The 72,089-nt window shown below is 35.8% G+C and overlaps 1 protein-coding gene and 1 pseudogene across 1 annotated transcript; both read left to right on the top strand.

The window, feature by feature from the left end:
• The first annotated feature begins 25,476 nt into the window (after positions 1-25,476).
• TMEM47 (transmembrane protein 47) lies at positions 25,477-53,651 on the top strand. The gene is made up of 3 exons (XM_074358722.1): positions 25,477-25,847; positions 40,608-40,748; positions 50,266-53,651. Exons 1-3 carry the CDS (start codon positions 25,622-25,624, stop codon positions 50,442-50,444), a joined length of 546 nt encoding a protein of 181 aa, XP_074214823.1. The 5' UTR covers positions 25,477-25,621; the 3' UTR covers positions 50,445-53,651.
• Positions 53,652-71,199: 17,548 nt separating this feature from the next.
• The window catches only part of LOC105080989 (importin subunit alpha-1 pseudogene), a 1,595-nt pseudogene continuing 705 nt past the window's right edge, over positions 71,200-72,089 (top strand).

The raw sequence follows: 72,089 nt of genomic DNA, 5'->3' as shown, positions 1-72,089 counted from the left end.
CATTCAGAGTTACTATAATATTTATTTATTGGATCCTTTATTCATGAAAGTGATACTACAACTATCAATTACCATGAGACAGCAACTGCTTTTAACTGTATCTTTTCCTTCCTTAAGTAAGAAAAATTATCTTTAAGAACTAGAATTAAGAAATTGCCATAAAAATTAGAGCATCAATTAAGAAATTTAGATACAAACCTTAATTCTGCCACTAATTTCACAATCACCAACAATTTACTCAATTTCTTTACCAGCTAAATGTAGGATTGGAATAGGTGATCCTTAAGGAACCCTTCAAATTCAATTATTATATCCTGGTATTTCTATGATTTTTTTAGTATATAATAGCACCTCATATTTATTCAGCAATTGTACCTTGGGCCATATGCATTTAATAATCACAGCAACCCTACTTTACAGATAAGAAACAAAACTGCAAGGTTAACTCTATAACTCAAGATCTTACAGGTAGTTAGTGGAAGGATCATAGCTTGAAATGGTCACTTTGAATTCAAATCCTATAATTCAGTAAATATTACCTTATTTTTATTATGAATATCCCAAATAAACTAAAAGCTTAAGTGACTGGAAAAAAATTTGTTTCACAAGCAATCATTCAGCCAGTAGGTAGATAAGGAACAATTTTAGACAATGTGAAAGACTAATATGTATTCAAAATGTCTCAGTTAAGAAATGTGGAGATACTTTAATCCATTTACAAATAAACTATAAATATAACTCTGCATTTCCAGGGAACAGAATTATAACGGTGACAAGAAGGAACATCCTCCTCCTTCAGCCTCAATGGAACCAGGGATTGTTTTATTCCAAGCAAATCCCAAGGGTTTGGCACCTGCTGCCTATTTTCCTGCTGTGCTTCTCTGGCAGGTGTTTCTTTGTTGGGGGCTTGCGGAATTCAATGGATGGTTGGCTCATAATCCATAAATTGTTACTTATTTTATTTTAATAGTCAGCAGATTGTTTTCTGGATAGATTATAGTAGTTTCCTAAAATGTACATGAAAACAGTGACTCTGAAATTTTCACTGCAGAAGTTTCAAAAAGGTTCACAAGCTAGGAGCATTTATAATTGTTCTATAGGTAGAAAAGACTAGGAAATATAAAACAATCTTAAATGAATACTTAAAATTTTAGTATATACTTTAATTTAACTTAGTAAAAGGAAATGACTATAGCCATCTCTATGATGGTATTATGAGGGTGAAAGAAATGGTATCGACAAAACTTTTTTTTAAAATGTGAGATGATATTGCTCTTGGTTAAGTATTAATTTCATTTATAAAGTCTTTAAAAGAAATACCTTTCTGAAACACTGATGACATTATCTTTCATATTACAAAATGCTTTTCTATGTAGAGTGCTGTAAAAAATTATCTTTGGAGGATAAAAAAAACTTGAACCTCACTTCTATTTATTGATGTGAAAGCATCAGAAAATAAAAAGTCAGTAATTAGAATCAGTAAATAGAAATGACACATCATTTCTATTTAGATACAGTCTGATGTCAGTTCTTCTGACTCACTGAAATTAAATCTCAAAGTACTTCTTTCCCTGGATAAAGCAGAAAAATTCACTATCCATTGATCAAGGTAAACTTTTACAGCCAATTCTCTTGTGTCAGGCCCCCTGACAATTAGGTATTTCAAAACCATCATATCTACTGTTTGTGGATGGCATGATCTTATATGTCAAAAATGCTAAAGATTCCACAAAAAAACCCTGTTAGAACTCATAAATGAATTCAGCAAAGTAGCAGGATACAAAATGCAGAGAAACAAATGATTTATGTTTCTATACACTAACCAAAACAGTTTGAAAAAGAAATTAAGAAAACAATTTCATGTACAATAGCATCAAAAAGCATACAATAATAAGAAATAAACCTAACCAGGAAATGAAAGATTTGTACACAGAAAACTATAAGACACTACTGAAAGGAATTAAAGAAGACATAAATAAAGACATTTTGTGTTCATGGATTGGAATATTTAAAGTTGTTAAGACATTCATTTAATCAAAAGTGATTTACCAATTCAATGCAATCTCTATGAAAATCTCAACAGCATTTTTTTGCAGAAATAGAAAAATCCTAAATTTCTTATGGAATCTCAAAGGCCTAAATAGCCAAAACAATCTGAAGAAAGAAGAACAAAGTTCTTCCTGATTTCAAAACATATTACAAAGTTACAGTAATAAAAACAGTATGATACTGTCATAAAGACAGACAAACAAACCAGTGAAATACAACAGAGATCCCAGGAATAAACCCTCACATATTGTCAAATGATCTTTGGCAAGGGTGCTAAGACCACTCAATGGCTCAATGGGAAAAAGACAGTCTCTTCAACAAATGGTGTTGGGACAACTAGATGCAAAAAAGGGAAAATGGACCCTTACCTTACACTGTATAAAAATTGCATCCAAATGGATAAAAAACCTAAATATAAGACTTAAAACTTTTATAGTGTTATACTCTTAGAAGAAAACATGGGAAAATCTCATGTCATTAGACTTGGCAATGATTTCTTGGATATGACAACAAAAGCACAAACAACAAAAGGAGAAATAGACAAATGGGACTACATCAACCTTAAAAACTTTTGTGCATCAAAGGAAACAATAAATAGAGTAAATAGGCAACCTATCAAATGGGAGAAAATATTTACAAACCTTATATCTGACAAGGGATTGATATCCAGAATATATAAAGAACTCCCACAACTCAACAACAAAAAATAAAATAACTCAATTGAAAAATGGAAAAAGGACTTTAATAGATATTTCTCCGAAGAAGATATATAAATGACCAACAAACACATGAAAAGATAATAAACATCACTAATTATCAAAGAAATGCAAATTAAAACCACAATGAGATATCACCCCACACCCATTAGGATGGCTACTATCAAAAAAATAGAAAATAACGTGTTGGAAAGGATGTGGAGAAAGTGGAACCCTTGTGCATTGTTGTGGGATTGTAAAATGGTAAAACTGCTATGGAAAATAGTATGGCGATTCCTCAAAAAATTAAAAATAGAACTGTCATATGATCCAGAAATCCTACTTCTGGATATATATTCAAAAGATTTGATAGCAGGGTACAAAAAAGATATTTGCATCCAAATGTTTGTTGCAGCATTATTCCAAGAGCCCAGAGGTGGGAGCAACCTAAATGTTCATTAACAAATGAATGAATAAACAAAATGCAGTATATACATACAATGGAATATTATTCAATCTTAGGAAGGAAATCCTGTCACATGCTACAACATGGATGAACCTTGAGGAGATAATGCTAAGTGAACTAATCCAGCCACAAAAACATAAGTACTATATGATTTCACTTATATGAAATATCTAAAGTAGTTAAATTCATAGAAATGGAAAATACCGTGGTGGTTACCAGGGTCTGGGGTAAAGTAGGAATGGGGAGCTGTTGCTTAATGGGGATAGAGTTTCAGATTTTGCAAGATGGAAAAGTTCTGAAGATCTGTTTCACAATAATATGAATATACTTAATACTACTGACTTGCACCCTTAAAAATGGTTAAGATGGTAAATTTCATGTTACGTGTTTTTTTTACCACAATTTAAAAAAACTATACCTAGATTAGTTCAACAAGAATATTGTCAATTCTAACCATTCTCTTAAAAGAGAAAATACAGTTGACCCTTGACCAACAAGGGAGTTTGGGGTGCCGACCACTGCCCAGTCCAAAATCTGTGTATAACTTTACAGTCCACCCTCCGTATCCACGGTTCCTCATCCTTGGTTTCAATCAGCTGTGGATAGTGTAGTGTTGTGGTATGTATCTAGTGAAAAAAAATCCATTTATAAGTGTACCCTCACAGTTCAAACTCCTGTTGTTCGAAGGATAAGTGTAGATCCTGCCAACACTTATTACCTTTCTCCTATGGCACTCACCCAGCCTCTGTGAAATATGATTTTAGAGTGCTGATCTCAGGAAATGCACTGTCAAATGAAGAGTGAATGACTATCAACCTCAACGCATACAGGAGAACTACAACAACACATATGGTGATTATTTGGCTGCCAGTACCACAAAAAAGTAACATTCAAGCTCATTGGCCATATAACTTCAGCCATCTTTAGAGAAAAATACTTGAAGTGTGGCACATCTTTGTCCCTAAGAAAAATGTTTAAAATTTTAAATCTATGTGACATGACCACTATAAATAAGGCTACTAATCTTATCTATGTGAGGTTTGCTTTTCACAGCATGACAAAAATAAGCCCTTCCGATGTATAGGGCCATTTTCCCAGGTCAGAAGACTCTGCCTGCCAAATTGCCAGTAAACAATATAATATACTCCCTGTCATTGAGCTATTTCATATTTTAGCTCTCTGGCCAAAAATTAGTGTACCAGTTTCTTAGAAGAAACTAGTGCAATTCAGGGTTCATTTCTTTTATTACAACTGCAGGGATAAAATAAACTTCAGAAGCTTTTCTACTGTTGTTAAAATAAATGCCTCTTAGCAGCATTTTATGCAATGAAGAATTTTCTCTTCTTTTAAAAATATTGCTTATAAATATGCATCTAACCTTTAGAAATGTTGGAATCATCCTCATATTTTCCTCTCCCTTAGAAGAAATCATCATGATTTGCTCATTTTACCAAATATTGTAAATAAGTCCATTCTTTTTGACCAACACAAGTGTTGAGCTTGTTAAGAGTGTAAACTCTGGAACAATATATCCTGGGTTTGTGTCCAAGCTCATTCACCTCTTAACTCTGATCTTCCCCAAAATACTTAAACTTTCCAGGGAATAGTTTCCTAAAAATGGATATAATAATAATTCCTATTGATGTGGTTGTTATAGTAAATGACTTACTATGTAAAAAACAAATAATGTACTTGGCACATACTGAATTCTAAATAATATTAGTTTTTATCAGTATTGTCTCCATTATCATTTTCATAGCTTCAAGTCCTGTATTCTCATCAATGGAGAGTTGTAACAATCACTGAATTGATCCATTTCAATTCCATCCTCCAAATACCCTCCAGAGTGACCAAATCTAGAGTACAAATTTGACCATATTACTCCTACATTTATCCACAGCTATACCTCCGCAGCCTCCTGCCACTGACAAGACAAAAGATAAAAGGTCCTAATATGGCAAACAAGAGTATCCATGACTGGATGCTATATAATCTCTTCAGTTTTATATCATGCCATCCAGTCTCTCACATACTTCAATAACTGCCAAATGTTTATGGTTCCCAGGATATGTCATGTTGTATTATGCCTTTATACAAGTGAAACCATGCTGTGCCCACCCCCATTTCTTTGACTGAGAGCTTTCTCTGGCTACCAAGACCCATTCTCTCACCCGTATGTCAGGCAAAAAGTGCTGGGGAATCAACATCTCCCAGGAGAAACCTTCAATCAATGACTAACAGAAGCTGGTGTATAAACTCCCACTCCTCTTATCCCTTAGTAACCACTTAGGAAAAACTGTGAAGTATATATTCTACACTGTCCCTCAGAAGTTCCCAGGAGGACGAAGCTCAAGAAACCTGCAGCAACTGCTTAGAAACAAACTTTAATTCACCATAATCTCTGCACCATCTTACTTCCTCACTGGTGTGTCCTTGTGTCACCTCCCAAATAAATTACTTGTTCTCAAACCCAAGTGCTGGGGTCTGTTTTGTGGGTATCCCAGACTAGGACATTACTATATTAATCTAGGTAATTTACATTACCTGCAGCTATAGCCAGGCATTTCGTAACTAAATGCAGTAAATTTTTTTTTCACTTTTGTGAAGTCTAATGAAGACTGCTCACTCCTTCTCCATGTTGTTGCCATACCATCTGGAACACACAGCTTCCTAGGTCATGTTAACAGGATGGAAGAAGCACTCTTGTTCTTAACTGCCTTAGCTAAAAAATAACTTACAATACTTTCACTCATTGTCCATTGGCCAGAACTCTTCATATAGCCTAAGCTAACTGCAAAGCAGATTGTAAACTATAGATGGGAAAACTGATGAGCATCAACTGTTTCTCCCCTACCTAATCTCCCATTGTCATACAAAGTCCATTATGGCTCAACACCTCAGTTCTATGACAGTAGACCAAAGGTCTTTCCTATGTGATCTCTTGATGCTTCTTTGTAAATCTCTATTCATTATATCAATATAATTTATGTTTTTGTTGGTCAGGCTGAACTACCACCCAGTGAGCTTCTTGAATATAGAAATAATATCATGCTTTTCTTTTAATCCAAAATTTTATTAGAAAAAAAAGCTTCTCTTGTCAAAGAGCTTATAGTCAGTATTTTATAAAAGATTCTGATTTTTGATAACCAAATTCTATAAGCTTTTAAGTATATACTCCATGGTTGTCAGAACGGAAATTAATGACTAGGGAGATATCAGAAAGAAGTTCAGGATAGTGTTTTATCCATCTCTCTGCCACATCACTTGTTCAATTTCCTAGTATTTCTGGAGAAATTGAGAAGAAATATAACACTAAAATAGAGATTAAATTGAGTAGATTTTACCTCTTGCTTTCAGACTACCAATATGGAAAGTAGTTGTCCACATTTTACACTTATAACTATGATTCACATTTTGCTGATTTCTAGCAGACCTGGGTGATAATATAATTGGATATTTTCCTGTGACATACTAAAATATTGTTTTTTCTCCAATTTTTATCAAATTACCAGGATTAGCTCATTATCACAGTTACCTCTTTCTTCACAGTATATAATCTTTTGGGAGAGAGTCAAAGCAAAACAATATATTTTATATTTACATAGAACAAATACATAAAAGAGAAAAATAATATACATGTAGGGAAGGAGACCATTGTGAAGTGGCTTTTATTTGAAGCAGTATGGTACGCTTTAGACCTTAGACATCCCCGCTAAAGAAAATAAGAAGGTGCATAGAGTATAAACATCTTTTTTTTTTTAATGCTACCACTGATCTGGCAAGAAATAAAGAATAGACAAATGACAAAAACATAAAATGAAAACAGAAATCCCAAGATTTAAGAGAAATAAAGGTAGGTTTTATCCTCAGGGCATCTGTAAACCTTAGTGACCTTGAGTAGAGCTTTCTCTGCTGCTATGAAAGGCACAGGGACAGGAGCAAAGCCTAAGGCTTGCCCAAGGCTGGCATCAAATACAACTCCCAGGTTAAAGCTTGGATCCAGAATGGATACACCTTCCATGTAATAATAATGAGAAATAAACCTGGTATACCAAGGGAACAACAAGTAAACTTGCCTGTCTGACATTCACCTTGTATACAGGGGGAATACAATCTGTCTTGAGAATATTTAAACAAAAATAGCCTTCACGTACATTTGTAGCCCAAATTCACATAACCAGAAACCTCAAGAGAAGTGTTTAAGATAAGTGCTCTGGACTCCTAGATGACTGGCAGAATCAAACAAATACTTCTTGAGGGAAACAACTGCAACCTACCTCTCAAATAATTCCCATAGATAACAATCTAAGGGATATGAGATTACATAACAAAAAATACAAAAGCCACAGAAACTAGTTACTGTGACTAAGAGGCAGAATCCAATGTGCTAAGAATTCCAATGTTGAAATCATTAGAACCAGAGTATAAAATAACTTGTTATATATTTTAAAACATGAAATAGAGATTTGAAACTTTAAATAAGAAATAAAGAACAATAAAAAATAAGAATGCAGATCTAAAATAGAATCAAAAGAATCTGTAGAAATGAAAACCAAAATAATTAAAATTAAAATTTTGATAGTGGGTTGAACAGCAAATTAGACAGCTGAAGAGAGAAGAAATAAATGAAAGATGGCTCTATAAGAACTCTCCTGAAAGTAGTTCAGAGAGATAAAGAGTTAGAAAATGTGAAAGAGACTAAATAAAGTATGCATGCATAAATAGCAAGAATAAACACCAAAAGAAATAGAGTATTATATCTAAAATAACACAATGGAAAATTATAATAAAAAATAAGAAAAACTGGGGATGCTAACAAAAGGGATAAACAGTATAAAATGAATGCATAAAGATATCAGAAACTAATTCTAATATATCAGTAATACTATACAATGTAAACAGACTAAATTCTCAATCTGAAAGACAATGATTTTCCAGACTGTACAGAAAATAAAGTAAAATTTAGCCATATGTTGTTTACATGAGACTTACCTAAATTATCAAAATACAGAAAGATTTAAAGTCAAATAATGGAGAGATACATCAAGCAAACACAAATCAAAACAAATATGATCTCAATCCAAAATGTGGAAGCAATCCAAGTTTAAGATCAGTGCATTATTAAGGATAAAGATAATCCTACACAGTGATAGAAAGTTTCAATTTGCCAGAACATAATAATGATTCTTAATTCATATGGGCTTAATAATATAACCTCAAACTATATGAAGCACAAATTGATAGAATTAAATGGAAAATTACAAAAACTCTACCACACTGGGAGATTTTTTAACATATCTCCAGTAACGAATGGATTAAACAGAAAAAAATTTAGCAAGAATATAGAAGATTTAATGATCTAATGAATGTGTATGTAACACTGTATACAATGACTGAAAAGTATACATTTTCTATAAGAACTTGAGGAACATTATGAAAATTGATTATATTCTAATCTACTAAATGAATGGCAATACATTTTTTTTTTTGTCTTCTTGCTTCCCTTTTGTCCCTATTCAATCTATCCTCAACTCCATCCAAGTGATCCTGGGAAAATCTAACCTGGATGAGTCACACCTCTGTTAAGATTTCCCCAAAGACTTCACATTGTGCTACAAGTGAAAGCTGAAATCCATAGTCATAGTCATTACAGTAGCCCACAAGGCCTACCTACCTATCCCTCCAAGCCAGCTTTGTTTCTCTGATCTCATCTCCTCCCCTCTCCCTCACTCAGTGTGTTGCAGGTACACCGGCCTCTGCTGTCTGATTAACACAGCAAGCCTGATTTAACCTTGGAACATTTCACTGGCTGTTTCTTCTCTCAAGATCCTTCCTGCAGATACTTGAACACTCACTCCTTCATCTCCTTTAGGTCATTTTATAAATATTACTTTTTCACTGAGGCCTTCAACACCCTATCCATAACTCATTCTTTATCCTTCTTCCCTACTTTATTTTTCTCTAAATCATTTCACATCATCTATAACATTATTTTATCATCTGTCTCCCTTCACTAGAATTTAAACTCCTGGAGCCTACAGTTTTTATTCCGCTTTATTTATTGTTATATGACCAGAGCAGTTCCTGGTATTGTGTCTGTGACAAATACTGGTTGGATGAATAAAGAATAAAGGAATTTGGGGATTTTAAAGTACTTTTTTAATATAACCTTTGAGTCACAGGAAAAAAATCATAATAGAATTATAAAATATTTCAACTAAATGACCAAAATCACACATATCAAAACTGTAGGATATAACTAAAATGATACTTAGATGAACTTTTATAGCTTTTAGTATGTATATTTGAGAAGAATCACTTAAAAATAATTAACCAAGCATCCAACCTAAGAACAAACAAATAGCAACATAATAAACCTCCTCAAAATAGTGGTGAATAATTAATAAAGTTCATAAACAAATAAAATCGGAACAAAAGAGGCAAAAAATCCCCCGAAAACAATTATTTGAAATGACTAATAATTTGTACAAATCTCTGATCATATTAACAAAACAGAATAGAGAAGGCAAAATAGACAATATTAGGAGTGATAGAGATGACATAACTATAGATACTGAAGTGATTAAAAAGATAAAATAATTTTATGAATAATTTTGTTAACAAAAATATTAGGTGAAATGGGAAAAATGTTTTAGAAAAATGCAACCTATCTAAACTGGTTCAATTAGAAAAAATAGAAAACCGTTAAAATACATAATCAATAGTTTAATTTATCCTTCAAAAAAAACACACTAGAATCAGATAACTTTGCAGAAAAGTTCCAGAAAACATTAAATAACAAAGAATTCCAATAATAAACCAAATTTTCCAGTACAGAAAAAGAAGGAATAGTTCCTCCAATTCATTTGATAATGACATAATAACCTTAATTGCAATTTTCTAAATAGTATATTAAGATGTTATAGAACCGGACTCCTTGGAGAAATGGCTGATTTTGGGACTGGGGCCAAAAATGTACACAATAAGCCTCGAGCATCTTGTGGTGCCAGAAAGAAAGGAAGTGATTGAAAAAACAAAACAAAGTAGCGCAACGGTTTAGGTATGTGAAAGGAACATAGGAACCAACATTTGAGTAACAAAATAAATAACATAGTATTGAGTTGTAACCCAAAGTACAAAATAAAATTCATGAGTCCATATTAATAAATAATTAAATAAACAAATAATTAAGGGAGAAGACACAAGTCTCCTGTGCAGAAGAATTCCAAATAATTTATGTAAAATCCTCCTCCCTCAAGGAGGGGGTGAATACATCTCCACTCCTTAATCATGGACTGTGTATAATGACTTCCTTCCAAAGAGTATACTATGAAAAGTTATAGGAATTTGTCATGAATACAGATACACTACTCATGAACAAACTAACAACAACCTGAATGTTGTCTTGAAAAAAAATCATTGTTACCAAATTAGTATTATCCTAAGAATTATTTTAACATTAATAAAAATATTAATAAAATTCACTACATTAAGAGACTATAGGAGGGAAAATACACATGATCACATAAGTAGATCAAAAACACATTTGATAGAATTCAACATCCTTTCCTAATAAGAATTTTAGAGAACTAGAAATAAAAGGAAATCATTAACCTCTATTATTAACTATGGAAGGCAGATCAGCAGTTGCCAACACCTAGGTGATAAAGGCTGGGGTTTGGGGGTGAGGAGGGATTGACTTCAAAGGAACATGAAGGGACATATTCAGATGATGGAAGTGTTTTATATCATCTTGGTGGTGGAGGTTACACAACTATATACATTAATCAAAAATCAAATTAGTGTTTTCATATTCTTTGAATAAATACTCAGAAGTCGGATAGCTGGAGATACAGGCAACCCTATGTTCATTGAAGCATTATTTACAACAGTCAAGATATAGAAACAACCTGTGTCCATCAATGGATGAATGGATAAAGAAGATGTGGTATATTAGAAAAAAGGAAAATGAAGGAAATCCAAGTTGGTGAATACGTGGAGGTGCTGGGAGAGTGGCACAATCTGTAGAGAACATGGAAGCTCATCTCCCTTCCCACGTACCTTTCCTTTTGCATTTTGTCCACCTGGCTGTTCCTGAGTTATATTATATCCTTTTAAAATAAACCGCTACTCTAGTAAGTTAAAAAAAAAAAGATGTGGTATATATAGACAATGGAATATTTCTCAGCGATTAAAAAGGTGAAATCTTCCCATTTGCAACAACATGGATGGACGAACCTTGAGGGCATTATGCTAAGAGAAATATCAGATGGAGAAAGACAAATATTGCATGATTTCACTCATATGTGGCATATAAAAAAACAGGTTTAAAAAACCAAAAAAAATCAATGAATAAACCAAAAAAACCAAACTAAACACACAGATACAGAGAAAAGAATAGTGATTACCAGAGGGGAAAGTGGGATGGTGAAGTGAGTAAAGGGGATCAACTATATGGTGATGGATGGAAACTAAAATGGTGGTGGTGAGCACACATAGCATATATAGAAGTAGAAATATAATGTACATATGAAACATGTTATAAACCAATGTTATCTCAAAAAACTTTAAAAATCATTGAATTGCATACTTAAAATTGGTGAATTTTACTTTATGTATATTTTATTTCAATAAAGCTGACAAAAATAGAAAAGGAACTATTGACTTGATAGAGGACAGAAAAAGACATGCTGTAGGATTTTATTCATATAGCACTAAAAGCAATAAAGCTAAATACTAAATTGTTTATGTGGTAAAAATATAAAGTAAAAGCAAGAGAATAAATAATATAAATATCTGGACCATGAGTTTATCCAGCCTGAAGAAAGAAAGGGGAGATAAGCAAGGAGCATACATGGGGCTCCAAGGTGCTAATATTCTGTTCTAAATTTGGTGTTGGGTACTCGAGCGCTCATTAATTTTTTATTAGTTCAATTGATATACCTCCCTTTTGTAAATATGCTGTATTTCATAATAAAAAATTTGATTGGGAAGAAAAATAACTTTAGAGTTGGCAGCTTGCTCAGAGGTAGACTCTGTCATGCAGACTTGCTTCTCTAGAGTAAAGGAAATCATTTACAATATTTACGGTCATTAGGACACAACTCGTTCTAGAGATCTAATTACACCCGCTACAATACCCATCCCCACCTCACCCATGCCCAGCAGTGTGTTCATAAAGTTCGAATAGTGTATACAAATCCAACAGAAACCCAAAGGAAAATATATCTTTATTAGGGAAATAACCCACTGCCCTCAGGCCATGGGAGAGCCTGTGAAAACTCCCTCCGAAATAGTGCAAGGCCTTGGATGCCTTGTATAGAAGGATCAATGGTAGCTACTGCTTCTTCTCAGAGAACTTTTCTCTATTCTACCCCTCCCCTCTCCATTGTAAATATCATCTCATTCCCTCAATTCCAGTGACTGCCATATACCTCAATTTTACTCTTGGTCTGGTACTTAGGGCAGAAAATCTGTTTATGTGGTCTACCTGGCTCCTCCCCAGGATGCAGCTTCTTATACCTTTATCTGCATCCCTTGCACTGCCCATGAACTAGTGATGCTCTGGCCCAAGGCCAGAATCTGCCCTGCTCTTTTATGAAGAAAGAAGAGGCATATGCATCTGCTTTAGCTTAACTCTTGTAAGTGCATATTCACATCACTTTTGTAATGCAAAAAAACAACTAACCTGGATGGAGCTGAGAGCAAATATTTGTCTAACTGCAATATCAAAACATTAAATTAATATTAAAACTAGACAGAATTTTTCTAGGATATGTACCCCCAAGTGAAATTACTGGATGAACCAAAAGCAAGAAAACAACTTTAAATTAAATGCAATTATTATAATGCCTTTTTGCACAAATCATAATTTCTCTAAACCTGTAGCTTTTTACATTTAAATATGGATATTAAATATTTATTTTTTTGTCTTAAAAACATAACTAGATCATTTTATATTCAATCTAACAATATTTCCTAAAATGGGATTTAATGTTTATGACTTTTTTCAATAAGTTGAGATGTAAACAAGGTTGTATCTCTTATTTTTCAAATTGATTGCTTAAAATCTCACCAGTTCTTATTAGCAGTATGTCCAATTTCTCCTTTTTGAGGACTTTAGCTTGCATTAACCAAGAAAAGGAGAATTTACTTGGTCCAAAGAAATCAATTCTTCTCCCAAAATCCATCCACACAAAGAACTAGAAAGTCTGGTTCTAATACCATGGTGCTGTTGCCATATGGAGTCACACTGGACCCTGGTTCTCTGAAGTCTGATGATTCCTTGTCCACTGCTGAGGTGAAAACTTTAGTGGTTTGGATCCTTTGTGGGATAAAAGAGCACCCTAGTCTAGGGTTCCAACATTACTGTTTCGTGTGTGTGTGTGTGTGTGTGTGTGTGTGCAAATATACATTTATTCTTAACAACTCATTCACATTCTCAGCCCTTGTTCTTCCAAAATGGGACCTCTTCATGAAGGAGCACCTATTTACCAATCTTGTGATATAGGTCCAAGACACTTCCTTTGAATAGAGTCCTCATTGGAAGTCTCCTAATATCTTTTAGGAATGAATAAATGATCGTCTAGGTTTTGTTTTTGTTTTAAATACAAAGAGAACTTGGACACTTAGCAGTCATTCTGGATTTGGAATGCATCTAGATCTTTGTCTGATTACTTCCAATTTTTTACCATTGCTCCTCCTATAGTTAATTTGACAAGTACCAGAACATGTGCAAGCAACATAAATAGGTATCATAACAAACACAAGTAATTCTTGGTAAACATTCATCGTCATGGTGAATAGGGCTACAACAGAGTAGCTTAGTAGCCCTGAGTCTTGAGTATACATTGAGCATCAGTTGACTTGCTTTACTTAGACAGTGGAAAGTGTTAGTTAATTTGGAAAGTTAGTTGGTTGAGAAGAAACAGTTTTCTTACATGAGATCATGATACATTAAAATGACATATAAAGTATGAAAGTACAAAAGAAATCTGTACTAGGAGACACTGTCCCTACATTTATAATCTTTCACTTTAAATGACATCACTTATCCCTGGTTAACATAGTAGTCTTACAAATTTTTGGTTTGTATTAGAATTCAGACCACGCCTTGCACAAAGTGAGGTTGGTGTATGTTTTTTTTATAAATACTGCTTAGTCTGAAAGACTAAGTCTCAAGGTGGAAAAAAAGGCAATTAGCAATGCCAGAGAAAGAAAAGGGGTGAATGAGGGGTCAGTCCTGAGTTGAAGTCTACTAGCAGGAATAAAACAAAAGGCAATTAGCAGTACTTGTCAACTCTTGTTCCATCAGTATAACATAGCTTTAGGCCTCCTTGTAAAAAAACATTAGTTGGGAATAATGAAGCAATCTTGATGTTCTATCTATTTCAGATGAAATAAGAGAAAATTTTCAGTTTTACTACTTAATTGCATGGCCTTAGGTAAGTAACTTTAACTTTGTGCAACTCAGTTACCTCACCTGAAAAGCAGGCATCTACCCCTTGTGTGGTTGTATTCATTTAATAAATAAAAAAAGTATGTGTGAAACACCTACAAAATGCTAGCAGTTGATAGATGCTCAATAAATTATAATTAATAATAATATTAATAAAATAATGTGCAATGAAATCTGATTTGGAGTTACTTACATTTCTCATACACGAGGTTATTAACATTCACGTGTCATGTTTGAGTCTCTGACAGTCCTTGACCAGTCACCTGAGTGATGCCCACAGTATTCGCTCTCTTTCCCAACCTTCTGGCCAAACTTGACAGCACATTATTCATAGGGTCTTATAATGGAACTCTGCTTTCTTCAAATGTAAACAAGATACCAAATAGAAAAGATATTGGCATGCCAGAGTGAGAGTGACAGAGACTCCCTCTTCTAATTACTGAATTGACAAAGAATAAAATAGGACCAGTTCCATCTCTTGAACCCCTCAGCCAGATCGGCGACATAAAAATAGACCTCAAATGGAAGCAGCATCCCTTTTTAAAAAAGAGTAGCTTTGTACGCCCAACCCACAAAGAAGTTTTAATGTTGAACGAAGTTTGGAGTTTTCATTAGTACATTGCAGCTGGACATTCTAATGCCTGAATCAAGATTGCATTTGCCACCTAAAGTGACCATGGGACTCTATTACATGAAAGTGAACAGACTCCCATGAGCTCTGTAAGAGATTTCAGCAAAGAGTAGAGAAAGATTACTCCACACTGAAAATATTTAAAGAGATGTTGGAGGAAAGAAAAAATTAAGTTGCCTTTTTTTCCTTCTAATTTTTTTTAGTGGTAAAATACACCATAATATAAAATTTACCATTGTAACCATTTATAAGTGTATGGTTCGATGGAATTAAATTCATTCATAATGATGTGTTACCATCAGCACTATCAATCTCCAGAACTATTGTAAAACTGAAACTCTAAATCCATTAAACACTAATGCCCCCTTCCACCCTCCCCGACCCAGCCTCTGGCAACCACTATTCTATAATCTGTAAGTTGCCTTTTGAATCATGTCTTTTTCATACAGACCGGTTACCCATGAATAGTGGAATTATTTCCAACTCTTCACTCTTTAATGTCACATATCTTGGTTGTTTCCAAACAAGCTTTGCATTTTTTCCTAAATAATGCTTTTCCAAACTTTTTCTTCTTATGGAGTCATTGTCAAATAAATTGTTCAAAGCATATGCAACTCTAACTTAATCTAGACTAATTTCTTTATTTCTGATCTCTTTCCCTTTAAAGTACTATTAATGATCACCACCCAAACTCTCCTCATTTATGCACATAATTTATTTTCTTACTTTTGTTCTGATACTTCCCAGAAGGGATGATGGGAAGACAAGAAACTTCTCACAAGACTAAACATTACTGCATTAGTGCATATGATGAGAAACTTAGACATGGTTGGAAAACCACATAGAAGAGTGAAGGAAAAATGGTGTGGTGGAAAAGCCGCTTCAGTGGTTAAAGAATTCGACTGAGAACAAGGATCAAGGACAGAGTGAAAATTTGCACTACAGATTCAGCAGTCTCACGTCTGGATTTTGCAGGGGCCTCTTGATTTTTAATACTTTACCTTATTGTTTCTTTAGAACACTTAGTTGGCTAGACCTTATGTCCTAAATTTGGGTTTGATGACATGCTGGTAGGCATGAATTCGGCTTGGAAATGGAAAAACCAGACCCATATTCAGAAAAACAGCAGTACGAACATTATCCCAAAATGTGCAGAAAGTTTTCAGTTTGGTGAAATTGCTCACGTCCAAATGAAATTTGACTATACTTCAGGAAAAGACAGTTCTACATATTTCCTGGGGAGAGACAAATATATTCACTATCATTAGTATTTGATGTCATACAAATAATAGAGTACAGGCTGTGTGTGCTTTGCGTGTGTTTTCAGTTTGATTGACTGCTTGCTTATTCAAAAAAATAAGCCAGAATATGGATCATGTGAGACACTAAGTATGACAACAGCATAAAAAGAAATAAAAAGGGGTAAGATTTTTTAAATGGGAAAAGGTAAATCATTTATACATAGTTTAGAAATGCTTTTTGATTGTTTTAACCTCTTTCTTTCTGTCTCTATTTCTCTCACTGGATTTAGGGAAAGGAAGTAAACACTGAAAACCAGCAGGAAAACACTATGAATTTAAAAGAACATGATAAATAAAAGTAGAATTAAAAAGCATGGAATAACTGAAAGTATTTGCATCAAGTTTAACAGTAAGTAAAACCACACCTTTTAAAATAATTTCTATTTTAGTTTTGCTGACTCCAAAACACAACTTTAATGTATTTATTTTTTCTTATATTATTTGATCCTGCACTCAGAAACTTGAGCAAAGAATGAAAACCAGATTTGGGTTTTCTCCTAAAAGAAAGCTTGTTTCTAAGAGAGAAAAGTACTTCAGGAAAGGCATGAGAAACAGCAGCACACAATGATTCAGTCAATGAAAAAATATAGTAAAAAAAATTAAAAGACCCAAAGCACACAAGCACACACAAAATATGTGCACTCGCTCCTGGACACACACACAAAGTATTAAAATGTATGACCAAAGAAATGCCCAGAGATTGAAATGAAAGTGACAGTGAATTGGTAAAAAGATTCAAAACATGTTGAGAAAAATTTCAAAAGATACTGGATAGAATATATTAGGAAAATGTACTTCTCTGAATGTGTTTAGGAATCTGCTTTATCTGTCTTGCTTTATCAAAATTGGTGATATCTTGTCAAGAAATAATAAAGGGTTATCAGAAATCACAGCTTCACTTAGTTCACTGCAGGGTGATGATGTCAAAACATAGAATAGTGGTGTCAATCACCCCAATTCTATCCCAGCTATGAAAAACTGGTCCCTGCAAGGGTTATGGCCTGTCCCTCAGTCTTGTCAACTCTAATAATCACTAACTTTTATTTATCTTCTGACCTGTCAACTATTCATATATAATTGAGCTTTTATAATCTTTAAAGTAAATTTTACTTGTCTTTCACTTTAGTTTTCTCTTCCTCATACTGAAAAATCCTGTATCCATTCTCTCTATACATGATGTCCCCTGGATCAGCTTCCCCAAATGCCATCTTTAGCTTGCTTTTGCTTCCACGGGCAGTTTCTCTTCTCAACACTGTTCACTGGCACACCATTTTTTTTGGTCAATTTATCAATTAAGAACATTATATATGAGTTCCCCAAATCTAATAACTGGGTTGGCTTAAGATAAGGAATTTAAAAGGAGTCTGGAGAGCAAATGTCAAAGTGGCCTGAGTTTGAAACCACAACAATGCAGCTTCATCCTCTTACTTTGCCTAGAGATATCATTTCCAAGCCTGTGACTCTCCGAATTTGATGGTCTTTATCAGTGGGGATTAGCTGCTTTTTTGTACTTTGTTCCATGATATTCTTTCAGATGACCTGGATAAGTGAACTTTTGCCTTTTACTTCTTGATCCCTAGTAGTTCATTTATGTATTGTGAAGTTGCATAAATGTCTCAGAGTGAATTCACAAGAAGCCAGGGGTCACTCTTAGTGTTCCTCACCTTAAAAGTTGCTTTTTAATGTATACTTGGAGAAGCATCACCATTTGTCTTCATCAGTCAATTAACACATCCTCAGAATCCTGGGACTGTGCTGAGAATCACAGCTCTCAGAAGTGCGGACAAAACAACAACAACAAAACAAAGATGGTTTAGAACTATTGAATCAAGAATTAACCATTGACAGTTAAGGTATACAGCACTAACTAATTATTGCCAGTGCAATCAAAATCAGTGACAATTAGAGACTTCTGAGAAGTGGACGTGACAGAAAAGCCATTCTCCTGGTCACCACATAATACACTGAAGAAAACGGTGATTGTTTTCATTCTCTTAGCAGCTATTTTTATGCAGCTACTTGCAGTAGCAGTTGAACCCTGAGAGACCTGAGAAGATGACGTAGATCAGATATCTCCCAAACTTCAATGAGTACACTAATCACTACCAATTAAACTACAGATTCTGATGTAGTAGGTCTGGGGAGAGGTCAGGAATCTACACTTCTAGCAAACTCTTAGGTGATTTTGATACTGCTGGTGTCCATAGACCACACTTTGAGTAGAAATGATTGAGAGCACTAGGGGTGGAATCTACTGAATGAGCAGATGGAGAGTAGGGGAAGGGATGGGACTAACAGAGAGAGAAGAGAGGATAGGTGTGGGTTCTGATGAGGAAAGCAAGACATGGAAGGCCTTCCTCTTTATAGTGTAGCATCCTTTCCTCATGACTTCTCTAGTCATCAGAAAAGTCTCATAAATTCTGAACTATATAGTGCTATTATGTGTTTTTCCTGAAATTTGGTGAAGGGGCTGACATTTGCACCTAGGTTGGTTAGCGGTAGAACTGAGCATTTGACTAGATGCAGAACCAGATACAGAGAACAGAAGTGGCAAGGATTTGGGAAAGGATTTTGGATTCTGAAGGATTATGAAATTAGAGATTCAAACAAAGTTTACCTAAATCTCCTAGGGACCAGAAGGCCTTAGCTGATATCTAGATTATGTTAATATAATAATTATGATTAGTGCTTACCATATGCCAGACATTACACATTTTATAAATTACTTCAATAATCCTTGCAACAACTCAATGATGTAGATATCACCTCTTTTTATAAAGGAGGGAAATGAGGTTAATGGCACGCCCAAATCCATATAGTCAGTAGGTTCCAGAGTGATTATCTTAACCTTGGTCTGGCTGAATCAAAAGCAATTCCCATTCTTGTTTACCGAAGACCAGAAATCTTGAAAGGAAAGGCAGGGTTGAGGGGTGGCAATGGTGGGAATGTGAAACAAGTATGTTAAAGAAAAGCTGAAAAAAAAATAACACAGGGAATGACAAAAAGCTCTAATCTTCATACTGTTCTGATATTTCTACCTAGATTTGTTTGGACCTCAATGAACTGACATTTTGAATTTTGACAGACTGCTGATGAATCATGCGGTACTACTCACTCACTTTACAGAAAAATTTTAAAAGGAGAAATCTAGAGGTGAGAATTACACTGAAATACATTTCCTAAGAGGATCTTTTTTCCACTAGCCTCAATCCCTTAGCATTGCTGACATTTAAGACCACCTTTTGGAAATTCCAGAGAGAAATAGCTTATCTGCATTCTTCTACTTGGAAGTGTGAATATAAATTGCTCTAGGAACCCTTTCTACTTAATCCTTTTTTAATTTCAGCCTTTCCTTCAGTTATCTTTGAGCCATCCCTATACTTGAGATGTATGAATTGGGGTTCATTTTTGTTCCACTGTGAATGTGAGTCCTTCAGGCCTCAAAAGAGAGAAGGGATCCACACTTTCTAAGGAAGGAGAATTTTTCTTACATAGTCCCTAGTAGGAGAGCACTTGGAAGGGCTCCCAGCTACAACAATTTTAAGACCATGTTGCAAAAAATAAACACATGGGAGAGGATAAAATAGTGCCAATTATTGTGGATGAAACTATTTGGGGGATGAGAAACTGACACTGTTGCAGTCTAACTTGAGAGGGGCGGTGCTAAGCAGGCACTTCTTCGAATTTTTCCATCAAGTCACAAGTGTCTTCATTCAAATGTCTGAGAGTAAAAGTTCTCTATGAAAACTCACCAAGAAATGCCAAAAGATGGGTACCAAAGGTTCAATTAATAGTTGTAGAAACAAAGAAACCAGAAGTTTAAAAATGCAGTCATGAGGTACTGGAAGTGCTTACATCTGGCTCTAAGTGAAAAAAGCTCTAAGTGAATACAAATAAAATATAAATATGGAGGAAGATTTGTGCCATAAGTGATTTTGTAAAGGATGGAAAAGACATTTAGAATTAATCCCACTGGAAATATTCTAATTTTCCTTGTACTCCTACGTCTTACGCTTCTTTCACTACAATAAACATATTTATTTTAAAACTAATCATCCTTCAACTCAAATGGCCTCCTGTGTTTTCACTTCCATGATTTATTTCCTTTCTTTGTGGGCAAGTAAATTATTATGGTCTTACGAACTATTATGAAACAAGAAGTACCTTGAAATCAAAACATTAACACATAATGGGAATAGTGAATGTGCAGTTTTTGACTTTGATTCAGTATCATACATTTTTAAATTATGGAAAAAAATAGAAAATTATGGAATTTAGAGGGTTTTTTTTATGTGGAATTCTTCATTTTCATCAATGTTCTTTCTTTTTAAAAAAGTAGAAATTGCAATTACTAGCTGATTATTATTCGTGACAATGCTAAGCCAAGAATTCTGCCACAACACAAGAAATCTCAAAAATGCAATACGGAATATACCATAACCTGGAACTCTCTTGGATCTTATTAATTATCATAAATAGCAGGCAGGCCTTACCGTATCATGGTTTCACTCACATCTGAATCCTTCTAGCACAGACTTCAAGAATGGAATTTTAGTAAAGAAAGTAACTACTAAAGTACTCTTTGTTTCTAATTTCTAAAGTATTTTGCCAACATTATTATCTGTTACACTGGAAAAACAGTTGGTGGCTATTTCTAATCTTTTAATGATTACTTAATCTTTCCCCCTGAATCTGGGAAGAGAAAGATGACTTAAAATTGCAGAGCCAAATTGCCCTGTCCCTGACGGACAAAGCCTACTTTATATGGATGGTGACCTGGATTCAGAAAAACTGAAGGAAACAACCCTACTACCTACCTAAAGAAGGAGCACAGGATGGACATTGACTAGAGGCTGCTGTAACAATAACAAGTTTGGTGACTTGAACAATGTATGAGATTTGCTGGGATCATTCCTGAAAACAGTAACTTATTTTTCCCTTCCCAACTGATAACATCCCCTCTAGTTTATCCCAAAGGACTGAACCTCAGTAGTTGGACCTTTCAACTGCTAAGCAAATGTAGAGATGGTACTCTTCCTGACAGACTGTGAGTAGACAATGTGACATTTACTCCTCCCTATTCTCTTAAGACACATTCAAAGTCTGGAACGTGCTCCCCACCTCCCCCCATCCCTTCTATGCCCTCTACCTCCCACCATGACACTTCTCTACTTTTCTGATGAACTTCCCAGTCTCTTCCATCTGACCTCACTTCTCACATCGCTGCTCTGTTTTTTGACCTGACTGATTCAAGCCTGGTGCTAATCTCTTCCTTTACTTCAGCGTCTGGAAATGACTCCTTCCTGCCTTTTCCTGGCTACACAACTCAGACAAAGTCACACATCAGAGTTCTATGATTCCAATTTTCACAGAGCTCCTATACCATGGGGTAGAGTTTGGCCTCTAGCCTTTGCCCCCTTGAGATCCAGGGATGGGGTGACCATGGTGACATGGTGCCCAGGCTAGGCTCAGGTGAAAGAGGGGGCCTCTGGCCTTTGTGTGGCGCCATAATGAAAGGACAACAAAGTCATTGCCTCTAAGATATCCCAAGTAAATTCACCAGAGCAAGGGACTCTTTCTTCACAGTTCAGTGTAGGCCCATATCATTTCTCAGATATGGGTCTACTTCAATCCTTGTTTCTACCCCTCTCTTATACACACACACACACACACACACACACACACACACACACACACGCCCTTTAGTTGTCACCTCCCATCCCACTTCCAGCCAGATACTACTTTTTTTTTTTTTTGGTAGATTTTCTTTTTTTTAAGACAAATTTTTATTAAAGTATAGTCAATTTACAATTTTGTGTTAGTCTCTGGTGTACAGCATGGTGATTCAGGTATACACACACACACATATACACATATATTTTTTTCATTATAGGTTACTACAAGATATTGAATATAGTTGCCCATGCTATACAGTAGGACCTTAATGTTTATTTTATATATAGTAGTTAGTATCTGCAAATCCTAAACTCCCAATTTATCTCTCCTCCTCTTTTCCCCCCTAGTAACCATGTTTGTTTTCTATGTCTGTGAATCTGTTTCTGTTTTATAAATAAGTTCTTTTGTGTCATTTTTTTTAGATTCCATGTATAAGTGACATCATATGGTATTTGTCTTTCTCTGACTGACATAACGTCACTTAGTATGATAATCTCTAGATCCATACATGTTGCTGCAAATGGCAGTAAATTTTCATTCAACGTTTACTAATTGCTGGAATTCCTGCTCCACCTCTTCCATTTTAAGAGTAAATGCAGGTCCACTATCTCTTATATAAAACCTTTGGGGCCAGCTGTGTTGAGGAACTCAGACTTTTTCAGATTGCTGTAGGATACTATGATTCATATGCTGTAAATTAGACAACACCCAACAGGGTTTGTGGCTGCATATTTATTCACACTAAGTGGGATAAACCAAAACCATAAATAACCTCACACCAGTTTGAGATTTTTTTATTTTTTACCAAATGAGTCTGCTACAAACTTACAAAAAGAAAAAAAAAATTGTCCTGACAACTTTTTGTATTTTGAAAATGAGGATTAAGGACTGGTGATCTGTATTATGTTGTGTAAATTCTAGAAATGATTAACAGAGGAATGGTGTATTTTAGGAGAATTTGGCTTTTTGTTGTTAAAATGCCTTATTTTTCTTATTTTGGAGACAGTACAGAGACAAATTTGTAGGTGGTACAAAGAAGGATGGAGTCACTCAAGTAAGCAGTTGAGAACAACCAGAAAAACAAAGCAAAGGGAGTGTGGGGTAGTGGGAGTTGGGGTGGGGGTGGAGGAGGAAGAAAGCCCAAATTAGAAGGAACAAAGAGAAAGAAAAATATTGGCTGACTGGGAATGGAACTTATTAAAAGGCAAGTGATAGAAATTGGAGGAAACAAGATAACTATGAGGACATAGTCAAGAAATATTCTTAAATATTCTTTTCAAATGTACATAAACCCACAAACATAAACCCAGGAAAGAGGAAAATATCACAAGCCTAGTCATCCCCATAATCATCCTGGTTTTTAATTTTTAAGTATTCCATTAGGAACTGTTTTCAAGGAGAAGCACTTAAGCTTATTTCTCCTTGGAAGGTTGGGAGGCCAAGAAGCCTGTTCGAAGTTAGAGGTTAAGGAGACCAGACTGCTCTAGCATTTTTTACTAAGAGCAGTAAACATGATTGAAAAGCACAGGAAAGTTGCCAGGTCTCTAATTTCCAAATGTAAAAAAAAAAAAATGGTTTTTGTTTCACACTGGGTTGGTTCTTACTCTCAAGTCCTTTGACACGAACTCGATTGTTTCTCACATTCAAAATGTTGCTTCAGTCAACATATAGTCAGCCCTATAGAATACACGTGGTTAGAAGAAAAAAAAAACTGTTATCCGCAAAAACTATGAAACCCTGCAGTGTAGAGGATGGCGTTTCATTAAAAGAGAAGACGTTTCTTCCATTCTTCAGATCTTAACCCCTATTTTTGGGTTTCTCCCCAACTTTTCCAGATGGTGAAATATCTGGGAACCGCTACCCCCAGTGACCTATTCAATAAATTGTTTCTTATATAGGAAAAAGAGAAAGTAGTCAAAGAGACACACGAGACAGATAATCCGCCACTCACAAGCTGAACTAGTCAATTACAGAATTGCAAATTCAATTTCAAGGAGTATTTATTCCTCACGTATGGCGAAAAAAAAAAAAAAAAACTAAGCGTCTCCTTAAAAACAGGGACGAGGTAATACTGGGCTGAATTCGTGGTCCAGAGCACACAGTAGGTATTCAGCAAATACATGTAAATTGATTACTTAAATATATGCCACTTTTCCTATGCCAGGCCTTGGGCTAGATCTTCTGGGCACAGGAAAAGGTTAATGTCCTTGGAGGGATTCAGATGCAACTTGGCATACCGAATAAATAAAGGTTTTAGACAACGCGCAAAAACAAAACAAAACAAAAAACAAACAAACAAAAAAAAACTGAGCTGCGGGGAAATAAGTAAGGTTTACATCACATTTTGTAGGAAGTTCTCTTTCCCATTTTAGCGCCTGCGTTCGTTCCCTGAGCAGGCGCCCTTTCTAGGGGGCGCGAAAAGAGGCGACCCCAGAGAATAGAAGCGGCAGTAGAATGGCTGGTAAAGTTAGGAAATAGGGAAAACTAGGCGGGGGTGACTGGGTCAGAGACTGAGGACATTCTGAGTTTGAAACGAGGGGACGAAATGTCTTTTGTCACTTTTCTTCACTTTCCTTCAAATCCCCCAGGATGAGAAATTGGCGGAGCCGGGGGGCGGGTTACATCACTGAGAGAGAACCTCTCCTTGCTCCAGCGTCCACAGCCCAGGAAACCTAGGAATCCACAGCTGACGCCTTCTAGAAAAGGACCCACCCCAGCTCACTAAGAAAAGGAAACCCACGTGACGGCAGGGGGTGGGGGCGGGAAGCCAAGCGACCCTGGAGCGAGCGCGGCCAGGGGCGGGGCCTGGGGCCGGACAGCTTCGAGGAATAACCCCGCGCAGCCGTTCTGGAGCGGAGGGCTCGCCCTGGGTTCTGTGCGCGCCGCACACGAGGGTAGAGGACTCGCTCCGCGCGCACCGGGTTGGGGCGGGGCGGGCGCGAGCTTCTCGCGCCGGGAGCCGGGGGCGGGAGCCTGACGCCGCCCGGGTGCGGACCGCTGCCCCTCCCCGCCCGGCACCGCCTCCCGCAGCCGGGGAGGAGCCGGGGCGGAGCGAGACAGGCCGCGCTAGGGCGGAGCGGGCGCGGGCAGAGCGCGGCGCGGGGCTGGCGGCGAAGGTCCGTGGCGGGATCAGAGTCGCTGCGGCTGCCCACGACCTCTTCCCGGTCGGCTGCCCAGCAGACCCACCTTCTCGGCGCAGAGGGAAGCGCGCAGAGCCCCGAAGGAACGAGTACCCGCGCGCGGCGCCTCGGCTGCTGCCCTCCGAGAAAAGTCCGGCTCCCGGCTCTCCGGACCTGCCTGGTGTCCTGCCCTCCGGTGGGGCCGGCCGGCTGCGACGCCCGGGGCATGGCTTCGGCGGGCAGCGGCATGGAGGAGGTGCGCGTGTCGGTGCTGACCCCGCTGAAGCTGGTCGGGCTGGTGTGCATCTTCCTGGCGCTGTGTCTGGACCTGGGGGCCGTGCTGAGTCCCGCCTGGGTCACGGCCGACCATCAGTACTACCTGTCCCTGTGGGAGTCCTGCCGGAAACCCGCCAGCTTGGACATCTGGCACTGCGAGTCCACGCTCAGCAGCGGTGAGGGCCCGGCGCTCCGCGACCCCTGCGTACCGCCCCGCGTCCCGCTGCCTGGACAGCCACCGCCTATTCCCTACACCTTGTGTCCCCCACCCTCGTCCGCCCCTCTCCATCCTGGCCCTTCGCGGACCCTCGGGCTCGGGCCACCTCCCTATTGTCCACCCCTCTCCTCTCCCAGGTCCAGTCTCCAAACCCAGTGTGATGTCCCACGCCCTCTCCTCCCGTGGCCATTCCTCGGGCTCTGGAGTAACACGTCTGCTATTTTGGGTAATTGTTATCATTTAAGGCGAGAACCATGTGGCTGTGTTGAAAATACGCCTTCCACACCCCGTTAAAAAAAAAAAAAAGGCACAAGCAAAAACGCCCCAACTCTACTAGGATGCTGCGGGTTCTCTCTGCCTTCCCCACTCTTCTTCCTCCTCTCTCAAGGAGGAATTTGCCTGAGTTTTCCTCTTACTGTCCACGTTTCTGCCTGTTCTACTCCACTTTATCTGGGTTTTCCCCCAGTGAGTTTCGGTTTGGATTTTAGTTCCTTAAATTTTTGAGGGATGTGGAGAGTTGGGAGAGGGACAGGCTTTAATTTCCTTTCCTTTTTTGGTGACACTGTCCTTGATTGCTAGTTGCTCTTCCTTCTTTCCCCCTCCAAATGCTTCTTCTGTCCTCCAGACCTTTCTTTCTCTTCTCCGTCAGCTATTCACAGATGCAGGGAAAGTTATGGTTTATTCAGCCAGCACTGGAAGTGGCAAATGGACTGGGTAGGGGATGGAGAAGAAGATAGTTGGGGGGGGGGTACTTTACTGCTTTACTCTCCTTGACCCCCAGTTGCCTCTTCCTGCGCCCCAGTTATGCCCTTAGAAGAAAGCTGCCAACTTCCTATTTCTTGCTGCAAACCCTTTTCCTCGCTAATCTTGATTCTTCATCTGCTGGTGTCAGTGCAGAGAAAGGGGAATAAAAGGGAGAGGACCTGGCCTGATTTTACAGTTACACACGCACCCCTGAGAAACTCATTAAATTCCTTTCTGACAGTTTCATGTCTTCTCGGGGACTATTTATAAAGCTTTACTGGAAACGTTTCAAGTTCCAAGAAAGTTGAAATAGCACAAAAAGCCACAAAAATCCGATTTACTTTTGTCTTGGGTTTCTTGTTATAAGAGAAATTAGTTCACTTGGTTTAGTTTTTTCCATAAATTTGATTGTCTGTTTACAGAAGGCTTTTTCTTTGATGGTACCTCAAAATTCCCATTGAAGGGTTTCGTCTTTGTTGCTTAATTCACTGTGGAAGGGACTGGTTGGCTGCGGGAGGTCAACATTTAGGTCTTTTCTTTCAGGGTTGGTTGTTTACAACTAAAGATAAAATAAATTGGTAAAAATGCCTTTCTTCAGTAACCAGGGGATCCAAATAAACTTTGGAGAAAATATCTTTTCTTTCCCCTCTCCAATAGGAATGGAAATTTATGTAGGAATGCCAGCTTCAGCACGTCTCCTTAGCAACGTGAATCTTTTGCCCCTTTCTCACTGTCTCCTGAAATAATAGCCCCCGATTGCATAAAGACTTTTCAGATAGGTTAGAGAAACCAGCTTCAACTCCCATTTTCTTTTCAGGCCCGTATCCTTTTCTCTTGGCCAGGAATGTGGGGAATGGGGAGAAGCCAGCTCCGGTTTGTTGAGCATATGCAGTGTTTGCTAATCTTTCCTTAATTGCCTCCATACCCATTTATCTCAGCTTTTTTTCCTCTCTAAGCCAGGAAATAGGGAGGAGACATGAACTTAATGCAAATGTATTGATAATAGGACCCTGCAAAGTAAAAAATCGATGCTGGTACAGTTGCTGATTTTTTTTTCCTCTAAAACCGTTATTTACCCTCTTGCTGAAACTCATACCCCAGCATGTATTTCTTTCTGGGTTCCTGAAAATAAAATAGTTTTCATCCTAGAAAAAGTATACTTTGGAAGAAGTGGGGGTGGTGGAGGCTATCTGAAACTAGTTCTTGACTTTATTTATGTAGTATCAGCTCATTTTTCCTCTCCAAGGTGGTGGGTGGGGAGGGTGCCGAAGGAAAGGAAACAACATATGGAAAATTGCTCCATCTCCCCACTTTACAAAATCTGTTTTCTTACAGTGTTCCGTGGGCTTGAAGCTTCAGTCCACCAGTGTTTTGAAACAAGGGGGGAAGCTTAAATGAAAGGAGCAGGCAGCTTTTCTCAGCCTGTTTGCTGTGTTAATAGCAGAAAGCAGGGAGGGAAATGTCTTCTCTGAAGATTTTAAGAGATGCACTTCATTGTCTCTCAAAATGAATTACTTCGGGAGGAACCAGCAAGGACAGTTTTACTGAAGGCCCTTTACCAGCATCTTCAGGGCTTAATTAAAAACCTTTGTCTTAATTAGAATTAAAACTGCCATGAAGAGGCGAGCTTGTATTTACAGAAGGGAAATTTCAGGAATGTTTCTACTGACGACAATATGTCCTACTTAGGCCCAGTTCCTACGGAAACTTCCCCCTCAGCCGTCATTTTAAAGCTGCATTTTAATTTTGATACCAAATATGCTGCTTATAACCTGTTTTATGGTTTTAAGCAAAAGCAGAACCATGCCTTTTGTGTCCTGGTGTATTGAAGGTTGCGTCAGCACTTCTAGTACGAACCAGTAATCCGGGTGTCAGTCAACTGGAATGCCTTTCTCTGGTGTCCCAATTCAGTGTATGGGGGACTTTCCAGGCATTCATCTTTAAACTATAAATTTCCCCAAAAGACAAATGAAAAAGTGGCTAATTGACTGTCATTTGCGGTGGAAACAAACAAAAAAAATTCTTGTTAGGAAGTTTAGAATACGTAGTACTCACATGGCTGCTGGCCACAGAATTTCTAAGGATAGTTTTCCCCACTACTGATTTTGGCAGCCTTTTAATAAATCTTAAATATTATTTTTTAAATGATAGTAATGTTTTAGACTTTTGCTTAGTCACATTTAGTTTTGATAACTCTTTTTCTACAATATAATTATTAGGGTTTCACAGCCATAGCAATTACAAGAGAATCATAGTGCAAATAGGATTACTCAAGTATGTACAGAATGCTGACACCCTAAACTCGATGTCAAACGTGCTGTACAACCTTTAGGGTGATTTTACATTTCTTCTTTTAAGATTTATAAATGCAAAGCTATTTCATATAAAGCAGATTCCTTCTTTGATGTCTGTGTTCTTTATTGACTAAGCAAAATAGAGGAATGTGCAGATTGCCAAATGAACACAATTTACTGAAAGTAGTTTTGGGATATAACAAGTGGAATTTACCCATCTTTCCATCCACAAAATATTTGATCCAATAGTGCCTTTTTCAAGGAATATTGTTAACATCATTCCTGCTCTGTCCTAAAAATAGCTGCATTTGTAACATGAGTCACTGGCAGTTTTGAAATGGCAGTGCACTATGCTAATAACAGGTGAATATTATTATTTTCAGTTGACAGGAGGTTCTTTTAAGAGTGCTTTGTATGTAGCTCATTTTTAAAAAACTGTGGTATTAAGAATCCACTTTGAAAGGCATTATAAGAAAACCTGTCTTAGGTGGTAGTTTAAGATAAACAGAAATGCCTAAACACCTGCAAATCTTACTATATCTGAGATTACAGTGATTCTGAGTTCAGATGTGTATCATCAGTGCATATTTTGAATTCATACCTTAATTGGGAAATAGAATTTCACTGGGAAACTTCACAATGTGATTCGCTCCAGGAAAGGTTCAGCTTGTTGCTTGAAATGAGTTGATATTGATGCATGTTTACAAATAGCTCAGCAAGCCTGGAGGTCACAACAGTTGTACTCTTTTCTGGCTTCCTTAAAAAGAAAATAAGGAGAACAAATGGAATTTTGTTTTTATTCTACACAGGGTAGACTGGTGGAAAATTAGTCAAAGAGTGGCACTTAACACCAAAACTTTCTTGATTAATAAACCAGAGAAAACCTCATATAATATTTCAAGATCTTCATGTTGATTTTATTTTAATATCTCTTAAGATTTTCAAGTTCCCCAGATTGACTTTTACAAAGGACATTTTAATTTGTGGGCAGATATAATTCTTCTTTTGCTCACATTTATAGAATGATTGTAATCTCCAGGGAGTCATTTAGATCAATCTTTGTCAGCTAAGAGATTTGATGGGTGTGTGAGAGGCCTGGCCTTTCATAAAACATTTCAAAACAAAACCAAAACAAACAAAAGCATATTTCAAGCAACAGATTTTTGCCTGCTGTCAGGAATACATTTTAAGAATCACTTTCAAGTTTCTCTTTAATAGTATGCCCACTTAGGGAAACCATGGAGTGCTACTAGGTATATTAGTGAAAAAGACTGCAGGTGCTCCAAAATAAGTCCTGGAACACACTACCTAAATACCGCAGTAAACTTCTATATGAACTATGCTAAATTATGACATAACCCAGTAGGAGGGCAGAGTAGTAGAGTGACGAATATATGAGGCTTTGGATTCAAACTGCCCAGAATTTGGCCACTTACCAATCATGTGACCTCATACAATTTGCTTAACATCTTCAAGTGGTTTGTCATGAAGATGAAATATATGAACACACCTGCTCATTAGGGTTGCAGTCCTTGCTTATTATATATTTAGAGAAACAAACCCAAAATGATGTTTTTTTCAGTAATTAAGGACTTTTTCCTCCTTAAGTGGTAAACATTCTTTGCACAGAATAATAGAGTATTTTTAGTTTCAAATTTAAATTTTAATATGCATTATCCAGCATTTAACAGTGCTCTTGGTAGATAATGATCACAAAATTATTATCTAATAGCTACCTTTTATTCAGTACTATTACATGCCAGACATCTCAGTTATTCCCAGTGTCAAATAAACTTGCAAGGTAGCTAATGTTATCTCTATATATTATTGAAGAGACCCCGGATCTTTGTAAGTGTACCAAATTTTCAATCAGTGGTAGAGACATTTTTTCCCAAGAGTGTTCCATTTACTAATGCTGGAAAACTAATCACCTCAAAAGTTAGTGGTGTCAAATAATTATTTTATTATGTGTGTGACTTTTGTGGGTCAGGAATTCCGATAGGGATAATGAGGGTGGCTTGTCTCTGTTCCAGGATATCTGGAGCCATAGCTGAGTGTGATATGAATGGCTGGGAACTGGAACACCTGAAACTGCAGGATCCCCTTCCAAATGGTTTCACGGGATTTAGCACATTGGTGGGAATGGCTGGGAAGCTGGACTCAGCTTGGACTAGCCTTTCTAGCATGGTGGTCTCAGGGTAGTTGCACATCTTACAGGATGAGTGGTTTTCCCTAGAGCGAGGGTCCAAAGAGAACTAGGCTCTGTTGGAACCAGCCTGGGAAAACACAGAGGAGCTATATATGGCCAGCCCAGATTCCAGGAGAGGAGAATTGGGTTCTACTTCTTGATGGAGCTGTGGTAAGGTAACTTGTCAAAGAGCATGTAGAATAGGAGATGCTGTTGGGCCACATTTGCAGTAAATAGTCTGCTCTGACACTGGAGTCTAGCTGCAAATCTGCATTCTTTATTGCCTCCAAAGAACAAAGACAACTACATATCTTCTTTCTTTAAGAACTTTGAATCAGTTATTTAAATAATGTTTGGCTAGGGAAAAAACTGCCCTCAACCAACACATAACTTTAATGATTGGTCGCTTGTATGGGGTTACTCTAGATTTGGAATCAAGTGAACTCAAGAACCTAACCTGTCTACAAATAGAAAACATTTTTCTTTCTCCCTCTTTATATATAACCTTAGGTCATTTTTGGTTTATAGTCTCACATGATCAAGGATCAAACTGATTGAGAATCTGGACTCTAATTTGCTACTTCATTTTGCATGCTAAAATTTTAGCCTTTTTAAGAAAGTTTCATATGAGTCCGACAAGGTGATTTGTATATGAACATGAAAATGTTAAAATTCCAGACAGGAGCCAAGTTTTGTAGTGCTAGAAAGGTTTTAGGGTTAGAGGTTTTTTTGTTTGTTTGTTTTTTCCTTATTTTAATAACATGATTTTTCTCCTGATAATTGCCCACATATTGAATCACAGAATTGTAGTACATTTAGAGTAGAAAAGATTTTTAAAGTAATCCTGCCCAATTAAATTCATTGCATGGATAAGAAAAATAAGGCAAGACACAATATTAAAGACTCAATACACTGTATTCAGCTGTAGTATTTTTGCAGGGTGGTTTTTCAAAATTTCCTATAATATTGCAGATAACTATCTCTTGGTGCTTCGGAGACTGTTGAAATACTCTCTGGTATGGAACATTAATTGAAGAAGTTAAGGACTACATGTGAAATAGATGTCTACTTTTTATGAGATTACTTATCATCCAAGATTTCATTTTTCTTAGAATTTAAAGAATCTTGAAATAGACTTATATATGTTGTTAAGTCTGTTAAGTTTTAGATGTTTATCATCAAATTTTACATTGTTACCATAGCTAGTCGTTAATAATCAAGAAAAACTTCTTTTTCTTTAAGTGGCTCCATGATAGGGTACTTTAAAACAACTGCTTAATTTTAAGTTGAAAAACAATTCCAAAAGTCTGTGAAAGCCAGCATGTAAGTTTCTTAATTTGATGCTAAATATGCATATAAATTTCATTAGGTCAACTTATTACTGCATTCTGGCTTTATTTTTCAAAAAATTAAATTTACTTATCAAGAGACTGATTTTTCCTATTAACTTATTACTGCATTCTGGCTTTATTTAAAAAAAAATACACTTATTTATCAAGAGACTGATTTTTCCTTAAGCAGAATTTCATCCTCACATGTCAAAGGCATGGACAGTTAAATCATATCAGTCTTCAAAGTACTGAAAAATAGACAAGGACACCTTTCCTTACCCTTTTTTGCTCCTATATTTGTTTGGGATTTTGAGACATTAGTAGACCATCAATTTCCTGTTCTATTGTAGTCTTGCCTTTGGCACTGAAAACTACTATTAAAAAATAAAACACAACAATAAACCCTACAAAAATGAAGCACCTTTGTTTCCCAGAGAACCAGGAAAAAAAAAATCTAGACCATTTTTGTCTCTACCAGCTTATTAACAGTTGTGAGATTAAAAGTGATAGTTTAATGAGCCATGTTTCAAGATAATGTCACTAATACTGATTCTGTCCTTTCAAAGTATATATGTATTAGGCAAAAAGATGTTAAACAATAGAAGTTGGGACCCCAAGTCACATATTCTCTATGCATTAAAAGGCACACCCACAAAAGATCTTAAATTTCCATCAAAGGGAGTTTTATTTCTGTTATGTTTTAGGGTCCCTAAACCAAATGTTCATCATAACGATTAGTGCTTTGTGAATGCAACCTGGAGTCTATTCCTTGCACCAATAGGTGGCTTAAAGAGAGATAGAAATGACCTCTCCCCTCTCTCCTATCTTTTCTTATCCAAGAAGTTAACTTCATTTAAACATATTCATTGATTTCCTAGCAGGGAATAGGCACTGTCCTGGTACAAAGTCAGCCAGTCAGTCTGGTGGTGAGAGCAAGGTGATGAATGAAACAAACGGTTTCTCTTAAACAAATTAATGAAATAATATGTATGTATGAAGTGCTATACAGGAGGAAATACATATTCAACTTCCGCAGGAGGATAGAAGAAGGGCTGTCATCTAATGAAGCTTCCTAACAGGGAACTGGTAGGGGCACTAGCTTGCCAAATTTATCCTTCCATATTTACTAGGGGTGTCTTAATAATGATCGTAGGTGACTGGTTGGCTGTCTTCCATCTACTCTGATTATTTTTAGCTACCCTAAACCCATCACAAAAACTTTTTAGTTGCTTAGAGGCAGATCACCCACTCCTAGTCCTGGCATGGGTTTTATTCTTACTGTTTTTTCCAAATAATCAAGTTTTCCAAATTGTAATCTTACCTTTTTTTACCAAAGAGTGGAAAGGGAACAAAGTTCAATGTAACAAACTCATCACAAGTTTACAGAAATACGATTAGAAGTTAGTATTGAGAAATAACAGTACCCATTAGATAATATTAGTTACCATCAAATGCTAGCAAAAGCTTTTTATTATAGTACTTGATAAGAAACAGCAGTCATTAGGGATGATGATGTCTTTCTTTTTTTGTCTAAATACTAAAACATGCTTTAATAGCAGGGCTTTTGCTAAGCCTTGTGTACAGTGGTTTTATTTGGGGGAAAAAAACACCGTATGTTATGGTATTTAGATGATAAATTAAATTTCCACCAAATTTTCTATGATAGAATTCTGTGACACGGCTAAAGTGACCCTTTATTTGTAAAGAAAAAAGAATATATAGTCTTCTTCTAAACCGACATTAAACAAGTCCAAGGGTGCAAACAAAATTGTCGTGGATTGAAAATTTGTAACCTGCTTGGCACTTTGGGACCACCAGAATTTTCCAAAAGTTTGGTAAAATTGATCTGCACTTTGGTCATTAGAGTTGTTGCATTATGTATTTGGATGGTTACCTAGGGTCATTTATGTGCTTAAAATCAGGTTGGCACACTTTTTTTTTTAATCTATGAATGGGCCTAACAAGTAGGACCCTAAGTTGTATTGTTGCCTACTTGATTAACCTGGATTTTAAAGTAGGTGCTTCTCTGATATTCCACTTGACTTTGTGTAGCACAAGCACACAGTGTCTATACTGCTTGTCACTTTAGAAAAGACACATAGTTGTTTGCCATAAATATTTGTTTACAAGTGAAGAATGTTAGTTTGGATATTAGTTGTTTGAAAAAAGAGGTGGTCATTTTAATTACTGAAATTAGAATCTGGATTCTTCTTTTGGCTGCCTTTATTTCTGTTTACATCTCACAGAATAGTATAAAATTCCTGCAATGCTGATGGATTTAGGTCACGATGCAACTTAGCCAAGAAAACAAAGTTTAAACTCCCTTAGTAATGGTTCCTGTTTTCCACTTCATTTGCCACATGCAGACTAACTTTAAAAAGTTAAGTATATCATTTGATACCTCTGGAAATATTTCGGCTGTTAGTCTATAGTTTCCTTCCTTTTATACAGAATAACAGCATCGTTTTGGTTCATTCTTCATAGGTGAGGCTATAGCCCTACTCTCCAAACTCAGAAGTATGTAGCATTAATTTCAAAAGAAATTCTTAAATTACATCTGATGAAAATAATGAAATGCCATAATTTCTGGCAAAGTGAACTAGTGGTGAAAAAGACAGGGTCTTTGGTGAAGAGATGGATATCTTAGGAAATATGGGTTTGAAAAGTTATTCTGTAATGGCTTTTTTTCCTTGAATAATAAACCATTCCACTATTTCCACTTTCTGATGATAAAGTGGAATTGGCAATGCAGAGTTCTCTGAGTTCTTACCAATATAACTAAAATAAACTTAAAGGTTTTGCTATAAATGTGTCCTACAAATGAATAAAGGCATTTAGAAGAATGGAATGTTTGTTGGGAATGAGGGAAATCCTCCAGTTCGTGGGGGTGAATAGGGAGAACTTGGGGACGGCTTGCAGGTTAGTGTCAATATGATGGGAAAGATCACTCTTCTAGGTTGAAGAGTGAATGATTTGATTACAGTTATGGGAATCAATTTGGTTAATACAATATTCTTTTGGAAAATTCACTATTCTTTTGGACAATTCACAGGTGAAAATGTAAGTGCCTGTCTGGCAAATTTGAATATTTGAGTAAGTTATTAAAATCAGTATTTTAATTTGTGATGAAAATTATAGGAAAACTGAGAACCATGCATTAAAACATTAGAATACACTTAGGGAAGTACTACCCACCTTAGTTGTGGGAGTTGAATTTATAAGGTTAAAAATCTGTTTCTTCATTGATTTTTAATTATATCAGTTTCCTAGAAAAAAATGACAATTGAGTGCTCGGGGATTAGATACAGTAGACCCAATCTCAGCATATAAACAATACCTACAGAGGTAAATAAATTAGCCAATGTTTGACGAATTAAAGGGTTTGAAATGAGATGGGTGGAGGAAAGCTTTAGGCACTGGTATGTGCATTGACCTTGGCTCAAAAGTGTGGAAAATGTATCATCATTTAGATTTTGCCTTTCCTGAAAATCAGAAGTAAATTTTGACCATGAATTCCCCAAGGGAATGTGAATTCTCTAATTTGGCAGTTATAATGTGGCCCATAGAATTTTCATAATGCAGTGGCAATTGCAGGCCAGTCTCATGTATTAGACTGTAAAGTAAGTCAGCACAATTCTGCAGAATACTAAAGCATTTATAGACATTGGAAACTCTGGCACTAGCTAATAAAAATACCTTGAAAGAGGACTTGAATTTAGTTCCTGAGTTGCATATTAATGTTGGACTTGGTGTTAGGACATAAGGACTGCCCAATTTTTATTCTGTAACTTCAGAGAAAATATAATATTGCATTTATGTGTATATATGTGTGTGTGTGTGTGTGTGTATTTTTTTTCCTTCTTTGCCAAAATACTCTTTAAGTGGAACCTGACGTACACTGTGGCAGCCTCATTTCAGGTTTGATTTCCATATCTAAAACATCCCTTTCAGCCCATTTGAGCCCTAGCTAGTTTATGGACCAAGGATGTACATTATTTCCTCAAAACCAATCATCGCTTGTTCTCTCAGGTCTTAGAAACCAGTCAGATTTCAGATCAGCTGGCGTGACATTGAACAATGACCAGTTTTAATTGTGCAGAGCACTGCAATTTGTAAAAAAGCACATGGCCTGTGATGTTCTGCAGGGCTGGTTTACATTCACTGCTCCACTACAGTATCAGTATATCATTTATAGAAATGTATAAAACTAATGCAGAGTAATAAATCTCTAAGGACTCTTAACACTTCATCTGACTAAATACTGTGAGGGCTATAAAATTGGGGAACTAAGATTGATATAGAAATTAATCAATTATGAGAACTTAAAATCGGTTTTTTTTGAAGAAATGGACCTAAAAATTGAGAATTTCATGACATTTTAATTTGTTTTACAGACACTGATATGGGATAACACATATTTGTGGCATGCAAACCTTCTAATGGGAAAAAACATTTGTGTAGAGTTTTCTGGTCATTTATTGTAATATTAATGTAAAATTGCCCAAGTCCTATAGTATATAACAAAACATTTTATATGTATATATTCTTGTTAAATCTACATTTGGTAGATAAGTAAATATTTATTTGTATGAACATGAATCTTAGCCTATTTTAACGATCATTAGTAGGTATCTATAAAAGTATTTTTTATCTTTTTCTATTCCCCATCTCTTAGTCTTGTTCAGTAAAGAGGAAAATGGTATCAGGCCGATTTACATGGTCCCTGACTTTAACTCACCTGTAATGCAGGCCCTAACATTTGGACAATAGATTCTTGCACTGTTCTCAGCTCCAAAATGCCTAGTGTTGAACCTTGAAAACTGCCCCAGGCCTCCTTGACTATGGTAGCCATATCTTTCAGCTTACTGACTGATATTCAGCTGGTCACAGAGTTAAAGCTTTGGTCCTGGGCAACCTGCCTGAGTGAATCATTCCAAATGAATATAATGACAACAATCCCCAAACTTGGCACCGTCCACCAGAGATACAGCCTCAATACTTCAGTCTAAGCCCCAGGTTTTGGCCAGGACAGTGGCAGACATATGTGGCCCAATTCTAGACTCTCTTGGAAAATAAAATGGCTGTTCTCTTTGAGCAAGCTTAGCTGTGGTTGTGGACCAAAGGGAAGGGTGGCAATATCACAACAGTGGAGATGGTGGTGATGCTCCTTTTTGGCTTTATGTCTAAAGTGACTTTCTCACTAACCACAGCCTCAGCACTAAAAATTAATACAGGACATATAGAAGAAAATCAGAACTGGTTGTTTTCATCTACTTTTTAAAAACTATTTCCTCTGCTGCAAGAAGTTCCCTTCCAAATTAGGTTCTAGTCCCTTTTAATACCTGTTACTCTCCTGGTGACTTCTATTGCATTTTATTGGTTTCCCATACGAAATAAAGTATTACTTTTTAAAGGAAATTCAACATTATGTGAGATAAGGATTTTTTGCAGTTTTATATTGCTTGCTGGATAAGCATCACTTTGCACTCCTGTATTACTCACTTATCAAATTGACTTCATTATGAAATTATTATTATTGTCTGAGAGGTTTTTACCTAGAAGTAAGTTCAGCATTTTAGAATGGTAGATGAGATATAGACGTGTCAGCAAACTATAGCCTGAGGGTCAAAACCAGCCCACCACCTGTTTTTGTAGACAAAATTTTATTGGAACACAGCCATGCTCATCCATTCAGATACTGTCTAGGGCTGTTTTCATATAACAAGGCAGAGTTGAGCAGTTATAACAGAGATGACCCACAAAGCTGAAAATACTTAATATCTGGCCTTTTATAGGGAAAGTTTGCCAATTTTTTGTATTAGTCATGTTTGTTACAAAATACAAATAAATACATATATTTTAGCTATTCTTTGAGGATATTTAAAGTAAAGAAAAGTGAACAGAATTGTTTGATTTAGGATTGAAAGTAGAAATAGTCAAGTGTATGGTATTTTATGCCTGTTGGGCTGTGTGCAAGAGCTTATTGGAAAAAAGTAATTATTGTACTTTTATTTCTAAGGTATTTTAAAAATGAATGAATATTTAGTTGTATCTTGATTTAAATAAAATTGATACTTTCAAAATTCTTATTACTTTAAAATAAATTGGAGGAAGTTGCTAAAAGTAATACTCACTTTATGAAAGTAATAGTCCAACTAGAAAATGTTCAGCATAGGCTCTCTTAAAGTTTCCAGGAATTTGATTGATGGCTGAATGGATTGATTTCATTATTTTCTTTGTATCTCAAACTCTTTGATATAATGAAAATTTGATTTATTATTCAGAAATTTCAACTTACAACTTTTCAGAAGGGTTTCTGTTATGTTAAAGTACAATAAAATTGTTCTATGCATAAACTTTTTCAAAGAAATTTAGAGACTTCCAAATGTAAGGCTTATTTTTTTGTTTTTTTAATTCAAAGTTACATGCTTTTATGGAATAAAAAAGGCCATAGTATGGCTATCCTTTTAAACTCTAGTTGAAAGTCAGATATACTTTTGTTTGAACTTACATGGCTTTGTTACAAATAAATGGCATAAAAATACTCTCCACTTTCTTGTGATTCATCTTTATATTTTAAAAAGTTTGGATTTGTTCTGTTTCCCCCTTGTTTGTTGTTTCCTGAAAATGCAGTGCAAGTTCTAGTTCAGTGCCAGCTAAATATCCAGAATTTATTAGGAGGAGAGGATATGGAAGGGATGCTTGAGGCAAGATTATACAAGTATAAATAAAAGAAGAAACTCTTGAGACATTTAGGTTCCTCTACTTGTCCCTTGTCCTGCAGAGGCAAAGAGTGCACTTTAGAAGCTTTCTGGAGGGATAATTTCAGAGTACAGCATCAAAATATCATGAGTTCTTGACTTTGGATAGACTGCACTGCAATTTAACCATGGATTAAAGTCTATTTTTATTTCCTGCACATACATTAAAGTGAGGGCCAGAAGAGGCAGCCTAGGACTTCCAAACAAACCCTACGGAAGAGTCAGTAGAGTGTTCTCCACAGTATCATTTTCTGTGATGCTTCCTAAGCTGGATAGTGCTTTCATATACTTACTCTGCTTCTTCTTAGAGAATATTCTACTAGTATGAAATGGAAAATGGGCCAATTTTCTTTCATACTCTTTCTAAATCTTTATTTTGTAGGAAATGATAAATGCATTTCAGCGAGGTTTATGTTTCATTCAAGGCAAGGGAGACTTTTAAAGTATCTATGTACAGAGGCCTACACGTAGTAAGTGGTCAGTGTATGCTTACTGTCTCTATGTGTGAATGAAGAAAGGGGCCGAAGAGTCATTTAGAGTCCATTCTGACACCCTGGGAATACCTAATTTCAGAAACCATCTCTATGGTGGTAAATACATCAGTAAGGTTACAATGAAATGAAAACAAGGAGAAAAAAACAAACAACAAAAAATCTTCCTGATGCTAATTTTCTGGGGGAGTTGTTTAAGTGAGCGGGAGAGGGAGAAAGGCAAATAAAAAGTTGGGGGTTTTTCTGTGCAGAGAAGGAAGTCTTTCTAAGAAAGGACAGCAGTAAAAAAAAAAAAAAAAAAGAATATACTACAGCCACGTGCAATAGGATGGATGAATAATCAAAGACCTAAAAGCCAGACACAAAAGAGTTTATACCTTTTATATACAGTTTAAGAACAGGCAAATCAAATACACGGAATAATGTGGGTCAGTAGCCTGGCTGGGAGGGTGATTATTAACTAGGGAGGGGCATAAGGGAAGCTTCTGGGTGATAGAAATGTTCTATATCTTAATCTGGATGGTGGTTACATGGGTGTGTAAATAAAAATAAAAATCCATCAGTTTCCCTATTTTCTATACTTAAGATTTGTGAACTTGATAGCTCAATAGAAAATTAAAAATAATGAAAATAGTTTATGGAGGGAACACCAAATTTAGCATGAATGCTTAATAGAGTCCTTAGAAGAAAAGCATGGCAAACCTGTGGTCTAAAAACTGTGCTTATTAGCTTAACATAGAAGACTTTTCTGAATAAGGACATTTATAGTAATTTTTGTTGCAAAACATTTCCAATCCCAAAGGATGCTTAGTATGCAGTAAAATCACATCTGTTTAGCTGCAGCAAGGTGACGGCTGCTGAGCATATTTTACTGCTTAAAAAACGCAATGCCTTTCTTTTTTCTTTCCAGATTGGCAGATTGCTACTCTGGCTTTGCTCTTGGGCGGTGCTGCCATCATTCTCATTGCATTCCTGGTGGGTTTGATTTCTATCTGCGTGGGATCTCGAAGGCGCTTCTACAGACCTGTTGCTGTCATGCTTTTTGCAGCAGGTAAATATATTCATTACTTTCAAAACAGTGTTAAAATTTCATGAAACTTTCTGCCATCCTCCCTTCTCATGCAGAAGCAGTATGTGTCTGTATTACATACAAATCAAGAGGCATTTGTTATAAGTTAAGGTAAATTGGCTAAAGGTTTATCAGAGTATCAGTTTTCAGTGTGTTAAGCATTTTACAGAGCACAGTGGCAGTTTCTAAACTTCTAACTAAAACATGAATAAATAATAGTTCTTGACAGGGCTGCCTTAGGAATTGCAGCAGATGTATTTACCAACAGTCTTTCCTCACATCCAGTATTTGTTTTCCTTCTTTTACTGCCCCCTTCATTATCTTAAGGCAAAATTATTTTTTCTGACATAAAACTGAAAAAAATTCCACTCTATGTACCTTTAAAAGTATAAATCTGTTTTGAAATAAACATGATTATACCGAAAAATGATAACATATAACATGAACCATCAGACAATTCAATTGTATGAAGTCAATGGCATACTCGTTAATTTAGCACCATCTTTCTATGAAGCACCACTTGGATTAAAATATCAACCAAGGTAAAATGGAAATTTTACTAAAAGTCAGGGAGCTATTTAGAAAAGGGGCTTATAAGACTAAAAAGCCCAGTACATTATTTGATGTGAGTTTTATTTTCATTTATAAGAATGTTTAAGGATAAACTCAAACTGAAATATTCTTGTGGTGCCTTCAATTTACCCTGTCAGTCATACCTGATTTGAATACTGTAAAATAAGCCCCTGTGACTGTCAATAATGAATACACTGACAGAACCATCTAGCCTGTTAGATGGGTTTTTTAAAGTTGTTTAAAGATGGGAATAGATGAAATTTCTCAGGATTTGAAGGGTCAGTTGATCTAAAAATATAAAATCAGAAGTGTACTGCTGCCCCCTGCTGCTTGTATTCATCTTCTTATACCCATGAAGACTGATCACAATGCAAGTATCATAAAAACAAAGGTCCACAGGACTGAAAGAATCTAGAATTAAATCTAATTCCAATCTCTTAAGTGACTTGCTCAAGATTATGTGGTAGTTACTGGTGGACCTGGGGCTGGGAGGCTACTGAATCTTAAACTAGTGGTTCATTCACAGCTGAATCCCTCATTCATTCACCTGTTTATTGAGTCCCTATTACAGACTGGACATTGTATTGAGACACCTATAAAACTGGCTAAATAGCACCACAAATACTTCCTAACAGAATAGAAAACACTATTACAAAAAATATTTTTAAGTCTTAGCCAGTGACCACATATCATTATTTTGTTGATCTCAAGTGTAATAAAGGCCTCTATTGTGAATGATTTAGTACAAGAAGATTCTTCTTAAGATTCCATCACTATTCTCCAGTATATTTCTCAGTTCATGGATTTGCCATGGTTATTTTTCTATTTTCAGAATGAAATAACTTAGATATTTTAGTTGTAGTGTAAGTTTGTCTTTGCAGCTAGGATTTATTAACGTAGTGCTTAGATGGTCAATTATAATCAAATTTCTTAATAAATTATTCTGAAATAATATACCATTCTTTAAAACTGGAATTGGGTTTTGAATAATTTTAGAATATTCAGATATTTCTTATTTATGAAGATAGAGATATTCTAGACATTCTCTTGTAAGTATCTAATATTATTGTGCTACCTAGTTACTATCCCATTTAGCCTTTAACTTGCCCCATAATGGCATATACAGAATCTATAAAGAAATCTGCTGTTTATAGCACCTATTATAAACATACTTAGAAAAATAACTGGAAGTTCCAGGTTTTTTTTTTTTAAGTTCTGTGCTTTTTTCCAAGTATAGCAAAATTTATGAAAATGTGAAAATAAATACTGGTTGAAACAGAAACATATTGCAAGTGAACATAAGTTAAAGATAAAGGATTTGGTCAAAATAAATATTCTGATTTAGCTCTAGCTGCTACAAATATTAGTAAATTGTGAAATAATGAGAGGAATCCCTACAGCAATATTCATATAGTGTTATTCTACCCTCTGAGACCTAAAATGAGCATTACACTGCTACACTGAAAAAATGTACATATGCTGAGATTTAATTTTACTCATTCTCTTTTTGACATTGTGCTTATGGAAGTTTTTTTTTCTTTTTTGAATAACGTTAGTTTAGTGTTCACTTTGTATATAAGCAAGGTAAAACTTACTGGCCATTTGAAACAGTTTATGTAAAGGTTTCTGTCTCCCATCTGCAAAAACCATTAAAGAGTTGTCTGTAGCTGATTTCTGGAAAAGATATTCATTACACATAATAATCTATTTATGAATGATGTAAGGTTAACAAAGTTCGAAAATCTGCCTACTTGAAATAATGCTTGCTAAAATCATGGTTGTTTATTTTGCTTGCTTATTAGGAAACATACTTACTCTAATTGGTTAGCTTGTCTCACCAGTTTAGTGATTTTTTATAAATGTGTATTTGGCGCCGGTTCCCTTTTTTACGAATCTTGGTCTGCATGAAAACAGTCTGTTTCTCCACTATTCTCAGAATGTTTTCTTCTCCAAATAATACTAAGCCTGATCTTTGTGTTCACACACAAAGGGGAATGATATTTATCTCAACAGAAAAATATTCTTTTTTTGCTTCTGCTGAGACATGCAGTACCTAAAATCAAAACAGATGTAGCACTACTACTTGGAAACAACTCTACATAGAGCTGCATCATTAATTCAGTACCATATGCTGTGCCTGGTACTTTGGGGCACTCAGTAAATAGTTGAATGAATGACGGAATGATGACTGAGGCATGTGGTTTATCATCTGATAGGGAAAAACAGGCATGGAAACAACTAGCTAACTGTAAATCAATTTTTCTTAAATCATTTCTCTCTTGGCAATTTATGAAGTAGCAAGTTTCATGTGACCACAAAACAACTCAAAAAAGCAATAGTTGTAAAAATTATTTTTTCATGTATTTGTATTTTCAGTCATTTAACAAGTATACATTGGATGCCTGTAGTTTGCAACTACACTATCTTGGTGTTAGACATATACTTTTAAGGGTTTTTACTAAAAACTGATGATTAAGTCTTATAAACATAGCCAAACACATTTTAAAGGTTTTTAATCTTCTCTTTTTCTCTGAGGTCCTTGATTTTAGGGTGGGCTTGTTACCTGCTTGAATAGCTCGTAGAAGAGCTAAGAGATAGCCATCACTGTAGCCCCTCTAAAACATTGTCCCATGTTCCACAACTCTTCCACTTACTAGTCCTAGAAATCTAGACTTCAGAATGAGATGTTATCTATAATAATAATGTTGATAATAATAATTACCTGAGCACCTACCACATGTCACACTACTAGACCTATAGCACATGCTGTCTCTGCTATAACAAACTTAAGATTAGATATTTGTTTTCCTCATATTATCAGTGAAGAAGAAGGCTCAGAATGGTTAAGTAATTCCCCGGGGTTGTCCAGCTACTAAGTCGCAGAGCCAGGGTTTCAATTCAGGGCATCTGTCTGACTTGAGAGTTCAAGTGAGGATTCACCAGTCATCTTTACTTGGGTATGTATAACACATAGAAAAACGAGAGCTGAATCAGCCTTGAATTTTGAATTCAGCTGCCAACTGTGTACTGCAGTTGGAGTCCATCCTGTAATTCCAGTTATTTCATCTCTTGAGAGCAACAGCAGAAGGAAGGCAGCAACTCAACGTGTCATAAAGACCACAAATTGATCGGTGCGGCATGACTGAAGCTTAGCACATCATGAAAACTGTGCACATGTCCAGTATGGTTGACTATAGCATATTTTTTGTTGTGTAGCTGACAGTGACAGATAATATATGATGAGATTCTCATACTTGGCATCTAGTTCTCAGTAGTAAGACTTGATGAAATTAGAGGGGTTGCCTCTTTCTGGGTCCTTTTCTTTTATTGTCTGGTTTTGTACATCTTTTCATGCCCCACTGAGACTTAGAATGATGGTTTCCTTTTTTTCCCCAAGGCTTTTAAGACAAATTGCAGAAAATTTTGAGTCTTTCATAATTCAGATTTTAAATAGCAGAATGCTCACTAGTTGTATTATTAAGGATAGTTCCTTTCTGTTATATCTGCAGAAGGCCCCCTGTAAATGATTGTTTATGTGCACTGGGGATTTTTTTTTGTGGAGGGAGAAAGGGTTCTGATTAGAGGCTTGTGTTTTGTAGCCCTCCTCACCATCCTGTCAGGCCCAGTGAGATGGCTGGAGGTATTTCAAGTCTAGATTTTGACAGAAAAATCAGTGTTCAACTTACATGTTAAACTAAAAATGTGTTCATCTATTCACAGATCTTTATCCATATCAAACCACTGTTTGGTTAGAACAATTTACAGTATCACCACCAATAATTCATTTCATATGTACTGTTTACTTTTAGTAATTATAAATTTTAAAAGAATAAAAATTGATAGCTTCATGTTAACCTTTAATGGACAAATGTTTTTTATTCTCCAAATGATCGTTTCCTGTAAATTTGATATTTAGGGGACTTAGCTGGTAAGTTCTGTCAACTCTGCCTTTAAATTATCTTCTAAGTCTGTGACTTCTTATATACTACCGTTACTGCCTTAATTGAGGACATAACTCTTCCTCAAGTGGAACAGCCCAGTTCCCAGTTCCCATTCCCATATGTTAATGTCTGAGTTAAACTGTCTATGTGACTCTTTCCTTTCCCTTTCCTAGAATCTAGCTACTCTGTTTTTCTTTTACAGTCCCACTCCTGTCACCTTAATCATCACTGCACAAAGGTATCCATGCACTGACTAACCTCCTAGGGGCCCGTCCTTCTCTAGTCTGTCTTACAAACACATGAACTATAGTTCTGAAATACACATTTGGTCTTGTCACTTGTCCCTTTGGTTTCCCCAGAGGGAGAACCTGAGACAAGGAATCAAGTGCAAGTACTTAATCTGGGAGGTAAAAGAAGGGATGCAGAAAGTGAGACAGGGAAAGGAAGGCGGCCAAAAAGTGTACATTATCAGACCAGTTGTTGCTGTAAGCAGTTGGAGCTTAATCTTCCTGGAAAAATTCTGGAAATCAGTGTAGCACACGCCCCTCAGAGTTATCTCACTGGAAGGACGAGGGAACTGGAGTATTTATAAACCAAATGCTAAGAATCTTTGATGAGGGCTCTTGGTGATGATGGAGAAACAGCAGTGTTAATTTCCCAGAACACCAGGCCTGCCCTACAGTTTGGCAAAGTAGCTTTAGTGACCAGAGAAACAGTCAGGCTAAGAAGTGCAGGTGCTGACAATTGGAAGTCAGGCTGACATGCACTGGAGTGATGAGGATAAGAGTGTATGGATAGGGCACCAACAGCATCTACAGTTAAAATGACCTCTAGGATGTCTACTTATAGAAACCAGTCTATTATTTTTATGATAATCTAAGCCTTTATAGTCTAAACTGGACATCTCCGTGTGATTGTGCCCTTCATTCTCCCCCTATGGATTTTCTACAGGCACAATGTCTTATGACTAAGCTTTATACAAACTGCTTCTTCTTTCTAGAGGTCTTTTCACTTTTCTCTTCTGACCAAGTCCTATCCATCCTTCAAGAACCAGTTCAAATGGTGCTTCCTCTCTGAAGCCCTCCCTTCTTTCTCCAGGCAAAAGTGGTGCTTGGAATATCATTAGAGCTCAGTTAACATGGATTATAAGTGAACATGCCTCTATTGCTTCTGTTGAACACATTCCTTTATATCTGTGTGTCTGTCTCCATGATAGAGTATGCAATATCAAAGGGCAAGCACCATGTCCTATGTGTCTTATCTCTTTCCCCTAGAACACAATGGACATCCAATAAATGTTTGTTGAAGTAATGAAATATCTTCATGTTAGAGAATATTAACTTTCCCTATCGAATGTTTTGAATATTTCCCTTAAAGAAAACTAGAAATAACACAAAAATTAGTACCTCTAAGTTCCTGTTATGCTTCTGTCCACACAATTTCATGGTTGGTAGTATTGTTGCCTCTTTTCCAAAAAGTAAGGAGGGGGAATAAAATGAACCTCAAATTCCCTTCAAATTCTAAAGTGCTACACAACTTTACCTATGTTGCCTCTCAGGTAGAGCACATAGAATGCCACAGACAGTGCCTATTATGTTTCACTGATTGGTGGTAAAGTAGAAACATAGTATGGTAGTGTTTTCTTGAGTTCTGGACTCTAGATTTGGCTTTTCCCTTTGCAGCATCTATGAAAGGCAGGGAGGCATTTTTAGCCTGCATCCATGTATTGTAGTAAATGGAGAAAATGGCAAATGCAGGATTATGTATTTTTCTCAATTTTGCTATTATGTACATTTTTCTCAGTGATTCAAAAGAGTAAAATAATTCAGAGGCATAAAGCATTTTATGGTAATTTTTATCTGGCTATGACACAATAAAGTTTCATCTCTAACAAAGCTGCTCAGGAGTGTAGAGGAGGCCAGTGTAGCTTCATGGAGCTGTATTTCTACTTTTCCGCTAGAGGGAAACTATGTCATTATATTATACTATGGAGGCCAACTATTTGCTAAATAAAACATATTGAAATGAATATTAAAAGCAAGCTAGGTAAACACCTTACTCCAGGGATGGGCTGATTCACAAAAGAGGCTGTATAATCCTTTTAAGAATATAATTCAGATCAGTTATTGCTTCTCTGCCCAAACTCCACTAGCCCATCATACTTAGAATAAAATCCAGACCCCTGACCATGATTCACAAGGCCATTCCTGAATGAACGTGCCACTGGCTATCTTTTCTGCCACATCTCATGCCGTTCTCTTTGCTCTCTGGTACTGCTGTACTGCATCTATCGTACCCTTACTGACGTTCTGTGTACCCAGTGTGCTCCTGCATCAGGAGTTTTGCATTGCCTGGGCCCTCTGCTCAGATTGCTGACTTCCCACTATATTGACCTGCACCCCTCACTTCATTCAGGTCTGTGCTCTAAAGACTTCTCCCCAGAGACACCTTCTTCAGCTCTCATTTAAAAGAGCAGCCTGCATCCCTCTGTCTGGGTCTCTTGCTTTCTTGTATTTTTACATCTCTTGGCAATACCTACCACATTCTGTGTTTATTTACTAATAATAGAAGACTGCCTAGCCATGAGGATAGCTACTTTTGTTATCAGTACCTCAAACTGTATCACTTTAGAAACATTCAAATATTTGTTGAATGAGTAAATTAATTTTACTATTCCTAATTCATGTTCATATTTCAATCATATCCTGGCAGGATCAGTCATGATTTGACTAGTGACCACAGTATAGAAACCAAAGGAGAAAAATGCCTTTTTTTTCTTTTTAACTTACTTAGTAACTTTGGAAATTTTTTTTCTGTAGTTCATGGTTGATAATAATTGATTTCTTGTTAGTTTTGAGACATTTAAAACAGGAAAGCACCCTTTCCCTCACAAAGGAACAGAGCCAGTTGAATTTTTTAAAATTAATAACACATTTAGCATTTACTGGCTAGAAATAGAAGTGTGGATTATATAACATGCTGTTAGTTGTTCTGACAACGACTTAAAACTTTTTCTGAGATGTTTAAACTGTAAACAAGGTGTGATTTCTAGTTTGAATGTCAAGAGATTCTCCTTTTATATTTATCCATCCACTCTCAATAGTAATGTGGAAGTATGTTAGACCAGTGCTGGCCCAGAGCAGTATTGAGCTACATGGCAAAAATGTTTGGAATTCTTATATCTGGATCAGAAATGTCACTTCATCCCTAGTCAGAGCCTTATCGAAAGTAATGATTTTGTGGAATCATGCTCTCATGAATTTTTTGTAGTTCATCAGTTTTATGCCAGAGATAGATTACTGTTATGTATACTTTCTAGAAACATTAATCATAATGGTAATAATGATATTTTACCATTTAGAGAATAGATGAATAGATGAGAGTAGATTTTAAAGCACAGAATTCCAGTTTTATCAAACACACTATCCATCATATTGTTTTTTTTAATGTAATAAACTATCATTTTTACTGTATCAAAGTTTATTCTTGTCTCCTACACCTTAATTATTCACATTTTTGTGGTTGCATTTTTGAATTCGGAGTATTTTAAAGATTAGTTAAATAATAATAATTTTAACTCAAAATGCATGTTATGTATCAGGGGTTGGCAAACTTTTTCTTTAAAGGGCTACATAGTAAACACTTCTGGCTTTGTGGGCCACATGGCTTCTGTCTGTTGCAGCTACTTAACTCTGCCACTGTAGTGCCACTGTATATAAATGGATGAGCCTGGCTGTGTTCCAATGAAACTTTTTTTCAAAAACAAACAGCAGACCAGATTTGGTAGTTTGCCAACCTGTGTCACATATTACTGTATCCTAGATTTTTCAGGGAGAAGATTTTCTGTTTCTTGAGGGTGGAAGCCATCATATAGTAGAGAATGAGGCAGAAGCATCCCATAAATTCTAGTTAAGTTGATTTAAGTAAAATAGAAATTATATAATAGTTGATCCAACAGAATGTTATGATTTTGAATAGAAGACATCATCTCTTGTGTAATCCAGTATCTCCCATGTAAACATATTCACAGGATAAATGCTAACTTCATTTTAAATATTTAAAAAAAAAACACCTTCCCTTTCTGATTAATTGGTTTGTTTAATTAAGTATGACTCATCACATTTCCCCTTTAGCCCTGACTGAGAACTAAGATTTAACTAAGGAGTAAGAGCTCAGTTTTGTGCTCTGTTGTGGTAGCCATTATTAGCTTAGGTTTTCTAGTAACTTAATTCTTTTTTGAAAGTAGGTAAGGAATAAATATATAAATGTCATCTGTTATATCTAATCAGATGTAATTCAGTGTGACTTCTTGACAAAGATGACTTTTGGGCCCCTTTTTAAAGATGAGAGATATGGACTGGATGAGAAGAGAAGAATAAGAATAGTTTTTGATCAGCATAACATAAGCAAAACCATCAAGGCAGGACTTGCTGGAATATTGGGCTGAGTTAGGTGATATTGAGAAGTGACAATGACGAAAGCACATCTTGAATTACAGGTTCACCAGTTTCATCAATACAAGTAAATTTGAATTCTCCAATTCCTCAAGAGTATAAACAAAAAACAAGGGTTTTAGCTGGTCACTATTTTGGGGAAGCTATTTACAGGTTTTGTATAGTGAAACAGTTTAGCTTAACTAGTAGTACTTGCCATAATACTGATAATTATATATGTGTCTATAAAGTGAGAATCACTACTTTGTATGCTCATATAAATTATTATATAGCACTAATTATTTCATCAAATACTATTATGGTGAATTTGCTAATTATTAATAGAGTAATTCTTCCTGTATTGTGAAATTGTGTTAAACAGAAAAAATTGTCAGTATTTAAAAGTTTATCATCTAGAATAAGCAGTGCTTCAAATTTTTTGGCTCTTATGTTTAATTGATTAGGAAGTAATTCTCATATATATGTATATTGATTTAACATTTTATTTCCTGTAAATAACATTTTCCTAATTTTGATTTGCTTTTCTTTCAGTTGTTTTACAGGTTTGCAGCTTGGTCCTTTACCCAATCAAGTTCATTGAAACTGTGAGCTTGAAAATTTACCATGAGTTCAATTGGGGTTATGGCCTGGCCTGGGGTGCAACTATATTTTCATTTGGGGGTGCCATCCTTTACTGCCTGAACCCTAAGAACTACGAAGACTACTACTAGAACCAATAGTCTCAAATTAAAAAAAAAAATCAACCATCCAATGAAAGGATTACATCTGCATCTTTTCTAACTCACTATTTTCTAAAACACTTGTGGAGCATCAAGCAGTTTGCTCAGTTGATTTAATATCTTTTGCCTTTTGGCTGTCAACATCATAACCAGCTTTTACATCCATTTTAGGGACCTGCACAAATTAAGAGAGCTGATTAGACATAGGCAAATGCTGCAAACTTTCAATATGTTCATGTCACTTTTCTTGACAAGTGAAGGGTCTGTATGACAGCAACCATTGTGAGAAACTAGTTGGAATGAGAAATGCCTGAATCTCCTATTGCCTGCAGGGGAGCAGCTGGCATAAGCGATATTTAGAAGTTCCTTTGCGCTGACAAGGATTCCACTGTTAAGAGTCCTTATCGCCTGCTTATCCCACCCAATGATTACACTGCCGTTGGGTATTCGCTTGAGTGAACTCTTGGAAAGTGAACTGCCCTTCAGCATCTAATGGGGGTTCTGAATGTAACTGGTTAATAGTACAAATTCCACCTTCAAGAATACTCTTTTTAATGGGAGTTTATGTTTTGGCAATCAGCATCTCCCTGGGAAGGGAGTTAAGACTTGGAGACATGTGCTTTTCATTATGTGGTTAGAAATTGCCTCAGTCATATTGAGAATGAGGAAAAATTGAGAGCCTCTACTTTCCTTGGGGCAACTAGAAAGGAATATGCATGAGTTGCTTTTGTCCTAAGTACCCTTTAAATCACTTACCAAACATTACAGCAAACAATTGTGCATATGTAACAAGCTTAAATATTTTTATAGAAGGTGAACCATTAGTACAAATGGTAATAAGTTGTTCCTTAGCCCTACACATGCATTTGCCTATTGCACATAAAATTAATATTTGCTCTAGTGAAGTGATTTGAACACTAACCTTGTATACGTTGTTAAGAGGCTTAGATCGGTATTCACACTTATTTACCGTACAAAAGTGCATATACCTTAAAGCTTTTGCTCTATGTTCTCTACTGTTTCACTGGAAAGTTTTAATAGAATTGTATAAGAAGAAAAATTGAAATGATATTAATCTGAAAATTAATGATTCTTCTGTAAGCACTGTAGTCCAAAAGAGAGTAGCAATTAGGATGATCATTTTGTTTAAAATTCATTAAAATAGAAGGCTGCTTTTTTTCAGGTATTTTAAATGTCTTCATTAAAATATAAAATAGCGATAGATTTATATAAATGTCTAAATGTCAGTAGAGGAGTAGAATTCATCTGGTTATCACCTGGTCCTCTGAAGTTAACTAATGGGCTGACTGATTTGTGCACACAATTATGATGGATTCATGGTAAGGGATTCATTTGTTGACTGTTCAAATGAAAGGAAATATCAATAATAGGGAGTAAGTTTGCAATGAATCTTACACTGCAAACTTACATTAATCCTGTTTAATATACAAATTTGGATAGTTTAATTATAAACGTATTTTTATATCAAATATACAGTTCTAATATAAAAGTTATAAATAATTATTTTTGTTAACAAAGACACTATTTGGCCCTCTTGCAGAAAGAAGCATTGGAGAAATCATTTAAAAGGGACCTATGTTCTATTGTATTGCAAAATCCCTTAAGAGCAAGACCACATCAATAGCATTTAATAATTTGCTTTCCCTCCCAAAGCAGAGTTCTGCTTTCAGCTTGTCTTATGAACTGTTGCCAAAAACAACAGAGAGAAAAAAAAAAACTATTTTACTATTCAGATGCTTTAAAAAAAAAACCTCTTATCTTGTGATTTTTCTATGGAATCACAAAATAAATTTGAAGAACCAGGCTTATTATTTTAGCAGTGACTGACAAAAGTGGTTAAATGTATCCTAGAGAGAAACCTTTATAAAAGTATATGATTCTACATAGAATCATAAGAAGCTATGAGTAGAAATTTTCCAGAAAGACAGTACTATTATGGAATCTTTTGAAGCAATTTTCTTGAGAAATAGTAAAATCTGGGCCAGACAGTCTTGCAGTTAATTGCATATTATCAGAGCAGCATGAGAAATACGATATTTGTTGGATAGGGTTTTCGGCAACTAAAAACTCTCTATTGTGAGAGATCTCTTTATTCCTGAATAATGGAAGAATAGCACTTTGGTGCTGACATCAATGAGGCACTTTTCTTAGTCCTAGTAGAGGATGCAGTGTGCTGTTAAACCAATATCACATCTCGAATCTTACCAAGTTTTCATTCTCTGTCAATATGACAAGCTGGAAAGTGACAGAATATGTTATAGGCTAAGGCACATGTATTTACAGTTTACTGAAAAGTAGATTTCTTATATAACTTTATCCCCCTTCCCAGTGAAAAGCTCTATGCTAATTTCTACCATCACTAATATTTTAAGTGTTTCATTACTAACAAGTTCAGTACAACATAAAAGTTGTCGTTGCTCATCCGAAATAGTGTTGTCTACCAGAATAAACACAAGTGAAGTTTTCACCCATATTAACATTATGTCTTTGCAGCTTTAGGTTTGTTTGATGTTTTCCTACCAGCAGAACTACAAACCACAAACCGATTGATAATCTTAGGGAGAGAGAGAGAGATACACATACACACATATAGCATAAAGTACTCAGCAGGGCTAGATATTTGGATTTCTTGCACAATGATTTAGCTTTTTGTAAGTTCAACATGTAAATTTTAAAGACATAAATATAGAGAGACCTATGTGTTTGAAATAAAAATGATATATATGGATTAGCATGTACCTGTATATTATTAAACATGCAATGAACTGACTGGTAAGTGACGTCTAATTGTATGGCTAGCAATGTAATTTATTCAGACTGTATTTTTGTACAGAGCAGCACACACTAACCTATGCCTCTGTGTCCTCTTTAATGCCTAAAACTGTGCCTAGAAATTTCATCTGTCTTAAAAAATAAAATATACTTCATGCTGTTTATGCTATTAGTTTCTCTACTCCTGGTCTGTATTTATTATTTTTAAATATATGACATGTTTACTACTTAAATATGAATTCATGGTATTCCGATTATTTTTTTAACAGTCCTCTGGGGGAACCTGTTTATCACTCCAGTGGTTTTGAGTTTGCAGTTTCACAATGAGTTCTTCATTTCATGATTTTTGTAGCTGACATGAAGTTATCTATGTGGAAAAAATGAAAATAAAAGTGGTTTCACTGATGTGGTTTGACTTTGTGTGTTCTCTACTGTGTGGACTCTTTTAACAGGTTTCTAAATTACATGTCTTCAGTTCATTTTCTCTTATAAAATATATGTTATTTAGAAAACATAGCTTAATATGACATGCTAATTTTGTGTAAAATTTTTTAAACTAGTTTTTGTTTCAAATGATCTCTCCAAATCCTTTCTATCCTCTGAAGCTGAGTTATATGAACAAAAAAAGAAAGAAAGAATATTAAATGTCTCTTTTAGCTTTCTCTTTTAAAATTCACAGAGAGGAGCTAGAGGGTAGACTATCATTTCTCCTACTCTGTAATCACACAATTGGAGTAGTGAAAGGGTTTGATACTCTATTTTGGTTTTTGTTTAGTTTTCAGTATTTGCAAGGTATGTTAAAGCGTGCTTTCCTGCATTATTTCTATTTTTTAATTAGAGAAGCACTCTAAATTTTCAGTGCGTATGTGTGTATGTGGAGAAATTCATAAAATGTAAGTCTAAATTTCCTGTCATCCTTTGTGTATTACATAAATGGTGAGTATACCTGGAAAGAAATTTAAATTAGACCAAAAAATTCACTTGTATGATTGTCAAAAATTTTTCTGGAAGATAGAAATAGAGCCATACATAATTGAGCAAACTTTGTTGTGTTGATAAAGTCAGTTTGAATATAAAATATATATTTTTCTCATGAAGACATCCTTTCATGTTTCATATGAACCCTCAAATCATGAGTGGTTTACAGCACATTTTTCTGCTAAAAAGAAAATAGTGTAAATCATCTGCAAGCCTATGAGATATTTAATATCAGACTTTAAAAAGTATGCCCATTTAAGTTATAAATTCTAACATTTTCACAAATTTTTTATCATTGTAGGAATTTCCCTTTTCAATGGCCTTATTCTAATTTGATGGAGAGGCATCATTCATTTGATGTATTATATTTTCAGTATAAGATGCTTTCATTTTCAGACAGAATTCTCATGAGCAAAACACCTTTACAAACATGTCCTGCCTGGTAATTATCCGTGACCCAGTTTCTCTGAATTTGGAAGACATGGAGACATAGCTTCACTAGGAATTGACAAGGGAAAATCCACTGCCTTCAGAGATTTCATTGTGAGCATGAAACAGGGGAACAATTTTAATTCGCTTTGCCATAATGGCCATATAGTCAGTTCGCGGTTTGTTTTATTAAGTCAGGCCCATGCTTTGTCAACACAGTGCTCCATTTTGATGGTCTAAGTCATTTTGGGTAAAAAATGAACTGATAGTGAAACTATTTCATATTCTGTGGCATAATCCACTGAATAACTGGATTTTTAATTTATTGATCAAATTTTCATATTATGACCTGTTAATAGCTTTTCAGAAGTGCAACCTTAAATGAGATAAGATTAAAAGAGCAAATAAAAGTGAGAATTAACTGCTTAGTATTTTCACAGGAAGCACTAATTTATTTGAATAATTTAAGTTCTATGTCAAGTTTTGGGAACACGATGTCATAGATAGTTAATGTCAAAGTTAAAATCAGACTAAGTAACAAAACTCCCTGTAATAAAATGCCAACAATTTTTCTGATATAAAGCAGGTTTGGGAAGTTCTCACATTTTTAACAACTACTAAACTTTGCCAAGAGCAGAGGGTCCACATATCCATTCTTGGAAAATCTGTTTTCAAAGAGTCAGCAGCTAGGTCACTCACATTTATATTCCAGCTGTAAGTCTGATGATTCCAAAGTATAACTAAGAGAACAGGAGCTGAACTGTTCAAGTGGGAAGGATAATATGTGGTGTTTCTAAGCCAAGATTAACAGAACACAAAGAATGGTGTTCTTTATAAAACTAAAGCTGTGTTGAGTGGTTCACCAGAGAAACTCAGTTTTGGCAAGTAATTATTTCCAAGTTGAATGACTTCATAGAAATAATGATTATAAAAGAAGCTTGGAACAAGTACTGGAAAATCATGTCATCAAACCAGCAAAAACATTGACTACTTCAATTCCTGCATGTGACAAGGATTAGTGAAGAAAACGGTATCTAAACTATATATGTAATTTATATACTAATTTTGGCATGGGTGAAGATGTTCTGTAGGTGACCCGAAGACATTTCTTTTTTTAAAAAATGTCTTTATTTCACCTTCATTCTTTTGGGGGGGGGAGCAAGAGGGGGATGGGTGACTTAAGTAGGTTTATTTATTTTTAGAGGAGGTACTGTGTATTGAACTCAGGATTTCATGCCTGGTAAGCATGCACTCTACCACCTGAGCTATACCCTCCCATCCCCAAAACCATTTCTTATTCTATAGAAGAGAGACAGTCAAGCATAGAGTTAAACTTAAAACACTCCATATATGTAATGATGGTACTGAAGACTGCCCCGTAGTTGCCTTGAATTTATCATCATAAAGGTAAAATAAGAAGTGAATATCATATACTCTATTTAATTTTTGATAAAAATATATAGTTCACAAGGAAGATTTAAAAGATTGCTTGTTTTAAACTTGAACAGAAGACATTTCTCATAAGATTACTGTGAATGGGGAGTTAAATTGTTAAGGGTTAAATGGGAGAGAAACACTACTTTGCTGGTCTTTGAGACTGTGTGTTAACTGGAAAGACAGATAATGCAATCATGCTTGGCACCCTCTCCCAGGGAAACTTGTGGATCAGAGAGTTTTCCCTTTGTGGTCATATCACTGTTCAGTGGTAATGTAGCAACTCCTGACATCTAGAACATGTTTTCCAATTTTTAAGTTTTAGATGATTCTTCTTAAACATTATCTAGCTATTATGGTTGTGTTAATTATTTGAGTCATAATGTGTCTGAAAGAAGCAAAATAAGATACTGTAATAAAACATTTAACACTTAATGAACATGAAAATTATGTTTCTCATTTAACTCCAAGCTATGGGTACTATTCACTGCTGGAACAAATTTGGCATAAATTTGATATACTACAGAAATCCTTATGGAGGCATAATGTTTCATGTAAAATTTCTGTTTATATTTTCTGAAGATCTTGATATTTTAAAATGCTTCTTAATGAAGCAGAATTTTGGAAAATCCATTCTCAGAAAATTTATTTACAAACTTCAATCTTTAGAACATTATCTTTCCAGCCAACTTTCAAGACATGGAATACTTTGAGTTACTTTCTCACATTTTTTTCAGGCAAGGATGAATTTTTTTTTCCCTATATGTATCAGAAAATCAATAAGTATTAGTACATATTTGGGCAGGCATTTAAAGCTTTATGAAATTCAAATATGATTCTAAACATAGCAACCTCCTCCTGCTGCTGCTGATTGCATCATATCTTTGAATCAGAAATGCTCTAAAAATTGAGGCAACAATGAAGACTTCTTATGCCATTGAAGTCTAAAGCACTGTTTGGCTTTAGTTAGGCTTGTTTGACTATTGTGCTGTTTGGATGGGGAAAACACGTGTAACATCCTGTTTTCCTAAAGTTAGGTTTGTTTTGATTTACCAGTATAAATATGTACAAATTTCATGCATGTTTATATTTAGAATGGTTTGCATATATATTTTTTTATTTTGGAATCAGAGCAGTTTTATAATTACTTACAATTTATGGAAATATAAAATTAAAGTGAGGGTAAGGATTGGAGAAAAATATACATGGGAAAAACAGATCAAAGAGTTGGGTCTTCCAGGTACTACTACCATTTAGTCATAACTGTGTGGTATAAAATAGTGCAGTAATAAGAATAGAAACCTGACAGGTTGATGTAATTGTTTAGCTTTGGAGTCTATGCTCCACCCATAATGATTTTTCGAGAACAACAGCGGGCTTGGCAGGCAGCCATATTTGCACCACATGACCCTGCACCCCTGGTCAGAGTTGATTACAAAGAGCAGAGATGGTTCCTGCCTTAAGCTAGCCCCCTCTGTTTCTCTTGCCCATTAATTTGGAATTGGTCTCCGCGTGTAGCGAGTAATGAAATGCATAAACTATGGAGTTTTGGGGTGTGTGCAGGGATGCAAAGAAAAACTGCAGACAATAAAGGAATTAAATAGATATACAGAGAGAAGCAGTCAAGAGGGACTTTGTAAGATGCAGAAAGAATAAAAGAGTGGGTGGTCCCAGTACTTTAAGGTTAAGCTACGTTGTGTTCCATGAAATGTCCTTCCAATAATTTCCTGTTTTGATTAAACCAGTTTTAGTTGGAACCAATAGAACCTTTCGTTAGACAAAGCACCCTTTGTTAGAGGGTTCAATATTCAGGTTGTGCTAAATCTCCAAAAAAGAATTGGGCAGTACTTGAAAATTTCTTTACACACTTATCCCACCCCAGGGTGCCCAACACCCTTATTTCCCCATCAAAATTGCTCCCAGTTTTCTCACTCACAGTAAAATGTAACTAAGTGAAAATATTTTAGTGTAAACACTCCCTCCTGTGTGCATATTTTCCCCAGGATCAAAGTCATATGCTAAGGGAGAAAGAGCAGTAATTATCAGACAGAATGAAAACTGTCCTGAAATCTCTGAAGCCACTCATGGTAATTTCTCCTCCCTCTTACATCTCAACTGCACTGGCGATCTACGTTATCCCATAAGAGCTATCATGCTTCCCAACTCCAGAGAGCACCATTCACATGTGTTCTCCAAGAACGCTAGTCCTGCTGACTTTGCCTGTTTCTTTGTACTTCTGGCTCCTCTTGAGGATTTCAGAGTAATACCTCACACACACAATACTATTAACCAAGGCTTCCATTGTCTCCACTCTGCTGCTGCTTTGGGCTCAGGTAAATCAAGCCCAAGTAGAATCAAGCATGCTGGAGTGAATACGTTAATTGTATTTGATAGAAGAGTCTACTCATCCAACTCTTCTGTATGGCTACTTTAGCAAGTCAACCTAACAGTTACAATTATTCTTGCATCATCCTTTGGCTAAAATAGTGGCTCCACACATGAAAAAGCAGTTATTCACAAGCAGACAACTGAACCCAAGGTCAAGGACATAATCTCCTCCACATTTGTGTTCCTAACTCAATGTAACATTAAACAAGAGTTGGGAAGTAACCCCCGCCTCCTACTTCTTGCTGTTGTGTCCCCCTAAAGGCAAATGTGTGTGTGTATGCATTTTAAAAAAAGATCATTACTTGTTCATGAAAATCCACAGATATAATATGTATTTCAATATCAGATGCACTATGACATAGATATACACCTTCAAAAAGAGGACTGTTTTTTCTTGCAATGAGACCAAAACTATTTAGGTGTTTAAATGATATGCTAGCATGACTTTTTAGTTCTTAGAGCAAAGTATTACAGGTAGTCAAATTATCTGTCGTCTCCACAGCTTTCATACAGGGGCCAAGTCATCCGCTTTCAGGGTTTTTTTTTTCCTATTTAATTTCAAAACAAAGTTCTATTGATTGATGTGAATTTTAGCTTTCACAGACATTTTTCTGTGATTCTTTATAACAGTAGATGGCCTTGAGCGCTTAAGACAAACTGATTCACCACCAGAAGCATCCACTGGTATCACACAGGATCTCTGCTTTTTGTGAACAGTATCTTCAAATTGTCCAGAGAAGTCACGTGCACACAGAACATAAAACAAAAGAGTGGTTCTGACATCTGGTACTACTGAAAGAAATGTCCCTTAAAACTTAATTGATAGAACACTCCAGGGATACTGTGGGGCTTCTGGGCCATTTCAGTTGTTTAAGTATTTGATATCACTAAATGGTCTACCTCATCATTTTCTCACTTGTTTAAATTTCTCAGGCCTTTAAAGACCCTTGAACACATTTGACAAAAAGTCCAATCCTTTAGTACATTCTCTTTTCCTGTGGCCTGAGCAGAAAAAGCCATTTGTTTTTGAAATACCAGGCAACTGTCACATTTCCTGGGTCAAGGGAAAATGCATGCCTTGTTATTTTCCATTCTTATTTGGATCTAACAATGCAAGGCAAAATAATTTTGCATTCCTGACTCCATCAGGAAAATGACATAGGAATCTGCAGAACAAACATAGTATGAGGCATTTAGGAGTGCTTTATTTTACACACTATATTTAAATGCTGCAGGAATAAGAATAGAGCCTTAAAAATACATCCGGTCAGGACTTGCTTCCTCCTTCCTCCATTCTTTAAATGCAAATGAATGCATACTGACAGCTCTCAGAAAAATAGCCCTAATGAGAATTTCTCCCTTTCCCAAGGGGTGCCCTCTGCCACCATCTATTTACAGAATAATAGCAGGCTCCCTACTTCATTCTCACATTGTACTTTTAAAAGAGCAATTTCCATTTTTGAAGTATTGCTAAAAGGAAAGAAGTCATCTTTTATCACAGTGAGGAAAGGTCAGCAAGTCAGTAATCCCCATTCACTTACTGACAGAAATATCCTCTTTCCTTCCACAGCAGACCAGAAGAGTGATTTATTTGAGATTGGCATTAATACATAAAATGGCCAATGCACCTAGCTATGCCTGGGCAATCCCTTACATAGTCCAGAGGCTTCTTTTATTACCTGCTAAGGCTGTGAATTGAATCTGTTGGACAAGCATTGTAGATAGGATTCCCAATCCCCTCCCAAGCACTCTTCCATACTATCTAATCCTGGCAAGGCTGAAATATTTTCATAATGAAGACCAACCAAGAAGCTATCTCTGCTTCTGTGCCCAGATGTTGACTTTTCCTTTGCATTCAAGTGCATACGCACACACACACACACACACACACACACACACAGAGACACGGACACATACACACACCCTATTTGCATAAGCTTTGTTTCTTGCAAACCTCATGTTGGTTTTCAGCCCTCCAAACGAAGTTTTATTGCATCTTTAATATGGGCCCAATACTGTGCAAGGCAATAGGACATTACTTAAAGTATAATCCAAGACTTCATGGGTCTTACAATTCAAGTAGGGAACACAAAATGTGCACGTAGAAACAATTATTCTGCTTCATATTGTGAAATGGCTTATAGTTCTCAAAGTTTACTAATTTTAATTGCAACCTGATACTTTCACTAACAATATAGAGTATGTAGCAAGATTTTGACCATAATTAATACGTGGTTAAACAAAATGATACATGTAAGAATCAGTCTGGGTTTTCTGTGCAATTGTAGGCCAAATATTTTCTTTTGGAAAAAAAGCAACTCTGTACCTGTGACATATTTTGTATAATCTAAGGCATTGTGGATATTAAGATTTTACGTACTAATAAGAAAGGAAAAACACAACTGAGATTGGGTGTAGGCGTGGTCTAACAGGAGTCTTTTGAATAAAACAGGGTCACCAAAGTCTATAATAGCTTCAGTGTAAAACTAAGCAACTCAACAGAAGGGCTACAGAGAAAGGAACAGCAAGGGAACCTTAATATCTCAACCTTGGCACTGGGTGGAGAATTTGAACAACTAGTTGGTGCTCATGCAAGTTTGAGGTCTGAATTCACACTTCCAGTGTGGTCCAAAAACTTCAAGCAGAGAATTTAATTTAACATGGTCTCAGATGGGTAGTGCCTGAAGTTGGCTAGCAAAAGTAAATGAAAATTCTCTTTGGAAGACCTTAACTTCAATCCAGGCTGATAAAGATTAAGGATTCAGTTGATTATAAGATACACTCTGATTTCACAGGTGTGAAAAAATATGTTTTAGTATTAATGAAATATGCTTATTACTTATTTGTAAGTAGTTAGGTGACTTTCACTTAGAATTAGCTCTTAGCTATGACTGAAATATCTGAGATTTAAGAAGAGTTAATTGTCATATATCTTAGTCATTATGTTTCAGTTTCTTTAATTTTTGGAGGCTTATCTATATATCTTTTTTTGTAATTAAATCTTTTAAATTTCTTTTTTTTAAATGAAACTACTAGGGATTGAACCCAGGATCTCGTGCATGCTAAGCACATGCTGTAACACTGAGCTATATCCACCCGCCAAGAGACTTATCTATTTATCTTATGAAATATGTTTCCAGTCTAGCAACTCCAGGCTAATATGTTACTTATTCACAAAATAATAATGGTGACAAATACTAGAGAAGACTCTAAGTAATTTATTTGAAAGATTTGCTCTATATAAAAGCAATTGTTTAAAAAAAAAGTATGACGTTTAATGTCATTTTAGGCTAAAGGAATGGAGATGAACCAGAAGATAATCTTATAACTAAGATCAAATAAACAGAAATTGCCAGCATTTCAGAGATCTTTCAGGCTCTTCTCATCACTATCCTCTGAATTCCTCTACCCTAGAAATAATCATTTCTTTGTTTCCTTTTTTTTAAAAAAAAGTAGTTTGACCACCTAACTATTCATCCCTATACATTTTAGATTTATTTAGTTTGGTTTTTGAACTCAGGAAAGTAGACTTAAGCAGTATTTGTTTTGCTTCTTTCTTATTTTTCTCAGCATTATGTTCTTGAGATTTATCCATATTGTTGCATATAAACTATAATTTATTCATCTCATTGCTGTATAGTATTCCATTATATGAGGATGCCACAATTTATTTATCTATTCCACTATAGCAGAACATACAGTTTGCTCTCAGTTCAGACTACTACAAATATTTTTGGTATGATTATTCTTGTACAGATCCTTTGATAAAACTGTGAACACAATTCTGTTGTGTATTTACAACTATGAACATAATTGATGGGTTATAGGGAATTCACATGTTCAACTTAATAAGTATTTACAAGCAGTTTTCCAAAGCAGTAGTATCAACTTACATGCCCAGCAGCCACATAATACACTGCCAATTTTTTTCAGATTTTTTTTTTTTTAGTCATCTGGCCTGTGGAAAATTTTTTCAATGACTTTTAAGAATACATAAACATTTACAAGTAGTATTGTAGGATTATGCTCTCAGGATTCAAAACTGTTGACAGGCTAGGACAATGAAGCAATGACAATAAGGTAAAATTCAGCAGGAACTCTACAGAGCTACATCTTCTGAGCAGGCACAGTATGAGGAGACTGAGTATCACAGAATTTCACATGAAAAAAAATGGTAGGATGTTATGAAAGTGTAGTTGTCAGGAAAAGAAAAATTGCTATCCAAACCCACAACAAGAGCCATCAGTTTTCTCTCAGCAGAACTTGTAGATACCCATGCCCTAACAAGCAGTTATCATTTTTCTCCATAGACGTTTGCCAGTTAATGAATAAGTGAGTGGATAAATAACTGAAGAGTTTGTGTTCAAAGCTGAATTCTAGAGAAAGTAAAGACACTCAAGAGGAAAACTCTACTGAGTCTTCTTTTTTCCCTCTAAATTTCCTATTTATTCAAAGAAGGATCGAGAAAATTAGGTGACAATTATCAAAGGAGAAGCAAATGATTAAAATAAGAGGCAGTTAAATCAAACCTAGGATTTGGGGGAGATATTTATGAAACAACAGGTTTTGTATAAATCATTTAAGTCTTAGTTATGCTTTCCAAAGCAGAACACTTTTCCTATTCTGTTTAATTTATTTTTGGGGTGTTTTTTTTACTTTATTGCTTTTTTTTCTTCTGTTATATTCATTTTTTTCTTTCTCCTTTTTCAAAGTGTCATCTCTGTGTCTTATAAAAAGAGGAATCCTGCAGACAAAAGCCAACCAAATCAAAAAGTCCCTCTTCTGGTTATGCCTTGCTCAGCTTAGGTGCACACTTTTATACACAGTCCTGTTTCCCTTCAGTTCTCCTCATTATTCATTTCACCCAGTGCAGCATTCTAGTTTTATTTTATTTTTGAAGAAAATAAGAACTTTGGGGGGTTTGATATATGTAAAAATGAAAAATCGAATGGAATTTTAAAAATTCATGCCCATAGAAAATATCCACGTAAATAGTCACACCTCATGAACTTAATGCCTATTAGCATCTCCAGATTTTTCTTTTTTATGTTTATTCCAATTTCCAGGCATAATCAGCTTCTTGTTTTGCACCATTTGTACTTGCATGCCTTCCACGAAGCTGAGGAATAAATGCCCTGTTTCATTGCTATTTCCCTAGGTTATTTTGGTTCAGTGATCTGATGTGTGTAATGCTTCATAAAATTAAGAAATATCTTATTAGTGCCTTCATTTCTCCTTCAGGTTTTTTGTCTGTATGATCTATGCTACAGATTACATTTACTGTAAACTTAATCTATTTTTAATGACACTTGCCAAGAAAACCGTGGCTTTATTTTTCTGTTTACTTGCTGGTTGCCTAGCAAATAGCAGCAGTCTATCACTGATTCAGAAGGAAGGTGGCATGTTAAATTTCACCATTTATCAGTTTTCCCTATGTAACTGGCATATCAAAGAACAGTGCATTTTAAATCATTTAGTGCTTGCCTGGGGTTTTAAATTTTTTTTTTTTTTATTTTGTTATGAGACAAAGGAAAAAGCTGGAATTTTACAGCATCTTTGAAAAGGAGTTGCAGCTTCATAATAATGACTTATATTTTTAGTATGCTTTAACATTGACAAAGCACTTTCAAAAAAATAATCTCATTTCATCTTTACAAGAACAAAGCCTGAGTGTACTGGTTAGAACATGGCCTCTGGCGCCAGGCTCCCTAATTTCAAACCCACCGTCTCTCATTTACTGTCTGTTATTATGACCCAGGACACTTTACTGAACTTTTCTCTGGGTCACAGTGTCTTCTTTTGTCCAGTGAAATGATAATAGTGTCTATAGATTTGTTATGTGAATGAAATAAGATCACTTATGTCTGTTAGTTATTACCACAAAAATATGTGTACTGATGTAAATCCTCAGTCATATACAAGAATAAGTTTATAGCTGGAGGTTGGTTATACTAATCACACCTGGCCTCCTAAACAAGTCTGGGAGTTGGCTGGATGTCAGTTGATATAGGATAGCCTAGGCTGGGATGACTGGGTGTCCTTAAGTCTGTTCTAAATGTGTCTCATTCTCCAGGAATCTGTCCTGGACATATTCTCATGGCACAAGAGGGCAAGCCCCATTGCTAAGTTAATTGCAAGCCTTTGTTTGCTCACCCATGCTGACACCCTATCCACAAAATAAGTAAAGTTGTTGAGCCCAGACTCAAGAGACAGGGAAGGTCAGCCCACTTGTGATGGGAGGACAATAACAATGTATACTGCAGAGGGCACAAACACAGGGAGAGGTAAAAAATCGAAGCCATCCCTATAACCTACTGTAACACGTAAAACATAGCTAAGTGTCTATAACACAGAGGACTCAATAAATGTGAAGCTATTACTATTAGGTTGCTCTAAATGCAATTATCATTTTTGTAGATAAAAATGATCAAATATCAGCAATTTTATATGATTCAACCTCAAATTACTATTACAACATCCTATAAAAAGGAATTATCATCTATAATTTTCAGTGGAAGAAACTGAAGCCTAATTAATTGTCACAGTTAATCAGCTAGTAAATTTTAGATTTTTATTTCAATACAGTCTTTTGACTCTAAATCCAGTTGTCTTCTTTTATATTACAGCTCCATTTCAGATGCTTGGAGATAGATAAATAATTATAACTGTGACATGACTTTATATATAACACAGAAACATAGTTTCCCAACTCTTCATCGTCATAAAACTCATGCACTGCCAGTGAGTACTGACATCTGAAATACCTGGTCTTCTGCCAACAATAACCCTGTAGCATTCCATCTCCTGGTTACTAGCTCCTAGAAATAGAAATGAAGCTGGTAGTAGCTAAATGCTATATTAGTAGTCTCAGAAAAGCCATCTCAAAAGCACTTGAGAATTTGTGAGTTATAGCTAAGTACATTATTTCATGCTCATCTTGCTTATATTTTCCTAAATGCAGTGGCTATGGTATTTTTTTCCACATATATTTCTTACTTGTATACCTCATTATGTTTGAGCCAGTTAAACAGATCTATTATGTATAAATATACATTTGGATTATTTTTACACATGTTCCTATTACATATTTAATACAAAACTATGCATCACAATGTATCTAGAGACGTTCCATGTATTGTCATTTAGATAGCCTCTACTCAATCCATTGACTAGATTAGTAAATAGCCATTTAGTTACAATACAACCAATTTCCTTACGTGTGGATTTGGATGAGTCAATTAAATGAACATTTAAATCAAATTGTTTTTCCAATTACAAATAATGTTTCATATTGCTTAGAAGGAGAGAATATTTATAAAGAGCAATAAGCTATTGAAGCTGTTAATTATCATATATTGCTGCTAAATTAAGTTTCCTTATCTGTCAGTTAGTATCTTATTTACAGTAGACCCAATTTCATTCCCCTCTTCCTATTTCCACTAAGGTCAGGTAAATCAAAGAATTCTTCATTCTCTGAAAAACTGGTAATTTTGAGACTGCAGAAATCTGTTACTTAATGCTTTTTAAATTGAATGATTGCATTGATTTCTTTTGTTGGTGCTGTCAAATCAAGAAAAACATATATTTATTAGTAGTGTAAAAAGCCATAGCATCTTTTTCTTTTAAACTGAAGTACAGTTTACAATGTTGTGTCAATTTCTGGTATACAGCATAATAGTTTAGTCATACATATACATACATTTATTTTTTTTCCTGTTTTCCTTCATTATAGGTTACTACAAGATACTGAATATAGTTCCCTGTGCTATTCAGTATAAACTTGTTGTTTATCTATTATATACATATGTATATTAGTTAGTATCTGCAAATCTTGAACTCCCAATTTATCCCTTCCCACCTCCTTCCCCTCCTGGTAACCATAAATTTGTTTTCTATGTCTGTGAGTCTGTTTCTGTTTTGTAAATAAGTTCGCTTGTCTTTTTTTTTTTTTTTTTTTTTTAGATTCCACATGTAAGTGATATCATGTGATATTTTTCTTTCTCTTTCTGGCTTACTTCACTTAGAATGACAATCTCCAGGTCCATCTATGTTGCTACAAATGAAAAGCTATAGCAACTTATCAACATCACTGACACCCTAAGGACTCATACTTCTTAAGCATCCTGTTTCTGTTCTGAACCTGAAAGCTATGTGTACATGGAACACCTGCCATATGCCATCTAGAGGAAGTGTGAGGAGAAGGGGACATGACATCACAAGGTCCAGAGTTGATTCCTATTTCTGTCATGTACTAGTTGGATGACTTTGGGAAAGATATTTAACTTCAATATCCTTGTCTCTAATATTTGTATAAGGCCCAACTTACACTGTTACTTGGTATCACTGTTACTTGGTATCAAATGAGATCTTGTGTACACTGAAATACCGCACAGTTGTTGGTCAAGCTCTGATACGCAGAATCCAGAGAACCATCTGTGAGATATCTGCTTATATATCTAGTGAAGGAGAGAATGAAAAATAGCCCACACGGCCTCTAAAGCTGAGGAAATTACCAATCACATCTTCCAATTATAGTACTTTATTTTAGGGTTTTCTTTTTTGCATATTATAATTGCCACAGATTATTTTGATTGAAGAGTATAGACTGCAGTATTTTTCAAACTCTTTTTCACTGTGCTACAGTAAGAAATTCATTTTTATTTTAGCTCATCATACACACATCTGAAAGAAGTTTCATGAACTGTTGCTACCTCTGCTGTCTAATATTTTCTACTTTGCCTTGCTCTATTATAATTTATTTTGTTTTTTTAATGTTTGATCAGTATCCCAGCAATGTGTTACAGCATATGTTTTAAAATACTTTGAAGTAAAACAGATCTGAATTTAAATCCCAAATCATCCACTTACTAGCATAGTGACTGTTAACAAATTAAAATCTCAGTTTCCTCATAAGTAAAATGGGAATTATAATAGAAATAAACCTTATTCCATAGACACATAGTGAGGATTGTATCAGATAATTAATATAGAGCACAAAGTATAGTAGATAGTTCATAATTTGGGGGTTTCCAATCACTATCTTTAATTGCATTAGAGATGAAGTTTGAAAAACCTATTTGACTGTATTCTATCAAATTTAGAAAAGTTAGCTAATAATCTGGACTATTCAGATTATTAAATTTATTTCTCCCTTGACCATTTCATGCAGAGAGAAATAAAATATTATTTTAGAATATTTCATATCCACAAAAAAACAAATGATGTCCAAACACCACTGACCTAGTCTGGTGGGAAAGGCCATGAATGCTTTAGAAGCATCATTCTGGAACTTGATAAGTGCCTGACTGCACAAAGCCATTTAGGGCACTGGCCTGGTATAATTTAACTCTGTTACCCAAAGCTCTAAATCCAGGCCAACATTTGTAAAACACCGATGGACAATTGATGCAGTGTCACCTTGTTTGTTCTCCCTTTTTCCTCTTTACCCTATTTCATTTCCTCAACATGACTCAAAGTTTAAATTTATCTGAACCTCCCGAGTATGTCTAAGAAGATTGTATCATTGTTAGTCTCTTACTTCCCTTTGGGATTAGGATACTTGGCCAAAATCCAATCTCATATTTCAAACTAGAACTCCCTCTGTTTACTAATAATGTGAGAAGCAGAAATTTAACTTAATTTAATTTGTATCTTCTCCCTAATTTAGCAATGCAAATTATTATCTTCTGCACTATAGATGCTACATTGCACAATGCAACTGGGACTCTGTTGGCTAGTAAACTAGATAAGGGAATCAGTGGAAATGTTTACAGGGAAGAAAATAATTTTCTTACTTAAAATTTATTCCTTTTTAATAGTAAAAGGAATTTCTTTTCAAATTGCGATCTACAGGTGTTTGCTAAAAGAACTTTTCAGTCATTACTGCTTTTCTTTTCTACCTGTTTTTTGCCATGTGTAGTAAATATTGTTGACAATGGATTTCAAAACATTCTGCTGGTATGTTACGTTTCTATGTCCTGTGGTTGCTTATCATATTCTATTGATATCATCTGAAACATAATGTATTTTTATGAGGAAACGAGATGATTACTTAATTGCAGTGTTTCTGTTTTCAGTGAATTTGCTACTGAATAGAAATGAGAGGAATATGGTCTCCTAAATAAAATTCCCTAGCTAAGGTAGAAATCTGATTTTCATATCTCACTCAGGTGAATCTAAGCCCCCAACATCCTCTTTCTGGATGGAAATATCACATGCCTAGTCTCTTATGGAAGGTGAAGTTTATTTTGATCTAACCTATTTCAGTCACTTTTCCATTAAGGAATTTTTAAAAATATTTTTGTGACCTATAAAATGTTCAGGCAGTCTTAAAAATGGAATAACCTTAAACTAGCAGGAAATCTCATTAATAAAATCACTTACATGATCTGTTTAATTGTGAGCTCTTTGGAAAAAAAAATATCACTGTGGAATGAGATATATTCAGACATTTTAATGATATACATTTTAGGATTTGATATCTTTACAAATTTAAACTCAGAAATAGCCAGGAAACGTTAATGATTCATAAAGTAGTATCTTCATTACGTATAGGCATTGTGTTTTTAAAACTATTTTATTACATCTTTATACCTTTATAGAAGGTATCTACTTTCAGGGTCTCTGAATAAATGGTAATGGCCTGCCTCTGCTTAGGTCCACTGCACACTTTATTAGATAAACTTTGGGGTCTGTTATTTCAATGAGATTGCAAATGTGTTATTGGTATGTATGTGTAATCTTGGGATACTCCCAGTTTGTCCAAATACAAGGACAATAGTCTCACTGGGACTAAGGACTAAAATTTAAACCAAAGGTCTTAACAACAACAAAAAAGCCCTAAATGGATGAAAGGGATATGCCCAAAGTCATGGAATCCAGTATCTGTGCATCTGCAGAGATAATATTAATGAATGAAACTGATTGGATGCAAGACATATTGGAAGAGTGGTGAGGTTTATGCCCAACTGAGATGGTAAGGATTTATTTGGTCCTAAACTCAACTGCTAGGCTTATGTGAGAATGTGGGTTCAATGTTTCTAGATTTTCCCATTTTCTATAAAAAGTCAGAAATACAGATTTGTAAATTGAAAATGTTGGCTGTTGTTTAAAAAAATCACTTAAACATTAATTTATAATAACTTTGGTTAATTTTTACCTTAGAGTCATCATTCTTCCAAATTTAAAGGTATAATTTACATAAAACAAATTATGCAGATATTAAATATGTAATTTAATACATTTTGATAAATGTATATACTCATGTAACCTTCACCCCAAACAAGTTATAGAATGTTTCTACTATCTCCCAAAAGTTCTCTTATTCTGCAGTTAGTTCCCCTCCCCCAGTGGTAACATGGCTTTGATTTCTGTTACCATAACTTAGATTGGCCTTTGCAAACACTTAACATACGGAATGACACCACCATTTTGTTTTGGCTCTTTTTGCTCAATATAATGTTTTTGAGATTCATCCATGTTGTTATATTTATCAGTAGTTTGTTACTTTGAATTGCTTAGAAGTATTAGATTCAATTCATTTTAAAGCACAATGTGGACCAAGTCTTAAGATACACTTGGCCTGCAGGAAAATGTTTGGTTATTTCTGGATTAAAGAGAAGATAACGTGTGAAGGCAAAGAATCTTAAATGCAGAAAGGATGGGAGAATGATCACTGTGCTACTAGAGTGTTAAAATAAAACAATGTGAAACAGTGCAAATAAAATAACTGGAAAGCAGAAGAAAGCAAAGGAATTCTTTGGTACACCTTTCAAGGTTTTTAAGAATTTGGGTGTAAGAGGGACACAGATGTGACTAAAGAAGTGAAGAAAATAGCTGATGAATGAATCCATGATTTAAAGTTTGAATTTAAACAAGTAACATCGTTTTTGATACCTAAAGTCATTTAAATGCAAATGTTTAGAATGTTTTAAAATAAAAGGACACAGCGCTAGTGTTATATGTTTTGGGAAGGATAGCCATAGAGGTAAAGTGCCATTCTCATCGCATCATATCCAGGGTACATACTGTCAACATGACATCACTGTTGAGGTTAACCTTGTACACCTGGTTGAGCTAGTGTTTATCAAGTTTCTCCATTGGAAAGTCAAAGGAGAGACTGGGAGATAGGCTTTTTTGCCTCCCCTACTATGTGATAGGCTCAGGTGTATAGCTGTCAGAGGCGGGTGTTTATTTTGTATGCTACAGTTCTGTGGGAGTTGTGAAGAGAAGCCCCATTGGCTATCAGGGCCAAGCGATACAGGGGCCTGTCCCTTGAGCAGCAGCCACAAAAGCTGGTGTGCCAGATGTGTGTATAAGCTCCCCCCAGGGAGATAATGGCAATTTGTGGTTGGCTCAAGTGAGAAAGCAAAGATGGTGTCTGCTGGCCTCCCTGTTCAACATTGAGAATCACAGTTAGCCCACAGATGTGTGCTAAATTAGAATCCTGAGTCTCAGGGAGCAGTTTTTAAAGTATGCATATAGGTCACTTTCAGGGAAAAACTGGGAAATGTGCATTTCTTTGCCTGCTCCCTCTGTGCTAAGTCCTGGGAAATAGCAATAGCAAGTTCACAGAAGCCTATCGAGAAATGTTTCTTTTGACACCGGCTTCTGGCTGACCATGGTGGACATTTTGAGGGCAGCTCACCCGCAGTCTGTGCACACCACATCGCCTCTGGTGGAAGCCTGAGCCAGCTGTGTAGCTTTCTCCCTTTGTCTCATAACCATGTCCACCAAGAATGCTCATTCACCAGCTGCCTGCCTTAACAGATTCAAGAACAAGGGGAAAGACAGTACAGAAATGAGGCAGCGCCGAATAGAAGTTAATGTGAAGCTGAGGAAAGCTAAGAAGGACGATGAACAGATGCTGAAAAGGAGAAATGTCAGCTCTTTTCCTGATGACGCTACTTCTCCACTGCAGGAAAACCGCAATAACCAGGGCACTGTGAATTGGTCTGTTGATGACATTGTCAAAGGCATAAATAGCAACAATTTGGGAAGCCAGCTCCAAGCTACTCAAGCTGCTAGGAAAGTGCTTTCCAGGGAAAAACAGCCCCCCATAGACAACATAATCCGGGCTGGTTTGATTCCAAAATTTGCGTCCTTCTTGGACAGAACTGATTATAGTCCCATTCAGTTTGAATCTGCTTGGGCCCTCACTAATATTGCTTCCGGGACATTAGAACAAACCAAGGTGTTGGTAGATGGTAGTAATGTCCCAGCATTCATTTCTGTGTTGGCTTCTCCCCATGCTCACATCAGTGAACAAGCTGTATGGGCTCTAGGAGACATTGCAGGTGACGGTTCAGTGCTTGGAGACTTGGTTATCAAGTATGGTGCAGTTGACATGCTGTTGGCTTCTTCCGTTTCCTGATATGTCATCTTTAGCATGTGGTTAGTTATTTAATCTTAACCTGGACACTTTCAAACTTTTGTTGCAACAAGAATCCTGTACCCCTCTTAGATGCTGTTGAGCTGATTCTTCCCACTCTAGATCGTCTCCTGTATCATGATGATCCAGAAGTATTAACGGGTACCTACTGAGCCATTTCCTATCTTAATGGTGGTCCAAATGAACAGACTGAAATGGTTGTGAAGACCAGGGTTGTACCCCAA

Source organism: Camelus bactrianus, chromosome X, assembly GCF_048773025.1.
Source record: "Camelus bactrianus isolate YW-2024 breed Bactrian camel chromosome X, ASM4877302v1, whole genome shotgun sequence".
In the NCBI taxonomy this organism is placed as follows: Eukaryota; Metazoa; Chordata; class Mammalia; order Artiodactyla; family Camelidae; genus Camelus; species Camelus bactrianus.
Note: the sequence above shows the minus strand (reverse complement) of the source record. Positions and strands in the feature narration are given on the sequence as shown.

Coding starts and splice junctions, on each gene's coding strand:
- TMEM47 (XM_074358722.1), top strand. CDS start 25,622: ATGGCTTCGGCGGGCAGCGGCATGGAGGAGGTGCGCGTGTCGGTGCTG. Junction 25,848..40,607: donor CGAGTCCACGCTCAGCAGCG/GTGAGGGCCCGG, acceptor TTTTCTTTCCAG/ATTGGCAGATTGCTACTCTG. Junction 40,749..50,265: donor TGTCATGCTTTTTGCAGCAG/GTAAATATATTC, acceptor CTTTTCTTTCAG/TTGTTTTACAGGTTTGCAGC.